Below are 70,189 nucleotides of genomic sequence, written 5' to 3'. Positions count from 1 at the left end.
ACCGACCCCATTCCTATCAGCATTCCCTTCACCGGCCCCGTCCCCATCTCCATCCCAGGCCGAATCACTTCCCCCTTCCTTGTCTTCATCCCCATCCCCATCCCCGTGTCCATCCCTGTTCCCATCCCGTTCCCATCACGTTCCCATCCCGTTCCCATCCTGTGTCCATCCCCGTGTCCATCCCCGTTCCCATCCCCGTTTCCATCCCCGTTCCCATCCCGTTCCCATCCTGCCCGCAGCCCGAGGCTGCGCTGCGGTGCCCGCTGGGCCCCCTGTCCCTCCGGGCAGCCCCGCTCTGGGCACAGACATTTATACAGCCTCTTCCAAAACTTTAACATAAGCAAGACAGAAAAAAAAAATACCACCCACAAAATAACCCCAAAAAACTAAAATATGGAGGAACAGAGAAGGCGGAGGAAGAGAGCACGGAGTGAAGAACTAGAGATGGAGAAGTGGAAATGGAGCTTGAAACTAGTCTGTCAAAAAAAAAAAAAAAATTAAAAAGGGGAAGAAGCAAAACAGAAGTGTGCAAGACCCTTGAGAAATGTCCTAAAATGCAGCGAGGTGGTGAATCTTAGTTTCATAGTTACCATAATCTTTACATTCTGTGATACAAAATCTCACAGGACCTGAAAGCAGTGGCAACTATTATATTTTTGGCTTCACTATCAACACACGTTTAAGAGCATAAAAAAGTGATATTGTGTAGACATGCAAGCTAAATTAAAGCAAAACTTCAAGACGTATATGTTAGTGACTAACAAGCTGCAAAAGGAAATGCTAGGCAAAGTCTATCAAAAACATTGAATTAAATGAACTTTCACAGGCTTAGATGAAATTGCAAACTCAGATCCTGGTCCTGTTTGGTTTGATTTTGTAGTCAATATTAGTACTCTCTGTAGTCAGTGTTGATTACTATTTAAGAATTAAGCTCACAATACCAGCCTAAAGATAACTAAGTGTATGTCACATCTTGCAGATTATTCAATATTCACCTGCTAACAAAAATAAAGCTTTTGGCAAAATTTAGCTATTACATATTTTGGAAATTTTATAGCAAAAACTGTTAGGAAACAATAGTAAGCAATATATATACATGAAGAAGAAGGTGTTTAATTGTTATTAGATGATATATATGATATAGCTGTGAAGTTATTTTAAATGCTACTCACACTTACAAACTGTTGAAATCAAACAGGATATTTCACCCTTCCTATAGGTTAGTGATTGAAAAAATCCATTCCCTCTCATATAAAAATGTGATAGCTTATCATCATATATCTGGGTGAGTTTTGCTGTTGGGCTTATTCCCTGTAGATAAACAAAAGTTACTTCTTAAAAAAACAAGAAGCTTAAAAAAACAAACAAACAAAAAAACAAACCCCAAACTTGAAGAACTTCTAGTGTGAAACTGGTCTGGGCTTTTTTTGTGAGCCGAATTTCACAATCCAGCTGTATTTTAATTTGCATACAGTGGCACTAAGAGACATCCAACAAGTTTGATGCCCCATAAAAATGGTTGTTAGAAGTAGTAAGATACAATCCCTACCCCGAGGCATTTATAGCATAAATGGCACAAGGACATGCAGTGAATTATACTCTTTGTTCAAACTGTCCTTTTTTGATGTACTCTGAGTGTACATTATAAATAAAGTATTGATTTGTTCTTGTGGCCTCATTATCACTATTGGCCAAAATGAAATTGCCAAAATGTGCAGCCTGGTGCTTTTCCCTGAAATTGTGACTTTACAACTAAATAGATTTTAGGTGAAGTTCTTAGACAAAGTTTCAGGAAAATAGCAGTCCTCTTGATGGTGCATTCTGTGGAATTCAGAGGAGTTGAAAATAAATACAATGTAACAGAAAAAAACGTGTGTACATCTCACAGCCTCTAATTTTCGTGGTCTTTGTTTAGTATTTATACAGAAACTCAGTAACTTACACAGCTTTTCCAAGGTCAGTCAGTTCATCAGCAGCCAAACCTGAAGAGAAAACCAAAGAGTTATGACTACAGCACTGTGACAGAGAAACTGCCTGTAATACTTTCCTACATCTAATAGTGCCTTTACTAAATAATATATTGAAAAATATTATAGATAATTTATATTAAAATGGGGTGAATGTTTTATATGAAAAAAAAATCCCTGCTGCATTTGAACAGGGGGAATAAACAAGGCAGCAGGGAAGGCTGAGATTCCCAGGCTCTTCTATGTTACCTGATTAAGAGAAAAAACTTGGTTTGCTGTCCATGGAAAATGCTTTCCCACAGTGATCAGCAGTAGTGATGACAAAATATCTGTGATATGCAGATTTTCTCTCTTTTTATGCTTTAGTCTCCTTTGACAGTGGAAAGCACATGAAATCCCACCTGAATTAAGAGCAGCTTTCTGGGTATAGCTCCACGTGGCCTCTCATGTGTATGAGTTTTCTTCTTTAGGAGGCAATGCAGCAGTTTGCACCTCAAAATGGCAGCACAGTTAAATCCACCTTGTCAAGGCTCTGATCTGAAGCATTTTGAGTGGGGCAGGCAAACAGGAGGGCACTGTTGTCCTTCAGGTTGAGTGCCAAGATTTCTTCACCACAGGATGAAGCACTTACACTATAGTTTCTAGGGAATTTTGAGAGAAACAGGTCAGCATTGTCAAAAGCTCAGAAGTTTGTAGTTATTATTACACTCAAAAATATCACAGGACTTCTGTATTTTTAGCTCTTGATTAAGTAATTTGCTTCCTATTGTAAAATTCATGTGATGATCTTGTGTCTTCTCTGAAAGAAACTATTATGAGAATGATTTGTCTTTTGTTTTTACTGAGCCTTTTTCAGGAATTAGATTTTAGTAAACACATGTAATAAAACAATATGTATCTTGAAAGTGTACACATACTGCATATTTATTTTTCTTGCTGTGAATATTTTAGTTACATGCATAGCATTTTTTTAGGCAAAGCAAAATTCTATTGCCCAGCATCACTGTAATATTTTCATAAGATAAAACATCCACAAAACATGCAAAGCTTCTAAATTGCATTTATCAAGAAAATATGAATTTATTTTCTGCTCATATATGTTCTACTTACAAGAACATAAAAGCTGATTTGGAAGAAAAAGATCAGATCCCAAGAATGAAATTTAATATTCTGTTGGTCTCATAATAGAGCTCTACAAAGGAATTGGATCTACTTATTTTAGAGAAATGCCTCCTTCAAAAGGATTTGGAACAGATCTTTGATGAACAAAATGTCCATGTTGATGAACAAGGCAGAGCAGCAGAAGAAACTGTAATAAAAACCCAAAGTGACAAAGTCAGTTTTGATCAACTTCTGTTCTCTTTAGGGAAAGGACACAGTTGGAGTGTTCAGGAGTAGACTTGGTGTAGGATGCAGACAGTGGGGTGTTACCCTGTCCTGTTGGGTTAGACAAAAATCCATCCAGCTCAGAATCCCCAGTGTTTCAGAATGGATGCCTGGGGAAAATGGTGCTGGAAACAAGGGATTTGTTTCCATGGCACATCCTTCCAGATTTTAGAAACGAATGGGTACCAGCATCCTTACCTGGAAGGATGTATTCAGCCAATGCATTTAATAGCTCTGATGGACCCATGAATTTGGCAAATCCCCTTTGTGAACCCAGTAACACCGGAGTCATTATGGATTTACTGAGGCAGAGTCTTGTGACATAACAGAAAATATTTTGTTTTGCTTGGGTTTAGGCCCCTGGATAATAATCTTGTCACACAACTTGTAATTGTTGTTCCATTTCATCTTTGCATTATTTGAGTTTTAACTGTCTTATATTTGTCCTCAACTGTCTTTGAGGTGTTCTAACATCCTAAGTCCAGCTTTGCAAGAAGCCTCTTGTGACTGAAGGAGTAATTTTATTGCTCAATTATCCTCACTGCCTTCCTCTCCTTCTGGTCCAATTCTTGCGAGGCTGAAATGAAAATATTCATATGAATAATGAAATATAGTTAGGCAGTTAAAGTTATGATTTCCAATCTGTTTTCAGTCCCTTTTTTGTGTATTTACAAACATTCTGTGTTTTTGACCTTGCTGAACTGTTACATGGCTGTTTTCTTAATGCTTTACCTGATGACCATCTCTAAGAAATCTTAGTGCTTAAAAATGTATTATTTTGAATAAAATCTATGCTGAGTACTATGAGAACTACTGGCACTTACAGGAAAAATGTTATTCTGCAGATGTAATACAAGAAAAAACCACAAATATTTTTGTATTTTTTTTATCAACCATTACTTTTAATAGCTGTAGAAAATTAATTGGAACTGAGAGCTTTTTCTGCTTCCTACCGAATATTACTTGCAAATATTAGCTAGTCATAAAATTACAGATTAGTAAAACAACTCGTTTGGGGAACTTGCCATCACTTACTTCAGTCTCTTTACTCTGCTGATTTATAACAGGAAAGAAAACAGGAAGCTTAATTGGCAATGGGATTTCCCAGACTGAAAATTATTAAATTGCTATCACTCAATTATTTTTGGTAGATGAGTTGTGATCATTAATTGTTATAAAAAGGACATTTTAAAAACCATTTGCAAGCCCATTCAAGCGAACCAAAAAGTAAATGGAAAGTAAACCTTTTGGAAGTGTTCTGAATTACTGAATTACCATGCCATTGAGAGAAATCATATGTAGGAGTGGACTGCATGTGTAATATTCATGCATGTTGACAACCAGAGAACCATTTGAACTCCAGGGCTAGCAGAAATGCATGTGTGAGCATGAATACCTGTCCTGCCGGAGATGTGAGCCAAAAACACCAAACAGTCCTTAAGAGAGAGCCAAAAGTGAGTTTTATTTACACTGAATATCCCCATGAAAGCAACTCTTCTAAAGGTCAAGTCAAGCAGTTCTCTCTGCACAAGTCCAACCAGATGGAACTGCTGCTAATGTGACCCCGCATGTTCAGAACACAGAACAGATTTTTACATTTGTGCTTCTGCACATTCCTGGGTGAATAATCACAATGATTCAGGGAGGCACATTGCAACATAAGGTGGTATTCAAAGGGAATGGAAGCATTGCCCAATATGGCAATAGGGAACTGATCCCTTGCTGGGAATGCAGAATGCTCCAGAGAGGGCAGGGGTTCTCCTGGGAAGGGCTAAAGCAAAGGAATCAATGTCCCACGTGGATTCTTACCCCAGTAGCAAGGGAGACCTCCTGTGTTTATGTGGGTTCTGTAGAGAGAGCCCACAAAAGGATTAAACTGGAAGCTGTTCTGCAGGGAAACACAGGAGGGAAAGTTTTGTTTTTCACATCTTCTAATTTTAACACCACTGGTCTTCTCAGTGCAGCTGCTCCTAAACTGCACCAAAAATGAAATTTTATCAGGTGAGGAATTGCATGGACAGAGCTACTGGTTTGGGGCTTTGCTGGTGCATTATTTTTAGACCAAAAGGTTTCAAAGTGTATTGTTCATAAAGGTCAAGTCTGTTGGCTTGTTAGGATGGCACACAAAATTGAACAGGCATGTAGTGCTGCAAATAGAGATTTTAATGCCCCTATTCTCACAGTAAGGACTAACATAATTAATGTAATCTGTTTGTCTAGAAGATTTTGTCTAATTTACATATTCATTAGCAATATTTACCAGAGTGATTGCTTTTAATACTGTTTTTAAAGCAGCTGAGTGAGAGAAACACTTGGATACAATGTGTTAGTTTTGATACATTTTTGATACTGGACATGTGAAGACCACATCATTAAAAATTGGCTGTGGCCTTCTTCAAAGACATCCACATGATCCTTACAGTGTCATACACAGCACTGCTGAGCTGCAAATCAGCTTTTATACTTTTTGGTGACTCATTAAGGTATTATTTCAGGAAAGTTTCCTATGGTCTTTGAGCAGGACAAGCAATTTTACAGAAATGAGTTAACAGTTTCTCTATATACTACCAAAGAGAAACAATAAACCCTGTATGGAAGCACCCAGCATTCAGAAATAGTGCTTTGAAATTGTTTCCATTTTGTATGCAAGCAGCATTGTCACTAGAAATAGATTGAGTTATACACTTATCGAAGAACACAGTATTTTTAAAGTGTTCCACTGCTGACTAACTTAAGTGGCATTGTATATTGTTTCTAAATAAATCATACATCCTAATAAGAAACTTGGACTGCAGATAGCTGTGATAATTGAAAAAGATGCTGCATGAGCTGTTCATTGCCTTCCCCCAGCTCTGGTGGAGGGAATGTTCCCTGTTCTGTGACAGAACATTCCCCATCCTGCTAGAAAGAAGACAGCCAAATAATTTAACCCATCAGAAGGAGTATTTTTAGTTATGTTCCATTTTGTCTAGAGACAATTGGAGAGTGCTCATCCATGCTTCTCTGATAGAGCTGTGGATGCTATAATATCCAGATGACTGATACCTCATATTCAAGTAGCACCCTGCTACATCCAGAGAAGGACACCTGTCCATGTGAGTCCCAAATTCTCCTCCTAGCCCTCCTCTCCTCCCTGCATTATCTTAAAGTAAATACAATAAGAGTAATGTGGCACAATGACCATAGATGTGATATAAGGACCTTATCACATCTATTGTCCTCTGAAAGCTAATCTGAGGAGTCAACAGTTTGGGTCAGCTGAAGAGAATATATTTTTATCAAAAGTCACACACCAAGGAGAAATCCAAACACATAAAATATGAGGGTTTCTAAACAATACTCTTATGAAAAGCCATTTAGAATGAGAGGTCAAATATTAGCAGCCAAACCCTCTCAAAAGTTGATAAGCAATGGTGAAAGCCAGAAAAATGTCTCGGAACAGAAACCCATTTGTCTACCTGTCACACATTCAATTACTTGCAGTTTCAAGTGGGTGGGTAGCAAAAAAACCCCATGGTGCCACTGCACTCTCTCTGACTCTTCATGCTATTTCTTTTGTGAAATGACCCACTAGGTTCACCTCGATCCTCTTTTCCAATCCAGTTTTCCTTGCTCTGGTACTTAGCACTGTTTTAAGGCTCAGTTTTGCCCCTGTGGACTTCTGTGCTCTGCTGAAAAGCTCACATAACAGTTAAACACCTGCTAAACTGCAAGCTGGCGACAGACTGGTTTTATTTAGCACATTGCTAACATCCTTGGAAAAAAATAAAGGACCACAAAAATAAAAACAGTGATTTTACATCAATTTTCGAGTTCTCATGGCTTTTACTCAAATTAATGTTCATGACACAGTGAAAGTGGAAGTTGATGCAGGTCAGGCATGCACAGCTGTGATTGATTCAGTTTCTCAGTTCAGTTGAAGTGCATAAGTCACATGAAAAAGGCAGCAATCCACATTTGTTCCAGCCAAGGAAGTAAATAGATGCAACAGAGAACACATAATAATGTTTCTATTACACAAAGCAGCCCAGGTTTTCTGATCATGGGCAAACTCTGCACTGCTATTCCTTCCCTCCAGTACAGATACAACTCCAGGACAGAGGTTTGTGCTCTGCTTTGCAGTTGGAGGGATTCTGCTGCCATCCTTCTGCCAGTTCACTTTCAGTGGCAATATAAAGGATTAAGAAGTTATGAGAAAGAACAGAATAACAGCATGCAGATAGCTAATTTTGAATGGAAAAACAAGCTGTAAATAGGAATGCAGTTTGCCTAGACTTTTGCAGATTTTGCCTCAGCCCAGAACATCAAGTTCTTAAGGCATCACATTTTCATCAAACTCTTTTTCTAGGTTTGTCTTTTGATATACAATTTGCTGTTATTCCTACCAAATAAAATGGGCAATAGTGGTGTTATCATCACAACAGTCCAAGGACATAAACAAGCCCCAGTTTATAAGTTTCTCTCTTCCTTACACACCTTATTTCAGTGTACCAAGAATTATAGCTGGGGTTTTTTCTCATCCTTCATTTAGAAAAATTTATAATAGTCCATATTTAGAAAAAATATGGACTAATTATATTTTGAAAGTTAATGGTTTTAGTGTATCTACATTGAACTTTTGGCAAGCAGCCACATCAAATGAATTCCTGGTAATTTGCCATGACTTCACCATGTGCAGCTCCATGAAATTACATGCCTCCCATACGGCTGTTGCTATAGCTATGCCAAAATCAACCAATTACACTGTAATCTTGCTTGTGGCCCTTCTTGGAGGAAATCTACACACATCCTTTATCTGGGTAGATAAAATGTTTTGGGTATTTTTAGCTCTCTGTAGTATTCTCTCAACTACTGGAAAACATATTCATATTAAAATACTCAGAACATGATGGTTAAATGATTAACAGGATACTTTATAATAAATACTTAACAATAAAGGAATATCATCTAATGGATAAACTAGACATGATTTTTTTTGGCTGTTTCTCTAACTTTTATTGTCATGTTTAGCTGGGCTTAAGGGCTGTTCAGTGTGATGTACTGGATATTAAGGTGCCTTTTAAATTCAGTTTATACCAATCTGAATGGCAACATGCTGATCCAGGCATCAGATTCTCAGCCCTCCTGGGCATTTCCAAAATCCTTCCACCCCTGGAACTTCCTTTTGTTTTGTTTGTTTTGGTTTTCTGTTTTGTTTTTGTTTTTGTTTGGTTTTTTTTTTTTGCTTTCCCCTTGCACTTTACCGCACTTCCCAGGCCTGGATTTATATATGGATTCACAGCGTTGCTCTTTCTGCATGTTCAAGGGCAGGCCATTAACTGCATGAAAACGATCCAGAGCGAGCAGGATGCTGAAAAGCTTCCCACACAGCTTAGCAAGGGATTTGTAATGCTTTTGTCTAGGTACACACCTCTTCAGGTTGAGGTACTTGTGTGAAATTTTAACACTTAGCATTTGCTGTAGCTGGTAAACCATACAAAACATCTTGGAAAACTGTGGAGCCCCACAACTGATTTGTATAACACTTATAGAAAGCTGTCTGCAAATTCCTTCCCTCTGAATCAAACTGTTAGACTGCATCTCTGTTTACCTGTTGATTAATAGAAACACTTTCCTCCTGACTTTAATCCTCTCATTCCTTATCCATTTGTATTCATCTGCATTCCCTTGCTCTGTGTTTACATTGTAAACGGCCTGGAGGCAGATGGCAACAGAAGGAGGATGCTCTGCAATGGTAATTACTTCTGTTAGCATGGATGTTTAGGAGAAGATCACCTTCAATCCAACTGTGCTTACAAACCTGGACTTGGTGCATCATTGAAAGATGCTGTTGCTGGATTATTTGCGCTGTATAGGATTTCACAGAATCATACAGGTTGGAAAAGACCTCTAAGACCAGCCCAGCAACACCATGCTCACAGCTAAACCATGTCCCCAAGTGCCACATCCATGTGCTTTTTGAACACTTCCAGAGATGGTACCAGATAAAGGCAATTCAGGCTTTTGTTCACTCCCATTCTGTCTGTAAGATTGAGATTATACCAAGACATTTCTTCTACACATTAAAAATTTTGTTTCTGGTACACCCTGAAACAATGAAAAGCTTTTCATAACACAGGAACTGACTTCTGGCCAAATAAGGAAGAAAAGATTCAGAAAATTACACCATGAAAAGAGACTGTAGGCTTTTCTACTGCTCTTGTACCAAAAGGTTGGAAGTAAAGGTTGGAAAATCTTTCCATGAAAGAAATATACCAATCAGCACAGCAATCCTGCTGGATCTAGCTGAATTTCAGCTTTAAAAGCTCAATTTTGTAATTTAAGCACAAGACTTCTGTGCTAAAAATATCTACCAAGATAATCTAGATGCCAATGCATAAAACTACAAAAGGTCTATACAGAAACCAGTATTGAAATTTAGATTGATCTATTTGAATGAGTTAATATATCAAACTTGTGTTTATGGTCCAACAATGTGAGACAATATTGCTTAAAGAGAAATCTTGCCCCTTTATTTTATTGGGCTGGTGCCTGTGTCCACAGCCATCTGAAAACTGCATCTGGCAAGGCTAATAAAATGAAACAGGAGATCTCATGGCCAGGGTCCTTCAACCCCTTCCCTGGCAAAAGTGTGATTCATCTGGCACCTTGATACTGAGAGAAATCCTATGCTTTTTGGTCCTCAAATGTAAATTCCACTGTAATTCAGTAAATTAAAATGCACCAGCACTGCTCTTTTTCAATGTCATTCTTCATGCAGACTCAGGAAGAACACACACTGATAGCAAGAGATTGCAATGGAGTCGCTTAACAGAGTTGTTTCACTTTCCATATGACCTGAAGCACTTTTCTGTTCTGCTCAACCCTTTTGTTCTGCTCAGTGCCCCACCATTTCCCAGAAAACACTTGTACTCACAGGGAGGAAAAGATAAATTCAGCAATGGGATACTTTCTGGAGAGTGCATTACTCTAAGTGCTTTTGGGTGTGATTTAAAGTTTTATAGTGAAATGATGCTTCTGCTAGCAGAAAGTCTCCAGCACACTATTACAGCCACTCTGCTCTCTGTCCTTTGGCTTTGCTATTAAGGTTAATAAGACTAATCAGGAGCATTATTTGGAAATATTAGGTAATAAAGGCTGGCCAGCTATGGAATACTAATGATTGTTCTGTTTAAATTTCACTGCAGCTGGGTAAATTAACTCTGGTGCTGATCCCCTCTGTGCTGTATGGCCTGGACAGGATCTGCCAGCTCCATCCTTTCCACATGCCTCAGGTTTTTGGACCTTGTTTTGTGCTCCTCTGGGAGGATACTTTAACTCCAGCAGCTGGAGTCCAAAGCTGCTCTCTCATTCCGTGATTCCATCTGCCAGATGCAGCAGTTGAACCTGCTGCATATATAACCCTGACTACCACGTAATAAAACTGAGAGGAGAAAAGTCCACATGGTAGTTTATATCCTGACTGTATGTATTTTAGATAAATATTTACCTATGCACACACAGCAGCACATACAAAATAAAGGGCTATTTGCACTTTCTCTGAAAAGCTTTCAGAGATATTCATCTTTAATATTCTAGCTCAGCACAGCTCACAAGCTACACAATTTCCTGCAGAAATCCCTTTCATTATCTGTAAAATGTCTCATAATGTTCTAGTCATAATTTGCTTTGACATTAAAATAGAAATGTTAATATTCTCAATATCTCCTTTCCTTGCTTATGTTCCTCAGGAAGATCTGGCAGCCCACAGAAGCCAGATGGTGACTTGAACTTCCCAAATGAACTGCTGTTACTGAAAGGGATGGTTTTGCTCTCTCCTGTCTCATCCTGAAGGGCATGTACCCAGCCCTTCCTTTGCTTTGGTACTAACTCCAGTCTATCCCTCCAGTGAAAAAAAGCAAAAAGCCTATTAATTAAAGATACCTGAGATAGGTGAGGAGAAAATGTTTGAAGAAAGAAGCCAGACCACTGTGAGAATACTTGGAGGGTTCCCCAGGGGACACCTGCAGCCACACAGCTCCAAGGTGAAGTCAGGATGTCAGAGCAGGACTAGGAGCAGTGTGGAGGCTACCAGAGGGACAAAGCATGTCTCATATCAAGGCAGCAAGCAAGGCTAGGACAGCACAGACCTACAGCTTAGCTCAGACAAAATCTGAAGGGCCAGAGCTGAGCTTCACTGGGTCTCCAGTTCTCTGGGACAAGGACTGTGGGGTGGAGACGCCTGCTGATGCTTATTAGAGCCATTAAGATCCATTAGTGCACACTGACAATTACTCATTTTGATCTACTACCAAGTTTGTTCACAGCTTGACATTCGATTATACCATGAAGCTCACAACTCATTGCCAAGGGAGGAGCAGCAAGCAAAGGACTGAAAATACCTGAAATACCCAATATGAGAACTAAGATACTTTGAAAAAACACAAAAAATAGTGTATGGCTGCAGTACAACACAGGGCAAGGACTAGGCCAGGCCTGGTGAGCTCAGCACTCTGTCCTTGAAAGCCTGAAGGGTTGTGGAAGGTGGAAAGAGGGAGAAAGAGGAAAGTACAGACTATATTATGTCCACCTGAGCACCTGACCCCAACTGTGCATTGTCTCCTGCCCTCTTTGGGACAAAGATGATAGGGGGAGTCTGTCACATCTCTCCTACAAGGAGGGACTGCAGGAGCTGGGCCTGTTTAGTCTGGAGAAGACTGAGAGGGGATCTCATTAATGCATATAAATATCTCAAAGATGGGTGCCAAGAGGATGGTGTCAGACTTGTTTCAGGGGTGCCCAGCAACAGGATGAAGAGCATTGGTCAAAGTTTCACCTCAGCATGAGGAAGAATTTCTTTTTATTGAAGGTGGCAGAGCCCTGCAACAGCTGTCTGAGATGGGAGAGGAGTCTCCCACACTGGAGATATTCCGAGCCCACCTGGATGCATTCCTGTGTCACTGCTCCAGGTGACCCTGCCTGGGCATGGGGGATGGACCGAATGACCTCCACAGGTCCCTTCCAACCCTAACAGTTCCGTGATTGCCCACGGCGGTGGTGGAGCCACATCCCTGGAGGTGTTTAAGGAAAGCCTGGACATGGCACATGCTCTGTTTGACACGGTGCTGTTCGGTCACGGGTCGGACCCGGTGACCTCGGGGGTGTCCTCCAGCCCGACTGACCCCGTGCTATATCCGCGATAACCAGCGGGCGAGCAGCTCCCGCCGCCCTGAGGGCACTGGGCCGCTCCGCCCGGCGGGCGAGGCCGCGCCACCGCACGTCACGGGGCGGGGCGGGTCAGCCATCTTGGGCTCGCCGGGCAGCGAGCGAGCGGGCGGGGGCGGAGGCAGTGCCCGCCCTGCGGAAGTCCCTCGGTGCCGCCGAGCGCAGCCCGTCGAGCCCCGCCGGAGCCCAGGGCTGCCCGCCGTCCCCAGCACCGCCGCTACCGACCAGCATGGCAGGGCGGCTCCCGGCCTGCGTGGTGGACTGCGGCACGGGGTAAGACACGGCCGCTGACAGCTCGGGGCCGCCCGGGGCGGGGCCGGGCGGGTTCCGCCGCCGATGCTGCTGCAGATGGCGGCGGGGGTCGCGGTGCCGGGCTCGGCGGCCGCGCCCGAGCCGCCGCGGGGCCGGTGCTGGGAGGGATGGAGCGGGCCGGGCTGGGCCGGGGGGAGCATCCAGCCGCCTTCCCTTCCCCGCCCTTCGCTCTCCGCGTCCCGGCGCGGCCCCGCTCGCTGCTCTCGGGCCGCCCGGGGCCGGTCGGGGCCGCCCCCATCGGTCCCGGGCCGGGGTGCGGGACCTTGTGCGGCTGCGGGGCCGGGGGAGGCGAGCGGGGACGCGGCTCCTGCGGCTGCCCAGGGCCCCTGGGAGCCCCGGCTCGGGGGAGTCGCTGCTCTGCCCGGCGCCGTCTGGGGGGATCGTCTGTATTTATTTTTTGTTTTAATGTGCGGATAATGTCATTTATTCTGTGCTACTTCTCTCTGTGGAAGAAAAAAAACCCCTCCCCTTCCATCGAGCAGGCGCAGAGGAACTTCCTTAGTTTTGTCAAAGCCTCTTCCTGCTTTCGGGCTTTTATACCTTATAAGGCAGTTTTCAGTGTCAAACCTGAACCAAATCCGCTTTGGAAACGCTTCTTTTCGTTCAGCAGCTGCCAGGCGGCGGAGGGGACGCGGTGCCAGTGGTCCCTAGCAGCGGGAGCGGTGCGGGAGGAGGCCCCGGGGAGCCGGGCCGGCCTTTGCGGGGCTCCGGGGGCTGGGCAGGGCGGCAGCCCCGGCGGGAAGCGGGGCCGGGCGGCTCCGCGGGGCCCTGGCAGCGGCGGCGGCAGCAGCAGCGCTCGGGAAGCGCGGACCGCGCTGCCACCCGCGGGGCCCTCGGGAAGAGGAAACGGCTCCATCGGGCCGCGGCTTTCATGGGAAGGGAAAGCGCTGCTGTGTTTTCAGAGCTCTTTAGCTACCGCTGATGGCATGCTGCTTCTTTAGCTCGCTTTTTACTTTTGCTTCACGTCTCATCCCTTTTGCTAAAAATAAAGTTTTCAGTGAGTAGTTTTCGTCTGCTCTGTAGATGCAGATACTTATCACGCTTTCTTGAAAGGGTGTGTTCTTCTGCAACCCAAGCACTTGTTTCTGAAAGCACATGCTCATCGTCCCCTCAAGAGAACCTGTTTGGTGTAGGACATCAATAAATCTTTAGGAAGAGCAGGTCTATGTATGTGTGTGTCTGATGTCTGCATGTCTAACAGTTGTATGAAGAAGTCATTCCTGTAATGGAAGCAGAACTAAAACCTTGAGTTCTGTGGGATAGATGAGAGTTGGCACAGTGGGAATGAGGGTGTGTAGCCGAGTGAAGTATATGTGAATTTAACATGTGTATATGTGCTGTTTGTCTTTCAGAGCAAAAGATCTCTAACTGCTCTTCCACATGCCACCAGAGGCTTTTTCCCATCCCACATGTTTGTGTATCACCAGTAGTCCCATTAAAGGCAATTATTATGTCTTTAGAGGTTTGTAAAGTGCAGGTTATGACCACTGGATTAGAAATTTGCTTGAGGCTTTCAGCAGTGCCCTGCAGGAGCAGCATGCAAGCTCAGAGCTGTGTAAGAAATAACTTTGTGATGTGAGAGGTGTACCAAGGGATTTCAGTGTTAAAGCAGATGTTCCTGGGGAAGGTGTGTGTGCAAGTACACCATGAATCAACTTCACTTCAGATGATGTGCTCTGTAATGTTCTTGAATATGATGTTAGCCAAGTCTTGCTCCTGTTTATTTATTTCCCTACAAATCTTGAGAAAATGTTCTAAGATGCTGTTTTGTTGTGCATTGTATTTTTTTTAATGCACCCCAGCCTATTTTACTCTTTAGGCATTTCATTTCAGGTGCATTTCATCATCCAAGGTTGTTCTTCTGTAAAATTCTGCTTCAAGAAAGTGAGGCAAAGATTTGTAGCACTGTAAAGATTACAGAGTGTTGGGGTGGTTTGAATTCAATAATTTCAGTAGACAAAAATATAAAGTGGTGAATTTACAAAGGAAAATTATGATGGTTGAGATGAATAAGGAACACCTGGGTAATAGTGCAGTGGGTTATGATAGCATGATCATGCTCTTGGCTTTCATTTTTTATTTGGTATAAAATAAAATGGCCCTCCCAGTCCATCTCACATTTTGTGTGAGAGCACAAACTGTGTCAGCCCTGTGCTCAGTGCAGGTCAGCTGAGGTTCCAGTGTTCTGTCCTGCCTGCCAAAATGACTGAAAGCAGACAAATTAAATATAGCCCCCAAAAAGAGGAGAAGAGGTTTTGAAAATACAGCCAAAACAGAAAGGGTGAAAGGAGCTGCCTTGCTTAGAACAGCCTTTAAATGTGCACTGGTTTTCCAGTAAGTAGGTTTATTTTAGAGGAAAGGGTTGATAGTTTGTAGTCTCAGGAGAATTGACCTCAATCAGCAAAAGGGCAGGTGCAGAAGTGGTATTGAAAAGTGTTTTCCTATGTCTTGTGCTTGTAGCCACAGTTCAGTTTATCTAAGTGTTAAATTTGGGGTTGTTTTAATGTGTGTGTGCATTTTTGCCAGCTAAGACAGAGGGATGAGAAAGGCAGCAGAGTTGGGCTTTCATCATCAGCCTGCACAGATTATAGAAATGATAAGGACTTCTTTCAAAGCATAAAGAAACAAAAAACACGGAAGACGTTGGGGAAATAATATGATGACTGTTGCTTGAGGTTTTAACAGCTCAAACTTTTTAGGGGTCATCTAAGTACATGTCATACAGCTGGAGCTGGGAAATGGGTTTAATCAGTGACATGGCAATCAGATGCAGCTGAAATTCTTCCAGTGTTACATTTGTACCCTGAAATTTGCATTCTTTGCTTAAGCAAACTTGATACCTAGAAAATAAGGTAATTGATAGCTAGCAAGAGCAAGTAAATACTTGTGGGTTTAGAAGCTGCCTGCCTGAAGCTCTGTCCTTTTCTTTCTACATGATACGAAAAATCTGAAGAGCCCAGTTAGTTTAACATAACTGTTAAACCCAGTATTATTTATTTCTAGAACTGATAGCCTTGTCTAGTTTAGTTTTAAGGATATTGTTTGTTGGGTAATCTGTAGAGCAACACCAAGGACCTTCCTTGTCAGAAAGTCTTTTCCATGTTGGTAGTGAATTTGATTTCACTTGGCTGCTGAGAGCCCCTCTCTTTCCACAAAAGATAAGCACCAGGTCCATGAGCAATGAGCTATGAACTTATGTGCTGTTTATATCCTTCAAACACTGGCAAACTTTTGATTTTCCTGAAGTCAGTAGCTATGCTGTAATTGAGACTTCATACTTGATGTATCTAAGAATTACATTCATTTTAAAACAAGAATTAAAAATAGAAAAATGAGATGGAGTTCTTCCCATGAAGTATGTGAGCAACATACCAAAGAAAGGAAAAGGCTGTTAGTCATTTTTTAATCACAGTAGGCTGCAGTCTTTTGCTCTGTGCCTTTTGGGTATTTGAATTGTTCTTGCTGCCTCTTCTACAGGCGAGCACAGCGCTGCCTGCGAGTCATGATTAAAAGCTCTTCCTACGCCACTTTGGAATTTAGCTTGATTAGGTTGACAAGTAGATTTTAACTGTGTCTTTCTGTGTGAATGCACTTTTTTCCTTCAGTGTGACTTGTATAACACTGAATTAGCTCATTTGGGGTGGCAGATAATTGCCAAGTGTTCAAATTAATGGCTCTTCAGCTGAGCTGCAGTAAGTGGCTATGCAACTACTGCACTTCTAAAATGAGAACTTAATTATAGCACTGAAAGAGATTTACAGGATATTATTAGTATTTTCTATACCTGAGCTTTGTTTTCTGCAAGTTTGTGTGCCATTTTTCAGTGGCTGCCAGGTGGATCCATTCAATACTTGAGTTGTCAGTGGTGACCAGCTTCTCTAATATACCCAAGAGTCTTTTGTTGGGAGGGTCATGTCTGGTGGTAACCTTTTTCTTGAGTAAATTGGTTATATGATTGTGTGGAAAAAACCCAACCTGTTGTCATGGGTCTTGTTTTCTGCCTCCTCCTATGCCCAGCTTTTTATTTCCCTTTTTTATTTCCCATGCACAGGTTGCAAAAAAGTGATGTATTTTTTTAACTTCTTTCTTGCATACTAGGGGTGAATGAAAGGTTTTAGAGTTGACTGGAGGAAGATTTCCTGTTCTTGATGGGAACTCAGGATTTCTTGGACACCTCCTGGCAGTCTGGGTTCCCTCTGAGCTGAGAGCCAGGAGGATCGAGGCTGCTCAGGATTTCCAGGGTTTCTTGATGTGGAGTTGCAAGCTGTTCTTTGGAATGAGTCACATACATCTCTGAGAGTTTCTTGGCTATTCAGTCTCTCTAACCAGTGCTGTGAATGAAGGAAGAGTAAATTTGGGCACACAGAACCTCTGAAAAGCAGAAGCAGGCTGGAGTGAGCTTTGCTTTGGGGAAATTCTCTACAAACCCTGCTGCTCTAGTTAATCTTCATGCAGCACCTCTATAGCTCTTAAGGAGAGCCAAGTGTTTATGGGTTCAGTGTTTTCTGATGTGATTAGATATGACAGGATAATGTAATTCTGTTTCTCTTCTGGGTTTTGACCTGAGAGCGTAAATAAGCACAAGATCCATGAAAAGCAATAATTTTCCATAGACAGCAAGATCTGTGAGGTGAGAAATCCAGTGCTATAAAATCAAGGTAGGGGGGAAGTAACAGTCTGTTTTGTGAGCTCTTGAACTTTTTACTATCTTATACTGTGCCTTGAAGTTATTTTCCTTTCCTAATGTTCCAGGCATGGTTTATTTCTGCAGGTTTTTCCAAGCCTAACTTATGTTTAGTATAAAGATTTCAGCATCATGGTATTTTTGCAGTTTATACTTCAACTGGATGTCTTGTCATGACCTTCTATGGGCTTCAGTCTTCATGAAAATTTTCTCTTTTGGGCTGAATTTTCTCTGTATTGTGTCATCCCAGAAGTAATTTTTCAATATGGAAAGGATGGAAAAAATACTTCCTTGATGGCATTTGGAAAAAATCTTCTTCCAGGGTTTTAAGAGTATCTTTTGCTTGCCAGTGGCTGAAGTGTGGTTAAGGAGGGAGGGGGAAATGTCTCATCCTTCACGTGGAAAAAGGAATTGATTTAATACATTTAAAAAACCTTTGCAAGGACGCTTGGAAGGCTGATGATGACCTGTGGTGTCTCTTGGATGATACTAATACATCACAGTCCATGTTGCAACACTAAATGCTCAGAGTATGCAATGTAATTAGGAATAATAGGAGTTCAGTTAGGAGTACAAATTTCTACTGACACACGTTTTTTTGGTGTAATTCCATCATAGAAATCAGTTTATATCTTGTTTTATTTAGTGCATTCCAGAAGCCATTCAGGATGCATGGCACCTTCTAATCCTTCAGTTTCTGCTCCTCTTTTCCTGTGTCTCACTTGTGCTTGATACAGAGGAAAGGGGCAGTGGCATTTCAGGGTAGAGGACAAAGCCACTTGCATCCCTGGGCTGGATCTGTAAAGTTAAAGATTAATGAACTTCCTTGTATAAACTGCAGGCTTTGAGGTGTGCCTGGCATGGGCAGGTGCCATCCTTGTCCCTTGGTGTGTTTAGTGCCTGCCTTGGACTTTCTGCCCAGCAAGTGTGTTGATTGCATGACTCTTAGGGACATTTACTTGTCTAAATTAATTGAAAATACAGTTTTTATGAGTTCAGAAATACTGCATCACTTCTTAGTAGTCCATGTTCTCTGTTGTTTTATAGGCATATCTAAGAAACTCTGCAGTAGGTCTGTTAGTTCATGCAATTGGAAAGTTTCAACATAATGTCTCAACATTTAGTTTCATCATTGCAGACTTTCTTTGGGACATGCTAAAAGGTTTAAACAATTTGAAACAAACTTTTTTAAAAAGAACTTTAAATGAATGCTTGTCCAAAATTAAAACACTTTTGGGGGACAAGGTTAATTTCAAAGGTAAAATAACTAAAAACATACTTTGTCCCCAAGGAAATTCCAAGTTCTTTTCTCCTCAATGTAAGAAAAGGAATCTCTATTGCTTTAATCTTTAATTTTTGGTCACTGAGCTAAAATATATTTAGGTGTACTAATCTAACAGAAGTCATCCTTGGGTAGATGTTTAAAAATACCAATTGGATTGCAAACTTGTTAGTGCTCATAGCAGGATTATTTACCCATCAAAATGAAGCATCAATCCTTTCCAAGTGCTGCTAGTGATCTATTGCTGGGGTTTTGTTTATTCAGTTACATTCAAAATTGAAAAAAAAAATCATGTTATTTGCTGACTTAATGTAGGGTATAATATGATTCATATCTTTTTATTTTTGTTCTGGTCATGGGTTTGCATTTTTAAGACTAGACGGAAAAACTCTAGATGAATGTACGGGTTTGATTTTTTCTGGGATTTCCTTTTTCTCTTTATTATTCTCTTGTGGTCAGTGCAAATGTTTGCAGCTGTGCACAGGATGTGTTTTGGTATGCTCAGGCTGTAGAGAGCAAGATGCAGACAGGAGGTTGATAGTTTATTTTGATAAATAAATGCTATCAATGGATGAATCCAGATTGTAATTTTTATCACCATACCTCTTATCTAGGTTTTCAATATTAGTATTTTTTTTTCATTACTTGCCTTAGATACAGAACATTGCTTATCATCTGCAGGAGCTTTCACAATACAACTGCTTGCATATTTACTGTCAGACTGCAGAACCTCTGTGATCCTGTTAAATGAGACCTGCTTTTTATATTAAACAAGATTTACTGCTATGTTTTTGTCCACAGCTGAGTTTTTTTCTATGAGCCAACTGTTTCTAATTGAAACAATCTTTTATTACAAATGTGGTGTAACATGATAAATATGTAATCTGGTGCTTTAGGTGCAGGCCTGCTCTTGATGGAAAACATTTGGTGACCTGCTGAAAGGCTGAAGTGGCAGTGGGGCAGATTGGGAATGCTGGGACAATCCTTTGGTGCTTGTGGGTGCTCCTGCCCTCCATCCCTGCTGTCCCTGGCCATTCAGTCTCATCCTGCCCTCTGCACAGCTCTTGGGTCAAAGCTGCAGCTCTCAAGTGCTGAAACTGTACAAATTGCAAGCACAAAAGCTCAACTTTTTTCTTTTTTTCCTTTTTTTTTAATTGTGGAAGAACTTTACAGTTGTAGCCCCTTATTACATTTGCTTGAAGAAAGCCCCTTATTACATTTGCTTTCAAGTCAAGTCAGGCTTTTTCTGCATCATAAGACTTAGATTTCATGTGTTTAATTTCTTCAAGTGCAGGATTTTGTTTACTTGCAGGTTATATATGTGCTCATTCAATTGATCACTCCTTCCTTGCTTTATCTGTTGAAAAATATGTATAATTCATTTATTGTCTTGGGTTTTTTTCTTCCTGATAAATGTCTGTGCAGTCATAGAATATTCTGAGTTGGAAAGGACCCACAAGCATAATTGAGTCCAACTCCTGATGTTAGATTATTTTGGGTAAATGATGTAGAAAGTTGCCAAATAAATCTCCCCCTCATACTAAATAACTTACACTGTTAAGTAATTATTCATGTAAGACTGCCAAACTTTTGGGCATTCTTTCCTCAGTATTTGGAAATACTGCATGGAGTAGGCAGGCTGTGAAAAATGCTCAGAAAGCCTGGAAAAATGAAATAGAAATTTATTAAAAAGCCTATCAGTATAGGTGAGTGCTGTGTGGGTGTGGTGTAACACAGAGGCACTGTTAAGACACTTGTTAAAATGAATTAGTCTAGAAGTCTCAAAGGAAGCAGTGAGTAGAAAGGGAGCATTTTGCCTTTGCCAACACAAACTACTCTACTTTCATACAAAGATAATATCCAAAGCCATTTGCTCTTCTTATTTTGAGGAAAATGCACTCAAAGAAAAGCTTTAACTTTTGTGTTAAAGTATGTGTCAGCATGAAATATTAGAAATAGGTATACAAATAAAATTAACAAAGAGTACAGGTTCATGTGGTAGTATCATCAGGATGCCAGAGTTTGGATTTTGTTAGTTGAAAACACTTTTAAGTATGGGCTGGTTTTAAGTCCACTTTTCATGGCTCAATTATAATCCAGTTTTTTGGACATAAATGCATCTTATCTTCCCCTTTACTTTCAGGAGAACTTTTCCAGACTCAGCTTAGCAGTGCTGTCCATTTTTGGTTGCTTTTTCAGAGATTTGGTCGTAGTAAACAGAAAGCAAAATTGAAAGTTGCTGCTCTTCTACTCCATCCAAATGTTAGTGAAGTTAGAAGCAGCACAATGCAGGAGCTCTGTTCTCCAGACTGGTGTTCAAAATGTCACCTGGAGACCTGTATTACAGTACTAGTGAATTTATTCTGAGTGCTGTGCAGCACAGGCTCCTTTTGTCCCCTTGTTCCTCTTGGTCATTCTGGTCTGGCTGTGTGCAGCTGTGTCTTTGTGGTTTTCACTCCCCATTTTATAGCTGGATTTTACTAGCAAGCAGTACAGTTGTCTGTGCTCTGAGTTGTAGAGGTAGCTGCTGATAAAAAGCAGCACTGGATAAATTTCTACACAAAAATAGAGATGCCTTTAAAGATAAATCAGCCTTTTTCAAAGGTGGTTTTTGTCTATTTAGGAAATAAGCCTTTGCTAGAAGCACTTCTCTTTCAAGGTGCTTTTAAGCTCATTTATTAAATTGCTCACCAATCTTCTTATGGTTTGTTTTACTGTGATAGTTTCAGTATGAGGCACAGAAGTTTGTTGTCAAGGTAAAGGCTCTTGCTTGAGTGGGCTGATATTTTTGGGGGGAAATACTGTAAAATAATAGTTTGAAACACACAGTGGTACAGTTAATTCCAAGGTCAAGCTTGTAGTCTGTGAGGTTTTTAACACTTCTATTACCTAGAGGTCCCATATGTCACTGAAATACTGTACTCCCTTTTACCATCTCTTCATGTGACTTATCTACAATTTAAGAAGGTTTTCTTTACCTGAGAGTGCTTCTAATCTTGTGATTTTTTTTTTCCATTTATAGAGCAATTTCTTTGGTTTCCACTATTGATTACTTGAAACACTTGTGGATCAAAAATGTTTTCAAATTTGACAGAAGCAGCTGCTATTTAAAAATGCAAACTAGTAATGTGTGAAAGGTAAACTATATTAGCTAAAGATGTAAAATATGAAAAACATGGCTAAGTTAAAAATCTTGCTGTCTTATGTTTTATCAAGGACGTTTAAAAAGAGATAGTAAACTAATTTATTAATGCAAGTCCCATTTTCCTAATGTAATCTGTCCTTCAGGGACTTCTGCTGCTGCTTAACCAATTTGCACCTGATGCTAGAGCTGGGACCTTTTTTAAAGGGGCAAGACAGCTTTCCTCTTTCACTGGAATTTCCTCATAATTTCTCTTTAGATGATTTGAAAAATAAATACTTCCCATATGGAAGTTCAGTCCCATCTGGATGAGAGAACAATCCTGATACAAGTTTGATGATAGAAGAAAAGCAACAAATAAAAACATAAGGGCTTGTTCAGGCTTTTCAGTCACATGAGGCTCTCTGTATGAAGACTAGGAATTCATCCATGTTTGAGAAATGTTCAATTTCTTTTTAAGGCAGCTGTTATCAGAAGACATCAGACAGTAAAAACATGGAATCTATCTTATAATCCCTGTCTATGTTGAATTTATCCAGTTAAAACAAGAAAGGATATTACGCCCTTTTTATAAAGTCTTTTATGGACAGACCATGTGCAAGGAGCTGATATTGAAGAGCAGAATCCCTTTCCATTCTGTTTAAAAATTTGGAGTTTTTGCCATGAGATTTATTTCATGCCCTTTTGAATATATTACCAGGTGCATGGTCTCCTTAAAATCTCCACAGTCTGAGCTTCCTGTAGTGCCTTCTATACCCTGCTTTACTTAATTACTATTTTTTGAGTTAAGGTAATTTAGCCAGCAATGAACATGTGTTGAATGATGAGTGTTGCAATCATCTTGCTTTCTGTCTTTGGCCCTTGTTAAATGGAGTATTTTTTCCACGTGGTTTCAGTAAAGAAATGCAGAGCACTCCTGCCTCAGGAGAGTTCATAAACACTTGAGAGAGGTTCTCAAGGGAAATGGGAGATTGGCTCCAACCCATTTGCATGGAAGGGGATATGGACCAGAGATCTCCTGCTGCCTGAGCAGGTGTGACACCTTGCAAAAAGGCAGTATCAGCTTACATTTAAGAATAAATGCATTTAACTGTGTAAAGCCTCATGTAATCACTGGATGTTAGACTTGCTTGGAGCATCACCACTTGGATGTGTTCTGCATGGAAGATGAGGTGTGTTTAGGTAGGGAAACCTTGCTGGGCTTGATGTAGAGGCTGTGGTGCACACCAAAGCAGAATTTTAGCAGTTACACATGTGTACTGTCCAGGCTATGGTGCCTGGGAAACCCATTGCATCCGCAGGGTGAGATAGAGGCAAAGGATGTGTTGTATTTGGAGTGAGAGCTTGCACAGAAGGACTGTGGCTCAGATGAACAGTAATTGAGAACTATCATGAAGAGAGCAGTTTGAACAAGAAGGAAACAAATAGCCCTCTGAACAAAATGCCCTTGTTTTGCTAATGATGCACCTCGAAGGTAAACCAGAAAGTGACCATTTTGATTTCCTGTCAGTTTGGGGTTTTTTACTCCCACTTGCTTCACTTTTCCCACAGAAAAATGGTTTTTTTTTTGTTTTTCAAGTTGCTTTGTATCTTTCCAGTGGGACCAGCATTGCAGATATATCTTTTGTGTGTGCATTTTAAATGTGTGACATTTTTGTTAGCCCAGGTCATTAGGAGCACCTGAGGAATAGGCTGCAACCCAGATTTGCTCTAGGAGTTGGAGATCAGGTGATGCTTGTCCTCGAGTGCTCTTGCCTGCTTGTGCTTGGTTAGCTCCTGTCTTTGTGTGGAGCTGTCAGAGAAATGACACAATTTGTGTTGGAACCCCCAGCTCTGTGGTACTGCAGGAGCAGCTGGACAACTGCATTGCCCACAAAGCAGTTGTGTTCCTCACTTTTGTTGGAATTGCAGTTGTGCTTGAACAGGGGTGTATAACTCATGAGAATGGCATTTCTTGTGGGTAGGAGAGCAGTGGAGCAAAGGCACATGGTCATAGTTTGTAGTTTGCAGATGGAGGTTCTAGTAATGACATCCTTGTTACAAGTTCTTACCCTCAGCACTGTTTCCTCTTGGCTTTAAAATTGTCTGTGTGACTAATGCACAAGTAACCTCCCAGTGACTTTGCTTCTGTGTCATAGCCTCAGAAACATCTATTCTAGGTGAGAGAGCACATGTAAGAAATCCCATTAGTGCTGCTGAGAACATTGTGGGAAGCCCTTTGGCTGTCCTTCCAGAGAGCTCTTGGGCAGAGAGTGCAGAGCTGCTGTGCACTTTCAGGATGTGAGTTTTTGAGGGTGAAGATATTAACATATTTCTCCACTGATAGGTGAGATAGGGGTTAGTAGAGTTAACTCAGCAGGAACCTTCATTAGTTGCTCTCCCAAATCTGCTTGTGCTATGAATGTCAATTATAAAAAGATAATGTTTTATTTATTTATCACATAGCTCTGTAGACTAGAGAGTGGTGCTGTCTTTTGGAGAAGGTGTTACAGCGAAGTCACTGGGGAATATCAGCACTATATATATATATATGTATATATGAGTGTGGGAGGGGGTGTATATGATTCTCCATATACAGACATGCACATATGTATAGAGAATGTGTACTGCTCTTGGATACTCTGTAGCTGATTTTCTGAATTAAAGTTATAGGCCATGATTATCCAATAAATTTTTTGTCTGATTGTTTCTTAGAGGTTTTCCTTTTTTTTTTTTTTAATGAGCTAATAGGCCTACAGAAACACTTCAGGGAGCTGAACACAGAGAAGTAGGAGGGAAACACCTGAACAATCCAGGCTTTCACCTTTGGGATTTTGTAAATCAGTTCTGTGTTACAGATTTTAATAGAAATCAGCTTTGCCTTGTGCCCTTACTGCTGAATGCCCCAAATTCCATGTGGGAAAGCTGAGTCCATGTCTCATTAATGGGGTGTGCCTGCCTGTCTCCGTGCAAGTCCCTTCTGCCACTCTTCAGTTCTGGGTAGCAAGACCAAGGGTGATTTATGGAAAATCCAGTGTTGGTACTGCCTTATGATATCTCTACTATCAGGATTCTTTTTCTATAGCAGCAGCTAATTCCTGCCCTGGGGAAGCTGGGGTGTGCCTTGTTCCCCTGTGAATCATTGATTAGTCAGACACATGTTGCTATGTAAGAGCTCCTTATGGAAACTATATACTTGTGGAATCTGGATTGCCTGTAGTATCCTTCTTTTCATGTGATTTAAATATTTACTTCAAGTGACAGTGATAGATCTGATCACTCTGAATAGAGCCTCATATCTGCAAAAGTTAATTTGTAAAGAATCCCACAGTGACTAGATTGTGCATTTATTATTTAAGATTTTTATCAACTTTCATTCAGTTTTACCTTAGCTTTTTGCCTCACCTAGCACATTTTTAGACTCCATTTTAACTCGAGTATCTCTATATGCATTTAGTTATGAAAATTAGATTGTGTTTATAATGTGTTGTGCCATGGTCCCTGGCTGTGCTGTGAGCCTGAGGCTCCCAGGGCAGCAGGGGGTCATCCCTGGCCCATATGCCAGCAATGCTGGAATTCCAGGGGTGCAAGGAAGTCTTGTACATGAGAGGTGTGAGGTGTTGTGTAGGACACTGCCCTGGAGACTTGCTGATACAATGCTCTAATATTGAGATATCATGCAGGTTTTTTTCCCCTTTCTTTTCTTGCAAGCCTAAAAATGCACTACTTTTTTTTCCCTGAGTCAGTACACTTCTTGCTGAGTAGGCCATAGTATTTTTATATATGCTGATTTTATGTCTGAGTACTCTCTTTTTATGTAAAATGCATCTTTCATGAGATTATTTTTCTTTCAGTCTTGCCGGCTGTGTGTGTGCTGGGCAAACTCCTCCCACAAGCAACTAAGCTGCCAGTTACCTGCAACAGCTGAGCTTTTGCTTTCTTTGAAATACTGAGTTTAATAATCAAACAGTTTTAACTTTTTAAACTGTTAAAAACACTTCTAATCTCGTTGTAGGTTTATATAGCATTCAGGCTCCAAAGTTCTTGTGTAGATTTAGCTGTAAAATCTGCATGCCACAGTTCTGGTTTGCAGGGGAAGGTAGAGGGAGTGAGTCAGTATTTGCTGGTTTACTTAGTAATTGTGGCACTAAAAGCCTCTTAAAACAATATAAATACATGAGCAGTTGTACTCTGCATGTTAGGTTAAAGAAGCACCAGTTTGTGGAATTCTTGGTATTTCTTTTGGGAAGTAGATCTTTAAGAAGAAAATCAAACTTCAGTGAGCAAAATCCAAGTTGTGTTCCTGAGTTGAGGCACATACAGTGCCTAATGTCTTCACGAGGTGTGAAGTTCTTTCTGATAGTTTCTTTTTTCATTATTTGTCATCTTCTGCCTGCAAAGTTTTCTTTGTCAAGAAACATTCCTGTTGATTGGTACGAAGTCAGGTTTCTCTGCATGGTTACTCACAACTGTTACAGTGTGTTACACGCAAGATCCTGTTTACAGCTTTGAAAATGCATCTCCTGCAAAGCATTTGTGGTGTTAGATGAGGTCCTGTGCTAACCACTTTGTACCTCAGAGAGAAAGCCACCTTCCCTGTGAGATCTGGTGTCTGGCCAGCGCTGATGGGTGCAGTTAGCATCAGGGATGGAAATTGTGAAGGTGTTGCTGCTCTCTGCTGCGTGGGGCACGGAGCAGCGCTCCCCTCCAGCCTGGCAGCCCAGCCTCCTGCTGTGTCACTGCCATGGATTTATGGTTTGTGAGAGTTACTGCTGCCTTACACCTCCTAAGATCTTCCAGCTTTCCATCAGAGTGCTGAAAGCTGTAGAGGTGCTACTACAGCCTTCGTGCCTTTGCTGGTGGTGCTAATTCAGTGCAGCTGCTCTCAAATTAAATGAGAACTTTGTCACGTCTGTGTTTGTTAAAAACATGTGGGTGAGCTCTAACTCTTGAGCTAGAGCTGTGCATTTTGGTCTGCACGGTTTAGAATTTGCCTGTGCTGCTTTAGTGACAGCATTTCTAGCAGCTGGTTTCGGTACCCTGAGTTTTGAAGTTATTTTTCATGAATACTTTGTTAATTTCTTCAGTTTTCTTGCATCATGATAATGAAGATAATATATATATATCCATAGCACATTCTGGAGACTGGGTGGAGGCATGTAGTTATTTTCCCCTTGCTTTCTTTACTCTTATTAGACACATTTTGACACTGTTTTCCATTTGTGAAATGGAATGGCTTTTGCTAGGACTTGGCATTATCAGCTGCTTGTGACATGAGGATGACCAGCCCTGCCTCATGCCCAGCTGGCAGTCCATGGGCAGGGCAGCTTTTCCCCCCACAGTAGAATTACAGAAACACTTTTACCACCAGCATCAGCTATATGAAAATATTTCTGTGAGGACACTAGCTGCTGAGCAGGGAGGAACAAAAATTACACTCCTAAACACTGATAGATTGAATTGCATACTTTGTGTTCCTTAGTAAAATGTTATTGGAGTAGAAGTTAGCAGTGATGCTTGATCTATGGCTGGGAGCATTGTTTTATACTTTAAAAGATGATAAATTCTTTGTTTGCCTTGGGTTTTTTTTTTTTGTTTGTTTGTTTATTTTTATAGAAAAGTCAGTGTGGTGTCCTTCTGATATGGGAAGGGGGGTCTGTTCATTAAAAAAGCAGATATCTTTGTTGTTTGTGGTATTAAATATTGCAACCAAATCTTTTTTGCCTCAACAGGTATACAAAACTCGGATATGCGGGTAATACCGAACCCCAGTTCATTATCCCTTCATGTAAGTATTTGTTACTTGTGTATCAATGCTAAAGTTACTCTTGGACTTTGTGTAACATGCCATAAAAAAAAACCAACCCCATAAAAACCAAACCCCCAAAAAATCCCCAGAAGAAAACAACATTAAAAGAGAATTACTTGATCTCTGAGTCATGACACAGAGCAATAATGTGGCTTTTTTGTTTTGCTGCGGGTACTCAGTTTAGAGAGATACATTCGTTAAAAAATAATACTAATAGTTGAAGCTGATCTTTTTCTGGACATTGAAATAATGTAAAAATCCAGTAGCATGGCTACATTTACCTTTCAGGAGGTTTTTTTCCCCCCCGTTTAGTGATTTATCTGGTAAAACGCTGAGTTGATTATAACTGGAAAAAAAATTAAAATTGTATGATTTAATATCTCTAGGGTTTAAAATGTTCTGCTTGCCTGAAAGTTGTCAGTATTACAGCTATGTTAATTTACTGTATTTTGCAACTGTAACAAGAAACCGTGTCAGTTTTTCCCCCCATGTAGAGCAGCTTATTTATTTGCTGCCTGGCTCCTGAACTGTTTCTCCCACTTGAAGAGATAAAATTCTACTCCAGAGAGTGGAGCTCACTCAGCTTCCCTTAGAAATGCTTCACCTTTTGACCTCCTACACCACTTGGTAGTTCCTCATTGTTCATCTGTGCCAAAGTAATCATGGATTACATCCTGGTGAAAAGGAATAATTAGCACACCCAGTTTTCCTTGCAAATACAACAGGAAGAGAGCTGGAACTCATGCTACTTTAGCACAGTCACTGTGAAATAGACTTGGAAGTTCAGGCTCTGTGTTGATTTTTCAAGGAAACCTGCTTCAAAAAGTAATTTTCATGGAAAGATAAGGCTAATTCACTTATATAAGAACAGGAAACTGCATTCAGAGAATCCATTCTGAATTTTTTTATTTTGGCTTCTAATAAGCATTTCTTAGATTATTTGGTTTTCTAAATTAATTTCATTAAGTTTATTTTAGTGTCATATAAAACACTCTACAGTTCTGTTTTTCACACAAAAGCTAGTTTAAGATTAGATATTAAAAGTTCCTAAACATTGAAAAAATGCTTACAGTGCTCTTTAAACTTTGTAGCACTCATTAAAATATAAATGGGCAAGTGGTTATTTAATTTCAGAAACATAGTGTTGACATACTTTTTCTGCCTCTTTAGATTTGGTTATTTAATTTGAAGATCACTTTCTCATTCCAAAAAAGAAGAAATATGATATTGATATTTTAAACACTGGAAATGCAATGACCTGTCAGATCATTAAGCAGAGAAATTTTTCCAACAGGGATGTGTTAAAGTAGAAGAGAAGGAGACGAAATGAGATTTTTTTTTTTGATGGCCTTTTGATGCAGTGTGGTGTATGGAAAAAAGGATGCTCAGTCCAGATGCTCCTGCAGCTGAAACGACCCTTGACTGCAATTCTCTCAATAAAAAAGGCATTTTTCTCATTTGTGCTGCAGCCTAAGCTAGATAATTACAGTAACGGCATGAGTTTGTGTTAATCCTCTGCCTGGAATGAAACAAAATAGCACTGGGTTAATCCACATTAGAGAAACAGAAATAGAGTACAGCAGTACCTAGTTTCAAAGTAAAATGTTACAAAAAAGCACTTTGGTGTCTGTCATTTCCTTAATCCTATTCCCTGTGGAAAAATGGTTTGGTTTCTCCTTGTACTTCCAGCAGTGGCATTTTATCAGTTTGATTCTCTAAAATTAATGTTTGCTGTTAAACAGGTCTGAGCAGCATTCCTTGTGCCTTGTTCACTTGTAGCTTATCTTATTCACTCCTACTCTTAATAAATTTTTATCTCCTTATGAGGTGTTCTTGATTTTGTTCTGAATATGCTTCTGTAGAGATGATAAATACTTGCATGAAAAGTGAAGTAAATGAGAATATATTGGGCCAGTGTTTTGATGCTGCTTGGGTTCACTACTTTCTTCCCTGGCTGCTTTTTAGATCTTAGATCATTAATTTTGTTTGATTTTTTTATTCACTTTCGCAGGTTTTTCCTGCTGTTTGTTAAAATGGGAGTCACCTACTTTCCATTACCCAGAAGTTCCCTCGATTTTTCATTATTTCAGTTTATCTGTGATAGCTGATGACTTCTAAAAGAAAAAAGAAAATGACTTGAGTAATGTCAGCATAAAAATTGATTCAATGCAAGGATTTTTTTTCCCTAAAAGCTCTTCATTCTTGTGCCAAGCCAACCAAAGGCAACTGCTCTGAATATTGCTGGGGTGCTGCCCATCCTCAGGCACAGCAGCTGAGGTTTCAGCAAGATTCATTTTCTTGTTTGTATTTTCAGGATATGATTCAGGTTGTTTGCTCCTAGTTTCTACCTTTCAAAAGCAGGGCTGAACAAGCTGGCCTTGAGGGCAGCAAAATATTGGAGATCTCCCATCTTGTTTCAGGCTTGTAACAGGGTGAAAACATTGGGTTTGAAAGTAATTCTGTGGCAAGTGGTGGATTTTACTTGAAAGTTCTTGAGGATGAGACACATCTGGACAGAATAATTCCCCCAGATGTGTGAGCTCTGTAACAATGACCTGAAAATATTTGTCAGGGTTCCTGTCTTGACTTGCAGCAAGCACCTGCCTTGCGACATTTCCTTCCCTGTGATTTTAGCTTCTGCTTCCCATCTCCCCCCGCTTCTGTTTGGCTTCCCCCAGCCTTCTGCTTCCTCTCTGCTCTCCTGTAAGCAGCTACAGAAGTTGCACTATGATTCACTTTTCTTCCTGAAGAGCTCAAAATAATGACTTGTGTTCCATCCTGTTCAGTCTTTCACAACACTCAGCTTCTTGGTTCCTCTGGCTCTGCCTGTGTTGCTCGGTGTGGGAAGGGAAGGGAGGAGGATGAGGAGGATCTGTGAGCTCAGCTGTTGATTTCCAGGTCCTGTAGCTGTGCTGCCCTGGCTGCTGGGCTTCAGACTGCAGCTTTTCATAACTTTTAAAATCTTAATTGTGAGCAAACATAACTTCTTGCTGAAGGTGAGAACTAGAAAAATACTTCTGCCATTGAAAGAGCTTTTGGAGCGCAGCCTTAGGACAGCTGAGCCTGATTTAACTGGATATGTGAATTTCCTCATCTGTTTAAAGGCAATTAGTAAGATTTGAAAAAATACAGCATATATTGCTGGAGCTGCAGCCCTGATGGCTGGGGAGTGATTCTTTTTGAAAGAATAGCAACACTAATAATAATACTTGAAATTATTATTATTGGGGTGTGCAGAAAATTACCATGTTTATTAAATAAAATGAGATCTGTAAGGATATCCTATTTTAGTGTTTGAGTATATTTTATCTTTCTGATTACGTGTTGGGTGTCTAACAATTAAATTTGTATTTAAGTCTGTTGCTATGTTACTTTTTAAGTCCTTACCATGCTTACCCATGACTGGAAGTCAAATTATCAGTGTTCTATGTAGCTTTTCTGAGTTAGACTTGAGACAAAGGGTGATTGTGATCAGTGTATCTGTTTTTCCAGTGTAGATTTTCTTTTTTTAGTGCAGGATATATGACCTGTAATAATGTTTGTGTTCTCTGTTGAAGGTATTGCTATCAAAGAGTCAGCAAAAGTGGTGGATCAAGCACAAAGGAGGGTTTTGAAAGGTGTGGATGATTTAGACTTCTTCATTGGGGACGAAGCAATAGAAAAACCAACTTATGCAACCAAGGTATTCAGAAAAATTTTAAAAATAATTTTTCAATCCTGTTTGTTTTTTTAGCAAGCATCACGTGTACAATAGATATAATGTTAAGAATGCTTTTTGGATAGCTTAAATCTTATTTATTAACTCTGTTTAAATAGAAAATAAGCTTTGGTATTAGTTTTTGTTGACCTTGTGGGATTTTACAAAACACTGTTTTATATATAGATATTCCATATATATATATATATTCCTTCATAAGTGAAAGGAGGCTGAGAGGGTCTTAAGTGGAAATGCCACGTTCTCTTGTTCCTTGGCAGCTTCTATCAGCAGCATCAGAGTGGAATACTGGGCTGAGGGAACTTTTTGGTTTTTCCCAGTGCCACCATTCTGCTGTACTGGGAAAATGCAATGTGTTGTCTCTGCTACTCAGGGTTGGAATCAGAATTTTCAATAGGTGTCACACTGGAATAGGGGAAGCCTAAATCAAGGTTTCTTGCCTGTGTAGATCATATACTTTCAATGCAATTGAAAACAGGTTTTTTGTTTGGTTCTAGGGTTTTTTGTTTCTTTTTTTTCTTTTTCTTTCCAATTATAATTTGATATTTTTCTCCACCAGTGGCCTATCCGCCATGGTATAGTTGAAGACTGGGACTTGATGGAGAGGTTTATGGAGCAAGTAATCTTTAAGTATTTAAGGGCAGAACCTGAGGACCATTATTTTCTTTTGGTAGGTAAATTTATACCTTGCTTAAGAAGTTCTGTATGATGAATAACAATGTGTTAATTTATGTAAATTCTTAAATATAAATATTCGTGTTTTGAAAGCAAAAGTAAATAAATTACCTGGAGCTTTCTTGATTTGCCTTAAGCCATCCAGGTTCTTTAATTTTCTGAAAATATCAGTGTGTTTGAACAGCAAACATTTTTCTGTTCTCTTCTCATTTCTCTCCAAATTGTCTGATTCATCACTTTCTTATTTTCCTTCTCCACTGAATTCAATAATCTCAAGTTTATATGTTTGAGACAAAAACAATACTTATGTTTTGACTTTACATAATTGCAATTATTTTGTTTTTGCAGTACTGCCATCTGGATGAAGTATCTAGAGAGTAAATTTCTGTCTTTTATTTTCTGTGGAACTGAAGGGCTGATTGTCATATTTGGGCTGATTAGATCTCAATTAAGGTCAATGTTATTCTGAAGCATCTGCTATTCCTTAGTATTTTATTTAGGGTCATTGAAACAGGCACTTTGGTTTAGTGTGATATTTATAGACCACGTTTGGAATTAGAGGTGTTGGCCATACCTGTTTAAATGCCTTCATCTTCTTGAAACAATAATTAGGTCCAGTTGCTCAAGGCTGTGTCCAGCCAAGCTGTGAATATCTCCAAGGATCAAAATGCCATTGCAACCCTGGCTCCCTTTTCAATATTTGACCACCTTTAAGTAACCTTTTTTCTTCCTAATACCTACTTAGGATTTCCCAAGTAGAGTTTTGTGTCCCTGGCCCCTTGTCTCAACACCTTTGTGAAGAATCTGACTCCCTCCTCTTTTACCCTGCTGTTACACACTTGCTGCAATGGAAGAATGATGTTTTCTTTTCTCAAGTATTCTGTAGCACTATCCAAAATGGTCCTTCAGAGTAGAGCCTTGAGTATGTTTGATATTTCAATGAAAGCTATAGCACACTATTATGGTATGGATTATGTTCAGCCTCTCTCATTTGGGTACATTCCTATAGCTGAGCATATCAACTTGTGTTACAGTGGCTGCTTTCTGAAGGAAAACAGCTCTTTTCACTGAGAAATCTAAAAAATGTCATTCTTTAAATGTGCTAAACTGCATCCTTTGACATATTTTGTTAGTCCTTGATTCTTTCAAGTGAAATCAAAAGTTGTAATGAGCTAGCCAGCACACAAAGGGGGTCTTGGATGTAAATTCTTAAGCAGTAACTGATGTAGTTTGTATTGCACTTTTGTTTTTCTTTCTTTTAATGCAATTTGCATAAATTCTTAAAAGCACCCTTGGTCCATTACTATTTTTACATGCTATTGTTGTTGAATGACTCATCTTAGAAGTTAGGAGTTGGTGGTTCTTTTTTTTTAAAGTCAGATGTTTGGTTTGAATGTAAGTAAAACTCATGGGTTTTTCTTTTTTTTTTTTTTTTTGTGTGTCTCACAGACTGAGCCTCCATTAAATACGCCAGAAAATAGAGAATATACTGCTGAAATCATGTTTGAGTCTTTCAATGTTCCAGGGCTATATATTGCTGTTCAGGTAAGGGGAGGGCTGGGGAAAGTCACAGCTGCAGTATTTTTCCTTGTGCTAAAACTAATTTCACTGTGAAAAAACAGTGTAAGTGGTGTTTGGAATATGTTTATGTCCTTCTGGTTGGCAGTTCCAGCACTGCATGTTTGACATGCTTTGATTCTGTGGGTGGTTACTGGACACTGTTCCTCTGTTACCTCTACGGCCTTGTGAGCAGTAGAGTATGATATCTGTTGCATCATAAGTAAATAAAAAAACCACACCACATCATAATAATTCTATTAATCCAAGAACTGAATCCCTTTCAGTATGAAGTAACGGAAAACTGTTTGAGCATGGCTGAAAAAAATACGAGGCAAGTGTCAAAAATTACATTTTGCAGCCTCTTTTTTCTAAGCTGTTGTATTGACATATATAATATTATTAAATCAGTTTCCATGCTGTGAATTACCATGGGTGTGTCAGCTTGTTCTTGGGAGGAGTGGTGGGTGGTGAGGTCTGCAGGCAGATGTTTTTCCCAATATTTGATTTTAGTGTGTTTTTTTCCAAGGCTGTCCTTGCCTTAGCTGCATCTTGGACATCAAGGCAAGTAGGAGAGCGAACACTGACGGGCACAGTTATAGACAGTGGAGATGGTGTCACTCATGTCATTCCTGTGGTAAGTGTGCCTCACAGCTACACTACAGCTTCAGTGCAGAGTTATGTGTCCTCTAAGTTCTCTGGATGTACACCTACACTCAAGTATAGACAGGAGTCTTCAAAAACATCAGATAATTCCCAGGGCTGTGGGTGTGAGTTTTGGTTCATTTTGTAGTGCAGAAACTCTTGAAGAACTCTGTAACCCTGAGTTTGGCAGGACTAATTGTCTTTCAGTCACTTACCTTAAAAGGTGAATTGTCAAAGCCATGCTAAGTGATGAGTGAAATTGCTTTAGCACATTTCTATTTTGGCTTGCTGGTAAGAATGAATAGGCTCTTTACAGTAGTCAGTACAAAAAGTTTGACTTCTCATTTTCATTTAGCTCAATCCATTTATATATAAAGTAGAAATAATACAAAGTATTCAAGGGCAGATGTAGCTAGTATTGTTTATAGTTTTTCTTCATCTATTTAGTATTTAGTAGTGTTTCAGCATACAAGCAAAGGCAAAGTTCCTGTTTGACTGAAAGAAAACAACCCCTAGAGTTGAATATCTTTTCCAGTACATCAAGTTGCTGAAGCAAAATTTTGGATGATTCTGTGATGTTTTATTAAATAATAAACACCTAGAGCTGCAATAATTTGCTTTACTGTCAAATTATTGCCCATCTTCCTGGGGGAGCTAAATTCATGTCTATGTACCAGATATATTTGTATTTTCAGAATGAAGTTAGATTACAAATTTTAAGATAAAAATCTGTACAAAGCTTTATCATGCCCCAGTAGCATGAATTTTTTAAAAACAGTAGCATTGGTGGTGGTCAAACATACACTGTCATGTAGCAATTACTTAGTAATTTTGGGGAATATAGTGGCTAAATCTTTGTCCATACTGTTCATCAAAGTTGGTGTATTTTTAATAAGGCTTAGGAAACAATTGGCACCTCAGACTTTCTGTAGCTAAACTTTTAAAATTTTACTTAGTAGTTCAAAATTACTGTTTAAAAGAATTGAACTTTTCCTGAATTGTGGATTAGGGGTTTTTTTAGTTGAAATAAGAGTAGGTAGTCTATATTATTTGAAGCATTAACCTCCTTTGCAGAATGTCATTTACTTCTGAAATGTTTAAACATGTTGAACAAATTGTTAGTGATGTTCTACCATTTCTGTTAGATAAAAAGGAATTACAAATGCTTATCTCTGTAGTGAAGTAGTGGTAGATTTTATTTTATGATACTATTTTCTGTGTTAGTAAGACATTTTTGTGTGAATATGAGGTTTGTGTATACAGGAACACTTAACATTTTATGAGTGTGATATCTGGATTCCTCTGTTTGGATTTAGCAGCTCTGGTAGGGTTGAAGGCCAACCTTGCACACTTGACTTTTTTTTAGTGTATTTATACTTGTCCCCAGGATGAGTGTGACTTGTAAGGGTAGGTTGATGGATGAGGATGGGCCAGTCTGATGTTCTGAGCAGTCTCAATTAATGTCCTGAAATGATGCATTTTCTCCCTGCTTTCAGAAAATTAATTTTGGTTCATGTGGATTGTAACGTCTTACATCAGTGGCTGTGACTGCAGGGCCACATCAGTTATTCTAAAATAATATTTCACCAAAAAAGGTTCCTTGACCTTTTTGGTAAGAGTAACCTCATTTTGAAGAGAAAATAAAGGCCAAGGAATAGTGAGTATAGTGATTTGTCTGCCTTATGTACTAGTGACCTTTCTGTTCTTCTAACCTTGTAAGAATTATGAACCAATGCCATGCAAAGTAAAGTAAGGCTATACTGTGAAGAATTGGATTTGTGGTAATTAAATGAGCCAGTTTTAAAGGGCTTTAGCCTCAGAACCACAGGTAGTGGGTAGGAGTTTAGACTCCATGCCTTTCTTTCTCCCTCTGAGCTTTGATGAAAGTAGTTCTTATCAGCACCTTTGTCCCCATTAATTTTGTTTACAGGCTGAAGGATATGTGATTGGCAGCTGTATCAAACACATTCCAATTGCTGGCAGAGATATCACATACTTCATTCAGCAGTTGCTGAGGGAGAGAGAAGTAGGAATTCCTCCTGAACAATCCTTGGAAACAGCTAAAGCAGTGAAGGTAACGTGAACGCTGCAGATCTTAAAGTTATTTTATATCACAGCTTGGTATCTGATTTTAAAGTACAAGAACATCTGAAAGTAATTGTACTTCTGAGTAATGGGGCCCTGATTCTAAGTAATATAAAAATGTCTTAATGTAATAACATGAAATAACAGGCTTTACAGTTGGGTTATACTCGCTCAGTCTGGCCTGGAATTTCACTCTTCACCTGTTGTCTCCCCTTTCTCTTCTCCTCCATTATCATTATTGTTGTTATTATCCTGTTGCTATTATTATTGTAATGTTCTGTAGGAAATACTGTTGGCTGGATGTGTCATATAAAGAGCTGTAATTGCTCTTATATTCTTTCTGAATATTAATGTGTTCTTTTTTGTAATACACATTACATAGAGAACAAAGCTATTCTGAAAGACATTCAGCTTAAAGTACACTTCAATTTTGTTTCTCTGGCAGTTCTTCAATGTATTTCAGAATTAATTTCTTACAATCTTGGAAGTTTAGGGGAGAAGCAGAAGAAAAGTAATTTAGCTCAGCCAGAGCCTTCAGTGTTGCACAGAAATGATCTGTAGTAGCAGAGCCATTATCTACCTGTGTACAGTAAATGTCAGTTCAGCTGTTTTGAGGCCTATTCTTTATCTGCCAATTTAATACTTACTCCTAAAAGTTTAAATTACTGCATTTTTTTTGAAATTTCTTACCTGCTTTCTATACTTTTAATAGTTCTAACTGTATCTATTCAATTTTCAGGAGCGCTTTAGTTATGTTTGCCCTGACTTAGTAAAAGAATTTAACAAGTATGACACAGATGGTACAAAGTGGATTAAACAATATACTGGAATTAATGCTATCTCAAAGAAAGAATTTACCATTGATGTTGGTTACGAGAGATTCCTGGGGCCAGAGATTTTCTTCCATCCTGAGGTAAGTTGGTTTGAATTGTCTAGACTTTGTTTTAGATGATAGCATAGAAATCCTATTTGCAAAATTGTAAAGAAGTGGTTATCTTAATTTACATTTCTTCTTATTTATAAATAGATACTAGCTATTGTTGCAAGTCAGTGTGCTTTGATTCTTGATTGCTGCTAATCTTTATAAAAATCCAGGCTGCTACACAAAGCACTTAAAATGGCAGCAAAAATGCCTAACAACTGTTTCCATTATTAGTTTTCATGATATCTCTAGTATAACAGAATGGTTCTTTCCTTTTTTTCCTCTTTACCTCTTTTCCTTTGCAATCTGTGGTTCCCACAGTGACTTGACTTGATTTTATTCCTGATTGCAGTTTGCTAATCCTGACTTCACGCAACCAATCTCAGAAGTAGTAGATGAAGTTATTCAGAATTGTCCCATTGATGTTAGACGTCCTCTATATAAGGTCAGTAGCTATAATGTCTATTTTTTATATATGGGTTTTTAAAGAATTGGAATTTTTTTAAGGTACATATTTGAAACTCTTAAAAACCAGTACCAAATGAGCAAAACTAACCATTTTCCTAGAAATTAATCCAATATGCAGAAGGGTTTGTTGTTCACTTAGACATTTTCAGAATATGCTTTTTCATTAGGGAAACAAAAAACTGAGCAGGAATGGTGAGATGTAATAAGATATAAATGGATTTTAAAGCACAGACAATTTTAATGTGGCAAATTCTTGGTGAGTTCATGTTGTGTCATGCTTGTATGCTAGATCATTTACAGTAAAAGCATACCTGCTAACTGTAGCTTTTAAAACTGTACTTAGGCATTTAGAATTTAGGAAGTGGGTAATGTATGGAGACTTGCATTTTCAGACGTGGTTAACAAATGTTGTTATTCAAAACAGAATATTGTCCTCTCTGGAGGCTCAACCATGTTCAGGGACTTCGGTCGCCGTTTACAGCGAGACTTGAAAAGGACTGTTGATGCCAGGCTGAAACTTAGTGAAGAACTTAGTGGTGGCAGACTGAAGGTTGGTTCCTGCAGCTCATGCACCTAGCAAGCATCTGTTACCTGGAAATGTGCAAATAACATCTTGCAGTGATCGTGGTCTTTGTTGAAATGTCTTTATCTTATTTGATATTCTTTTCAGAGGTTCATCCATTACACTGATGGCATACCAGCAGTTGGCCACTGCAGCTGTCTTTGTGCTTGGTGTTTATTGATCAGTTACAGCTCACTGTGCTCAGGCTCTTGAGCTTGAAGATAAGAGAAATGAATTGAGCTCGTTGTTGAGCCACCAGGAGAGTCAGGAGCACGTGTCCTGTGAGGAATGAGGGAGCCTTGATTAGAGAAGGGACGGCTTTGGGACTCCTGATAGCACCTCAGTACACGTGGGGAGATTACTGATTTTGAGGTTCAGCTGGATAAAACCCTAAATACCTTCCTCTGGCTTCATAGCTTACCCTGCCTTGAGCAGGAGGCCAAACCAGAGATGTGATGTGGTCCCTTCCCACCTCAATTATCTTACAACCCTATAAGGGACTTCATGTTTTTACTAAACTGTGTGATCCTTAATTTGTGCTCTTTCCACTGCACACCTCTGACCTAACTGTTACAGCTTTCTGTTGTGAAGAAAAGACCAGCAGAGAAAAAAAAGTGTTTTTTTTCCCTTTTAAAGGAAATTGATTTTCCTCATTTATTTTTTAGAAGCAATCTAGCTTGACAAGCTCGAACAATCCTTTAAAACCCCAGCAGAGCTTTATAATATGTCATGTAGGCAACTCTGAGATTTCAATCATACACAGTTCTCTGGCCCAAGAAGCATCATTTAGTCTCTGTTTTCTTCACTAGGTTTGTACCACTTAGTAAAGAAGCAGAATCTGAGTAAGGAAATTGGATGTGATTCTTCGTCTATTCTAAGTACCAGGCATGGCAAAGAATCACTGGCTGGAGTTTTGCACACATGTTACAGAACATTTTTAGATACTGTTTCAGCTGGTTGGGCTGGAAAAATAAATTTTGCAACTGTTACATACACTGGCAGTTTTGATTGGCACAAGTAAGGAATAGGTTGTGTGCCTATGGAGGGAAAGGGAATGGCTGACTGGAATGAGTGCTATGGTTCAGAAAAGCATGGTTGACTGTATTGATCCTGGATAAACTTCCAATCTGCAACTGATGCTTTGTTAGAATAATCACATGAAACTTGAAAATTACCTTCCTAAAGTGTGTTTTTTTAAAAAGTTTAGGTACTATGGGTCAGTCCTTATAAATGCATAAATAAATAGTCCATCAAGAAATTAATCAGAACATTGTGTGAAAAAAGTGGTTGTGAATGGAAGTATCTCTGTCTGATAAAGCAGGTAACTCATCTATTAGCAGGAGCTGTTTCTTACTCTTCATTGTACAAGGGAAAGTCTGATGCCATAAATGTAAATTTACGTGTTCAGCATTTATGAAAATACTAATTATGAAAAGTAAGCTTGGCATATACACTCCTTTAAAACTAGATCTGGTTTTTACCAGCAGAAGTGACTTTTAATGTGTTGCTTTTCTCTCCTTTTTCTACAGCCCAAGCCCATTGATGTCCAAGTCATTACACACCATATGCAGAGATATGCAGTCTGGTTTGGAGGATCAATGCTGGCTTCCACAGTGAGTTTAGCTGTAAAGCTGAGCATGTTTGGGCCATTCTGTCTGGGCTTTTGGAGCTCTCATGTCACCTTCATTGTATATTACATGTGATTGGGGAATTTCTGATAGGCTTCAGGTGGTAAATATACCTTCCCTGTTTTTGCATTAGACTTCAAAGATTTGGAAGAGCAAAAGAAAGCTGAGTTCAAGTTTTGTGTGAGTTGTTAAATGGCACATTTAGTTTTGTGCCAGAATATATTGTTTGCATTGGTGTTTAGCCACACATGATGTAAGTTAATTTTAGGATTTATGTACTAGCTTTGTTTTTTCCACTGGCTACATACAAGTTAATATTGTTAATTAAGGTGTCTATACCATACACTAATGTTTTTTTCCCTTCCCTTTACAGCCTGAATTCTACCAAGTATGCCATACCAAAAAAGATTATGAAGAGATTGGCCCTAGCATCTGTCGTCACAACCCTGTGTTTGGAGTCATGTCTTAAAGCTGGCCCTGCAGGGGTCAGCGAGGGGGAAGTGGGGAGGAGGAAGAGTCTTTCTGATTACTTGTTTGTCTGATGGCTGGTATTAAGATAGCAAACATGACTTGACAATAAGAAAAAGACCAAACACAATTAAGCAGGATCATTTTAATAAGTGTCTCAACATGCGGATGTAGTGGAAAGCCAAAATGATCACGTTTTTTTTCTTTAGATTGATTATTTGAACCTGTGCGTAACAAAACAAAAAAAGTGGATTTTAGTTCTTTCTGTGCCCTGATATTTTGTATATTAATGAATTATCCAAGATTTGATGGGATTTGATGGTGTGTAGATAGTCAGCTCTCTAATGCTTCCATTGTACCCCTTCATGGGTGCAATACAGGAGCTTGTTTATATTTCATACTTTTTTATACTTTGAGGAAAAAACTGTAATATTTGAGGAAAAAAATTTACCAGTGACCAACTTGAAAGTAAATTAAAAAAATAAGAAAAAAAGTCATGACTCATGCAACTAGCTCTTGCAAATCATGACCAGTCTAAATCCTGGGTTCCATACAATGCGAGTGCTTTTGGAACTAAAAGCTACTATCTTGGATTAACCAATGCCTGCTAGTGCTTTCTGATTACTTGGTGCATTTTCATACTATCTCTTGCTTTAAAAAAAAAAAAAAAAAGAAAAAGTAAAGACAAGACTGTTGGACCAGTATTGCAGTTCTGTAGTGTCATTTCTAATTAAACCAAATAATCAGGTTATCAAAATTTGGTGTATTTAAAGCCTAACACCATTCCAATAAAGGCACAAAATTTCTTTTTATGTTGGTGTCAGACTTGTTAATCTCATGACATGGGAAGTTCTGAGCATGGGTCCCTACATATCCGCTGTGGCTTTTGAGGAGTGAGGTTGGTCTGTGAGGTAGAGATGTAATGTGCTTTGTGTAACTCAAGTGTGAGCATTTTAGAGCTGCAGTTTGTGTGTTCAGCTAGCTAGCACTTACCTAGAGAAGCCTGACAGCTCCTCCACTGTTGGGTTTGTTCATCTACTTTGTTCTGTAACTTTTTTCCCCCCACTTTCTTGCAGGTGGTGCTATTCAGGAGTCAGCACTGCGTTTTCAATCTCTGTGGTTTTTCTGCAAGAAAATACCATGTAGATAAAAATAAAGTGAAAACAATCTCTTTCTCATTCTTTCTAGGAAGAACACTTTCTGTAGTGACTGGAATTGCTTACAATTTGTTGATATTTGATGAGAGAAAACTCTTCTTTAGGCACTTCTGAGCCCACAGAGGGAGTTGAGGCTGTTTGCATAGAAAACCACAAGAGGGAGATATCCTGGTTTCTTCTGAGTTGCAAAGATGCCTCACATTTTTCATCAGAGAAGCTTACCTATTGCCAGAGCTTCAAAACGTGGTAAATGCGACTCCAAAAACAAGGATAAATGTGGGAAAGTGTTTTTACAGTAAGCATTGTAAAAAGTTTACATGCTGGAATCAAACAGAACATGATGCAAACAAGAAAATTTTGGACAAATTTATTGCAAAACTATTAGTGATATCTCCTTAACAGTGATACAGTGTTTCGGTTTTTTATAAATGACTTTTTAACTCAGTTTGGTCATAACTGTAGATTGATTCATGTGGTAAGGAAGACCAATAGGGCAAATATATAAAAAACAGAGTTGTGCTTTTCCAGCAGTCCTGGTTCTGCCACTGTATCATACTCTAGTGACAGGATATTTTGTTACACTGCAGTGGTGTGAAGATAAGGCAAGGATCTTTTTCCTCTCTGGGAAAAAAGTCTTAAAAATTTGCTTGAAAAGCTTAAATTCCTGACACACATATACATAACAGTGAGCAAGTGCAAAGAGAAGGAGTGAATTCCTCTTCCTGTCACACACAGCTGTAGAGAGACCTTGAGTGTGAGTTCATCTTCCTGAGGCCCCAGGGAAGTTGCTCTGAGGCTCTAAGCTTCTATTTCTTGTTTGTGTAGAAGAGAATGGAAGGCAACCACACCCTTACACAACCATTGATTTTATTTTGGTAGCTGCGATCAAAAATTAAGTGGGAGGTTTTTTCTTTTTTTTTTAATACTGTAGATGTACTTTTGGAGAAGTTACACAGCCACAGCTGATTTTGAGTGTGTTAAAAGAACTAAAAAAAAAAATATGAGCAGCTCCTGTTAATGACTTGGACTGCATGGAGAGTCATCAATACTTAAACACACCACTCACTGTTCACATCACTGCTCTGCACCTGTAACACCAGCTCCAAATCACATCTGCTGGTGAGTGGTGAAGGGCTGAGCAGCCTGTGGGTCAGTCATCCCAGGGATTGTGTGTAAAGCACACACTGCACAACCTGGAACACAGGCAGCTCCAGGAAAACCCTCTGCAATCTTGAAACGTGGATTTCCCATTGTTCTGTGTGGGGCTGGGCTTAAAGCATCCGAAAGATTCATTGCTGGCAGGTGTTTAAAAAAACCTACATGGAATGAAATTACATTTTTTTTTTTTCTCCAAATGCTTGTTACTGGGGTGGTTACATGAAGAAAGCAATTTTAAACCCATGTAGGAGGATTTAATGGGACTGATGTCACAGCATAGCTTTGTGTCCTGTGGATGAGAGTGGCTGACAGAATCCCTTAGGAGACCATCCTGAAGGGCAGAGGAGTCCAGGCAGGCTGGACCTTCTTCAAGAAGGAAATCTCAGAGACACAGGAGCAGGCTCTCCCCATCTGCTGAAAGCTGAGCTGGTCATTCCAACCTACTGACTCTATAGGATATAATCTCTGTAAAGGAGACTTACACTTCTGCTGTCCTGCTGCCAGCAGGCTGAGCAGGAGCAGTGCTGGTTGTGCACAGAAAACAGCAAAGAGCACTAAACAGCTGCAGTCTGGCCTGCCCAAACTTACTTCACCCTTCTCGAGGAATTTGATTTTATTCCAGTAGATGAGTAGGACTCTAGGTTTAATTGGCTTAAAAGCTGGTAGTTTCATGCAGCTGAGCTTGGAATAAATCAAAGGTCACTGCCAAGTTGGTTTAGGCTCATCTCTTCATTTTGTGCAAATGTTTGTACCAAGTGTTAGGTATTGTTGGGGTGGATGAGTTATCACTGCAAAAGCTGCCTGGAGGTGAATGCTGGGCTGGCTGAGCTCCTGCCAGCTGTGGGCTGGTGCTGTGCAGCCTCTCTGCCTGATAACTGTGTAGGCCAAAACTCCTGTGGCAGTAAAATGAAGAGAAATACTTTTTTAGTGTCACTTAGTTTTTGTTTTGTTTATTTTTTTTTAATTTCCCCCACAGAAGCAAAGTGCTGGAATAATCAGCTCTAAGTGCCAGTCCTCTGTTCCAGTACAAGCCTGTGAGTTTCCTGTTTTAACTAGGACAGAGACCCCAGCTCCCATGTGGATGCTGCAGATGTCTCTTTCCTCTCCAGGTTTTTATCAGAAGCTGGTTTCCCAAAGGGAGGGCAGAGCCTGGCCTGTGTTGGCTGCAGGTGTCCCTCACCTCCATGAGAAGCAATGCCCCCATCCTTGTTTGGGCAGTAGCAAGCACAGTGGCTGTTTTTCCCCCTAAAGCTGCAGTATAAATATAAATATATATTTTTAGTATGAATGCATTTACTGCTGAGGGGAGGCCCAGAGAGCACAGCAGCAATTAGTTTATAGGAGCTGAAGATGTAGTGCTTGATATGAAGCATGTGACACTGCTATGGCTGAGAAAAAAGCTTGGGTTTTTTTTCTTCTTTTCATGAATTCAAATATCAAGAAAGATGTTTTGTTTGAAAGACAGACTGGTACAGAAAAAGCCATTCATGAAAGCCCAGAAGTTGACCAACATGAGCACCCAGGACTCATCTCTTTTAGCATCTTGGAGTTCCAATTTTTTTAATAAATGAACTTTAACTGGAGCAGGGGTTTAAATACATCTCTCCTTTCCAGCTAAATTCCCTGGCTACTCAACTGTATGGAAAATTTACCCCTGGTCTTTTTTGGGTGTGCCCGTCCCTGACTTGTTGAGCCGGCTGCCCTCAGCATGGCAAGGGCTCTGCCAGCAGGGACTGCTCTGAGATGCAACCCCCAAAGGTGGCCTTTACTTGTGGGTTGGTTTTATTCTCTTCTCCAGGTTCTGATTTAGCCAGACTGTGTTAGTGGTGAAAAGTACTAAAAATTGTGCCCCAAACAATAATAACAAATGTGAAGCAACTGGTTTATCTCCCAATGAACCCAGAAAATCAGGAACATGCACGAATCTGTTGTGATGCAGAGTTGCAGCCGAAGCACGGTGGAGAGGGGAGGGGAATTTGCCTTATTGTGGCACATATGCAATACTATTATTGCAATTTCACATTTGCAATAATATTATCGCAGTTGGCCTTACTGCAGCACGTGTTTAGTTGCGTGAGGCTTTGCCCGGCAGGAGCGTGCGGGCTCGGTGCAGGCTGGGGTTTCACACTCTGCCACACGATGGCATTTTCCTACAAGAAATCCTGCAGCCGGGAAAACCCCTCAGCACAACCGGCCTGGGAAAAAGCAGCTGCCTGAAAGCATCTGATGGCAAACCTTCCCGGGAAGGCTGGTGAGTCACGGCAAGCTGGAGGATTAGAGCCTTGTCCTTCTGTCTGGAGCCAAGGAATCCGCGTCTCCTGCAGCTGCTCCAGCCAGAAGTGGAGCGAGCTCACCTGTGGGTGCTGAGCAGGACTGCGTCCCTCGGCACAGGGAATTCTGCAGGGGCACTGAAAGGGAATCCATGTCACATGCAGGGTGTGACACCCCTTCAGGGGATAGATGACTGCGATGTCACATGCAGGGTGTGACACCCCTTCAGGGGGTAACTGCGAGGAGGTTTCTGCACTCTCATTCAATCCAGTTCTCAACCTCAACCTTTCTTTGCCCTTGGTCGTGGGGAGTGCACAGGAGATGGCACGGGCAAGCACTCATCCCACAGGCAGAGATAAAGGCAGGGAGAGCTCTGCTTGTTGTGGTTTTTTAGGGTGCTGAGCTTGTCCCCCCAAGGTGTGGGTAATGGTAATCTTACCCTGCTGTGGTGATCCTGCACAGATGTCTCAGCACTGCCCTCAGTATGGCTCACCAGGCATTCCTGAGCAAATTGTGCTGTTACCTGAGGGTTGATTTGGGGAAGAAGAAAGTTTTTACATTGTTTTGGGGAGCTGAGCCATAATCAGGCTGTTCTGGTGTAATCACAGTGTTCAGCCCAGGCAGAAAGTGGTCCTGGGCTGGAGCTGGGCAGCAGCTGTGTGTGCCTCTTGTATTTTACAGAGCTATGAGTATTTGTAGAAGAACTCCTCTAATTATTGCTAATGCACTTTGATTTCATGAAGTCATGACCTGCCAACCTTCTGCTCTTCTCTCACCTCCATTAACCTATCTGACCTACAAAATGTCTAATGTGGTTTATCTGCCCAATGTGCAAGCTGACAGCGAGCTCAAAAAGGGCAGATACACCTTTCCTCAGCTGTGAAACACCCTGAGGGAGGGGATGACTTTGTTCTGCTTGGCCAGTCACCTCTAACTCCTGGTCCTTTCACTGTCTTAGCCTGCCTGCCCTGCAGCACCCTGGCAGCTGCTAAAACCTGTCCAAGTCAGGCAAACATGGAGCTGTCTGCAAGGTAAAGGTGAGACAGTGCCTGATGCACCAGGGGCTGAGCACAGGTTATGGAGCAGGGCAATGGGAAGGGCATCCCACAACACAGCCCATGTGTTTTCCCAGGTGATCTTGAGGCTCCTGAGGTTGTTCTGGTGGTGGACTTGGTCAGTTTATACTTCAACTCCTCTCTGCATGGAAGTGGCAAAAGCCTCTGAGCCTCTGTGCTGGGAATCTGTGTGGTGATGGCACAAATACTGCCCACTGAATAGCTCTGGTCCCTTGCTCCCCCTCCTCCTCCTGTTGTACTCAGGGAAAGGGTTTCTCATTTATTATCTGTGCCCCAAAGAGCTAAATAGATCAAAACTAATGATCAAAGGGATGACAGGAGACAATGCTCTATGACCTGTGGGGTCAATGTCTCATTTTGTAGCACTCTGCAACTGCTGTCGTATTTTTTTATCTTCTTATTCCATTATGTCCATAATTCCCCTAACGAATGGGATGAGTTTGCTGTGGCAATGGCAGCAGAGCTGAGCACCAGGCTGAGAAACCAGAGATGCCATGGGCACTGGGGGACTCTGTGCCACTGGTGGTGATGTCCAGACCGTGGTCATGGTTCAGGTGTGCTGCCTGAGCACAGCCTTCCCCCTCATGCCTGCTCCCACCTCCTCCCAGCTGAAAAACCTACAGGACAGCAGTGGTTAGCTGCTTTCTGCAGGTAATGGCTGCTGGGGCCCAGGTGCTGTGACCCACTCTAACCCTGCTGAGAATTGCAGCTTTTCCAGCCTCCAAGGGACAGGGAAACCAAATGGCACACTATTTTCCAACCCCCTCAGAGTTTAACCATGCTATAAATGGGTGTTGGAGGGACAGATAAAGCACACCTGGAGCTTGTGTAGAGCAAGAGGTGGGGTTTGAGCTGACAGACCTGCAGCTGGGGTCTCCCTGGTTTTCCTTCTTGCAGCACCTCCGTGCAGCCTGGAGCCCTGACTTTCAGTTGGAAGGTTAATTATCCTTTAAATGAGAAATGTGTTTGGCTCCAGCAGTCAGAGCAAGGTTAAGGACCTGGGCAGAAGGATTGCACAGGGCTGAATCCTGCAGATCATTGTGGATCATGGGCTGGGAAGAAGGGGCAGCTTTCTTTACGTGCTCCTTAGCCCACCCAAGCATCTCCCCTGCCAGGTTTTGTGACCAGATGCATGCCTTCTGCTGGGTACACAGGCTGTTGGTCAGAGAAATAGAATTTTTGTTAAATACATAGCTGTGTAGCAATTTATTCATTTTCACAGAGTTCTTGCTCTGCAGAATCTCAAGCAGGTCAGAGTAGTTTAAATAAAAAATCTGAGGGGAAATTCACTGGCATAAAAAGAATGCTTTTAAAAGTTTCATTCGAAACGCACTGGAAATGTGAAATTTTCTTGGCAGTAAACATTTGCACCTGTCTGATCCTATCTGCAGGTTTTTCCTTTCCCTGGTGGGCAGTGCTGGCAGCTGCCTCAGCCCTGATCCTGGCAGAGGAGGAGGTGCTGCTGCTGCAGGACTCTGGGGTCTAGGGCTGCTGTGAATCCCCTGGTGCATCCCTGAGTCCCCTCAGATGTGTGACCCCTGCCACCTGCTGCTGCAGCCTAAGCCAGAAAGTGATGGAAGTCCCTTTGCTGCTTTGTTTGCTATCTTTCCCAAAGGAAAAAATACTTTCCTCCTCATGGGTATTGATGACAATGCAGGATTTAAATTGTCTCTTTCTGCATTTAAGCCCTGATTCAACTCAAATACCATTTGGGTTTGGGTTTTTTTTTTCCCCATTGTTCAGCATAAGGATAACTTCACATACTTTATTTTGGGTGTGTTTGAGCAGCAGAGGAGAAGAGAGGGGGACTGGAAATTCCTAAGGAAGGACAAATGTCCAGATATAATGAGGAAGGTAACGATGGTACAGGGGCTCCTCTCACTGTCTGGGGTGGTGGATCAGGAAAGGCACTTGTCCAATACATGATAAGCAATCAATTCCTGGTGAAGAAGCAGAAGGAAGGAGCTGCAGGGCTGGGAGACTCCTTCCTGCAAACCTGGAACTTTTGGACACTACTGTGGTGTGGCATTCGCATTCTCTGAAAAAATCCCTTTGCCCAGGATTTTTCTCCTGGGAAGCTGAGAAGCCTCAGAGAAAAGGAAAACAATTCTTATCTCATTTGCTTCTCCTGTGTTCTGCTCATGTGGAATGTGTTTGGAGGTTGTTTGCCCACAGGTGATTGTTTCATTGGATTCTGCTGTGAGTTGTTTTCACTCTTTGGCCAACTGGGGCCAAGCTCTGTCAAGACTCTTTTCAGAGTAATGAGTTTTCATTATTATCTTTTTAGCATTCAGTAAGTATCCTTTCTGTACTCTTCAGTATAGTATAGTGTAGTATTTAATATAATATAGTATTATAAAGTAATAAATTAGCCTTCTGAGAACATGGAGTCAGATGCATCATTCCTGCCTTCTTTGGGGCATTCCCTGCAAATGCAACACCAGGCCCAGCCTGGTGACCTCCATCACCTTCCACCCCTTACCCAGGCTCTGGCAGCAGGATCCAGACTCATCTTCCTGAGGCTTTTCTGCTGCAATGAAGTTATAACTGGAGGTGTCAGCATTTCAGCAGGGGGATGGTGCTCAGCTTCACATGGGGAATAAAAAAGGGGCAGGAGAGTATAAAATAAGAGGCAACTGCAAAGATAGAGAAAAACTTAATTCAGTTTTTGTAGCGTTTGTATTTGCCTTAACAGCCTTGGCTTGCCACTGACACAGTGCACTGGCCTAAGTGAGCACGTAAAATGTGCACATTAACTTGGTAAACACAACTGACTTTTCAATATTGTCTTTATATTGATGTGCACAGGCAATATTGAAAAGGCATTTTACTCATTCACAGCTGGATCACACACTGTGAAGCTGTCATGTGTATTAGATTTTAGACAGAAGTGGCTCAGGAAACTCCAAATCTGCCCTCTAAAAGTGAACAATTAAGATGTGATGGGAAAGACCATTCAACAACCAGGTCTTTATGTGATGAGTGCAAGTCTTGAGTGACTTACTGGATAATATTTTTTGTATGGTGTCCCTCTGCCGTGATGTTTAGGTATTACATGGAAATAATGTGATAATTGAAATCTGGTGTGTTTTTTGAGTAAGTTACAGGACAGAGGGATGGTCACTTATGGCACTGAGGTCCCTGAGCTCTCTAAACACCAGTGGGGATGGTATCCCTGCAGTTTGGGGCCCTTTGCCCGAGGGGTTACTCCTGTGTGCTCCACATGGGGGTTTGGATAAGCAGCTCCACAGTAAAAGAGTAAAGGCAGTCAGGAAAAAAGGAGGGGAAAGACTCACAGGCTCTTGCTCTTAGCAGCTGTAATATAATAACAGTAAATAGAAATTTAAATTAGATTGCTCTCCAAGATTATTACCCAACAATTGGTGAAGGAGTTGCATAACTAATCAAATTGTTGTACTTCATGCCTATAAAATATCTGTTGATGCATTTTCTCTCTCCTCTTTTCTTGCAGGAGCATTGATCATGTTATTGTTAAGTCTGATGTTGGCTACAAGTGCTAATACTGCTGCTGGAGCCCTTGGTCTGGGTGCAGCTGTGTTTTGGGGAAAACCACAAAGCCTTCAGTGTATGATTTACTGGAGCAGCAAAACTTGCTCATCCCTTCCTTGGCTCACCTGAGCTGAAAACACAATCTCCTCCTAAAACAGCCCAGCACGCAGCTGGGTGTAATTCAGCCCACAGCTTCTGCTGCCTTAATTCACAAAGATCAATTTACAGAGGGAAGCCTCCAGCTAACTGACGCCAGGTGGTGGCTCTGGCTTCCTGAGGGGGAGGGTGACAAATACAAGTGGCCTGAAACAAATCAAGGGCTAAAGCTGTGCCACAGAACGGTGCCGGATGCCTTCTGTCTGCGGGTATCTAATGCAGCTAATAAGCAGCTAACGTTACTGCCTGATTTGGCAGGAGTTATTACCTGCTGAATGGCTTAATAGATTTCCAGCCCCTCTGTGTGTAATTTTCACTCGTCCCCAAAGGAAAGCTATATAATGTTTGCCGTGGTTGTTTGTAGAATTGGGATGCACCACAGGTGTACTCTGAACTTCAGAAACTGCTTGGTGTTACATCCCATTATCCTCCTTGTGGGGCTGTAATTACTGGGAGCTCTTCTGGGGCAGCGACTGCTACTTGGGATGTGATTTTTGAAAGCAGGACCTTACACTGTCTGGCCTCCCTCTGTCACTGCAGTGTTTCCCTGCATTATCTGCAATGCACAGACATTGGTAAACCTGCCCAAGTAACTCTTGGACAGCTTAAAATATGTTTAAGTGGTTGCATACAGAGGTGTTTTTTATGAGGACTGTGCTTTTAAATAAAGGAAGACCTTGGAAAATAGACCTTTTGACTACTGGACCTTTTTCAATAGCTTTTAAAAACAGATTATTTAAATTAGCAACGTGGTCACAGGTTTAATCATTTAGGTGGGCTATCTTATAGGAAACTAATTCGCTATCTCAGATTCTAGTTCAAGAGGAAGAAATAGATTCCAGTAATGCTTGGAACTTATAAATTAGATTCTGACAAGATGCCCTGTACCCATGTCCCTGTATTAGGGGAGGAATGGTGTGATGTGGGTGTGAAATGAAGAGAAGAACCCAGGCATTGAACACAGAGGGGTCCTGCTCACATTCATTAGCCAAGATGATTGCAGCAGCCAAATATTTGATTAAAGGGCATATAAAAATGCCCATTAAATAAAATAAGCCTGCATGGGTCTTTGGCTGCTGTGTCTGAAAATGCCATAACCCTGGAACTGCAGCGTGCAAAGCGAGGGAAGACTCTCTGAAGTGCCCACCTGAGGGACCTGTGAAAATTAATGGCACAGCAGAAATGCTCTGTAAAGGTCAGCCAGGACTGTGTGTGGAGCCTGGGAGCTCACAGCACTTGTTTGGCACAGGGCTGCCTGGTGCAGTTGTTTTTCAGCACAGAGGGGGTTTAATTACAGTAACACTGTGCATCCCTTGGCTCTTCTGTCAGAGAAGTGGGGGAACTCCCCACCCAACAAAACAAACCAAACCAGCTGCCTGCTCCAGATTGGTGCATTGCCACCATTTAGCAAAGACACTTCAAGGGAGCAAAAAGGATTTGGTTCATGAGGCTGCAGCCCATCTGATAATGGCACAAGAGCTGATAATGGCACAGGAGTTTTGCTTGTCACATCCAAATGCCCTGGCTGTGTGGCAATCCCTGTGATCCCAGGCTCCTCCAGGATACCACCAGGTACAACCAAAAATTCACCTGCAAAAAAGGGGTACTGCTTGTAATCTGGGGAGGTTGCTTGAGAAATGTCTTTTTAAAAATTTGCCATAAGTGTATTAGATCCTCAGTAATGTTGCCTTGAACAAGCAAGCAAAAATGTTGATGCTCTCCAGGCAGAAGTGAGGAAAATCAGAGCTGTAAAGGGTCTTTTAAAGCTCCATTTTTGTTATGACTTCAAGTATCATTGCTAGAGCTAGCTTAAAATAATGCCCATGTCCAAGGGTTTTTGCAAGTAGAAAATGTAATGAAAATCCAAACAGCCATTTAGTGGTGAGAACAGTCACTATTTCATGGGAAGAAAAGTGTGTTTTCTTGCTATGCACAAAAACTAGAAGTGCCTAAAAAGATGTCACTCTTGTTTGTAATGCTGAAGCTTCGCCAAAACTGCAGAAAAAGAGCAATCAGGAATGTTTCTATTTTATCTTTAGCTAAGTGGGAAACTGCTGGAGCAGCACTGCCTTGCTGGGGTGGGAGGTTTCCTCTGGGGCAGCCAGAGGAGCTGTCTGGGCCAGGACTGTGGCTGTGTCTGGGGGAAGTTGTCTCATGCTGGCCCAGGCTGGGTGCAGGATGCTCCCATCCTGCCTCTGGAAGCTGTGGCACTTCACAGGCAGCTTGATCTGGCTGTCAGGGAGGGTTTCCTGCTCTTCCAGCAGGCTGATTCACATTCCCTCCACACACAGCTCTATTGAAACCTGCTTGCATTTCTCTGGATGCTGCAATTCTGCAAAATCCTCAAGTGTGTGTAGCTGACATGTCTCCTTCTTCCTGATCCTCAGCAGTCCTGGCTGTCCTCCTCACCAATCCTGCCAGTGTATGCAGGGCACTGCCTGCCTCCATTCCCTCTGGAGCAGCAGAACCTGTGGCTGTTTCAGGGAACAGCCTTGAGCCATGGTCACATTTTGATGATATTTACCAGTTTGTGCTCACCTTACACTCACCTGATTAGTAGTCTGTTCTCAGGCTACTTCTGTTTTGTTGCTTTCAAGGCTTCATGCTCTTCCTGAATAAAAATTCCACATTTTGGATTGTATTTCCTATATATACAAGGTGGCCTTTTTCTTCTCTCATTTAGACAATACCTGTCTACCTTCATTATCCTCTCTGGACTTCTCAGCCTCTGAATTAGTCTGTTCTACAAATGTCAGGGATCTGCCACTAACTCCCCATGACACACAGTGAGGGAAGTTATTAAAAATTGTGTCCCTAAGTGGTCCCCTTGGTGCCCCAGTGCCACTTTAGCCACGGAGCTGGTGTGCAGTGTGCTGCCTCAGGGCTCTGTCCCCAGGGCTGGGAGATGTTCCTGCTCTGAGTCACAAGGGGATGCCAGGTTTTATTTGCATCTTGTTGTGGTTTAACCCCAGGTGACAACTCAGCCCCACTCAGCTGCTCACTCACTCCCACACAACGGGATGAGGGATGGAATTGAAAGAGTGGAAGTGAGAAAAGTGGTGGGCTGAGATAAAGACAGCTCAATAGGTGAAATAAAAGCTGTTCTCTCAAGAAAATCAAACCGGGGAATTCATTCCCCACTTCCCATGGGCAGGAGGGTGTTCAGCCATCTCCAGGAAAGCCAGGCTCTGTCACACACAAAGGAAACTTGAGAAGGCAAACACCACTGCTTCATCCTCCCCTTCCTCCTCCTTCCCCCAGCTCTGTGTGCTGAGCTCGATGCCCTGTGGTCTTAGGTTGCAATGCAAAATGTAACCAAAAGTGTGTATTCTATTGCCACCTGTTAAAACCAGGTGGGGCAGTTACCTTCTGTTCACGGGCCAGCTGCTAAAACCAGGAGGGCAGTTTTCTTTATCTCTTCCATCCTCCCTCCAGAAGATCTCTTCTGTTCATGGGCCAGTGAGTGTCATGGCATGGCTGATAAAATCCCATCATCCCATTGTGAGGTGCTCCACCCAGGGGGAGGAGCCAAGCATTCCTACCTGGATATGATCTGAGTTTTGGAACCACAGCAACCTTTTCCCACTGCATTCCCAGAGGAACACTGGACTCGTCTGCACCAGCACTGAACCTTCAGAGGAGAACTGCACCCTTCTGCAGGATTTCTTCAGCAGAACCACACCTGTCACTGCAGGAGGACTGCAGCCACCATTTAATCAGACTAACACCAACACCCTCACCAACAGGTTATCTTCTGACTCTGACAGTGTTGGTTTTTGGTTTTGTTTTTTTTGTGTATTACTGCATTTTAATTTTAATTTTCCTTGTAAAGAACTGTTATTCCTATTCCCATATCTTTTCCTGAGAGCCCCTTAATTTAAAATTATAACAGTTTGGAGGGAGGAGGTTTACATTTTCCATTTCAAGGGAGGCTCCTGCCTTCCTTAGCAGGACCTGTCTTTTCAAAGCAAGACACCTGGGTCTGGGATATCCCTGGGCTCAGCTGTCCTGTCCCTCCCAACAACCTGGGTACCCCCAGCTGCCTCACTGGTGGGGCAGGATGAGGAGCAGAAAAGGCCTTGGCCCTGTGACTGCACTGCCCAGGGATGAGGAAAGCATCCCTGAGTTATCAGCACTGCTTCCACAAAAAACCCCACAAGCCTTACTGTGAAAAAAAAATTGACTCTATCCAAGCCAAAACTGGGACATACCTGTGAGGCCATTGCTTCTTGCTTTTATCTGACCCCTTCTAAAGATGTTTTTGGTTTATCCCAGGTGAAAACAAGAGGAAGTCATGGAGGCTCATTGGTTCCCTCAGAGGAAAATCTGTCTTGCCTGACAAAAAGGATGCGAAGGGGAAAAGATATTTGGTAGGATGAGGCTGAGAGATGGGATATCTGAGACCCATGGGGGATGGACTGCTCACCTCCCCACCTACTAATTGACTACATTTCTTGTGCAGTTGATTTAGCCTCAGAAATCTTGAGGCTAAATAATAATAATAAAAAATAATAATTCAACCAGGAATACAAATCATGTGAATGTGAGTAAAATGTAAAGCCTTTTTGCTAGGTAGACTGCAGAGCCCGAGTGTACCCTGGAGAATTTCATAAATCTAATGAAGTTTTCACACCTTCAGGGACAGGGCTTAAGCTGCTGGGCTTCCTATCCATCTTGGGATCAATAGTGCAGTTAAGTCAAAATCACCTGCAAATAGAGAACACGAGGTTGGGAGTGCAGTTCATCTCTCACAGAGGAAACAGAATAATAATCAAAAAGTCCAAGCCAACGAGTTTCAAACTTTCAGCATCATTTGTGGTGCTGCTTTTTTGGGGATGACCCAACAGTAATTCAGGAAAATGTTAATGTGGGCTCAGGTAATTTTGCATGTGGTAGGACCCACCAGGCACCTTCACTTTGGGGGCCATGGCTTTAAGGCACTGGGTAAAGACCAAGATCTCAACCAAGTCACCAAACCTGGCAGAGCTGGTGGGGGAGGTGAGAGACATCAGCTTGTGTTCGTTGTCACCTGTGTAGGAGCCAGGTGTGGCCCTTAGTGGGGAAATATCTGCAGGCATGGACAAAATATCTGGGGCACAGAAACACTCAGCTCTCATTGAGGTGGAACTCACCCTTCCACCTCCTCCAGCCCAAACACAAAAATAATTCAGATTAATTACCAAATGGCTGAGGTACATTGCAGCACAAATTATTTTATTCTCTGTGACTTTCTCTCACATCATGCAGTGGGTAAAGTGCCAATAAAATGGAGTAGGAAAAGTCCTGCTTGAGGAAAGCAAATTAAAATTTTGCCTTTGCAGGGGTGGAAGAGCTATAAAGTTATTCATCTTTAAGAGGTGATTGCATGGCAATGCTTTGCCTTCTGCTGGAAGGAAAAAGAAAAGGTTATGTTCTAGAGGGTGAAATTAAGAGAGCTGACTGCAGTGGTTAAATACACCATATATCTTGGGGTTATGTAGTTGACATGAGCCTGTGTGATGCCCAGAAGTTAAAACAGAAGGTTCTGGAAAGAGAGAAATGAGCAGAAAGAGGGGACAGCAAAATAGAGGACAGGTCCTGGGAGTGGACAGGTTCAGGGGACAGATAACCATGGGGAGGACATTGGTGAGGATGCAGGGACCTTCTCTCAGGATACTGTTTGTTTTTTTTCTTCCAGGCTGGCAGCCCAGATGAAAGTTAAGATTCAGTTTTGCTGGGGTCACGTAGGAGTAAGCTCTGCTGGTCTGCCCACTCACACAGGGATCTGGGGAGAAAGGGATGTGCTGCAGGAATGACAGTCCTGTGTCTCCCTCACTAGAGGTGTGAGCTAAGTGGGCTGGGGAGGGAACAGACAGCTTGAAAAGAGGTGGAGGTGTGAAAGAGGGCCCTGCTCAGGGATTTTGCAGGTCTCACTCTTCCCTCTGCATGCTTTGCATCTCAGAGAAAAGCAATATCCTCATGCTTTCATTCTGGGTAATAATCTTGTGCTCCTTTAATCACCTCTCAGATCCTGAATCTGCAGAAAAAGAATGGACTGGTAAAAAATTGTCCTTTGTGTTAACTGGCTTTGTTTATGGTTGGTAACTGCAAAACCTGTTCTTTATGAATGATGTCTATCTCTGGAACTGGAGGGAAGGATGGGAAGTTAAACAGATCATTGATGCAGACTCAGATTTCATGGCCCATCAGTGTCCCTTGGTGTGTAGGGCTGCGTGGCTGAAGTTGTCAGCAAAGTGATTCTTCACAGAAGGACATGGGGCTGTCATCACTCCTTCTGCCAGCCTGGGCTGTCTGCAGGCAGGATTTTACCTTAAGATATACAGATTTAAAGATGAGTTTGCCCCTCTCATTTTTTCCTCTTTGCTTTGGTTCTCAGCCTGGCAGTAAAGCTTGAACATCTCCAGCTTGTCACAACATCCAGGGAGAGCTTGTGGGAGAGTAATGACCAAAAAGCACAAGATCTGCTGGCAACTGCTTAATAACAGAGTGTTTTAAACTGTGAATCTGACACTTCCATTTTTTATTTATTGAATGTGGGGTACATGCAAATAGAGTGTCTTTGGGATTGCATGCTGAGCCCTGGGACATTTACAGATCCTAGCTATAAATCTGGAATAAGGCAACACACCCCCACTGTGATATCATTACTGCTGTAATAACCATGAGATGTTTCCTCTTTTCTCTCTTTTCCTCATGTGAGATACTGCAGATTTCTGCTGTCTGGTCCAGTACAGCCATCGTTTGAAGACATCTGGGCTCCCAAACTGGCAGGTCAGCCCTGAGCTACTTCTCCCCCCTTAAAGCTGCTGGAAATTAAGGCTCAAGTTCTCATAAGTCTGTAGTCACCTAATCCATATTAAAAGCATGTAGTGACAGCAAGAATTAATTGGTTAATTGACACCAAAGCCCTGCCAGCAAAATAAATGAAAACCAATCAGAATTGGGGAAAGCAGAAGGTGAAATGTGATCATATGAAAAATAGGATGATCATATAGTCAGGTCAGGAGAATAATGTAAAACAACAGGACTAAGAGAAACAGCAACTGCCTGGAAATACAAAATAAAGGATGTGAAATAAAAGGAGAGGATAGTATGAGAACCATGTGTAGGAAGGTGTAAGGCATGATGAAGTCCTGCCTAGCAAAATCAAAGAGACAATAACATGTAGGCTGGTGTAGATGTGACAGACAAGACTGGTGGGGGAAGATTTAATGTGAGGATTTCTTGGGCTGCAGTAAGAATGGAGAGAGATGCTGCAGCTGACAGAATGATATAGAAAAACTTTGTTATGCAGAATTATCTATAAAGCAGTATATTGTTATGGCCTATTCCAACTATGAAACAGATTTAAACTTCATAGCTGATCACCTCCAGAATTTGGAAATGTCTCTGAACCCCCTCCTCTACAGACACATAAAATACCATCCAGAAAATCCCTCGCAGTGACTGTAGCCTTTGACTGCAGTGCCTGTGGTGTGGGCTGACCTAGGTGCAGGTATGCAAGCTGTGGGCAGGGCATGGCATTTTAGTTATTGTTGCTCTGCTTCCAGGGCTCTCCTCTAAGCAGTTCCATTGTTCTTTCCCAATTATTTGAGAAGGTGATGTGGAAAACTATGCATGAAGAGAAATTTTTGCTCGAGGAAGACCTGAACTGTGACCACATGTCTTGGGTAATTCCCCTTCTCTTTATCATCTGCCTCCTTCCCAGCTCTGCACTGAGCACAGTGCTGGTGATTTGGGACAGCTTGTGGAGGCTTCTGGCTTCCAGTGACTCAGACATTTCCTCTTGTGCAGATCTCCCACCCTCACAGGAGTGAGCTGGTGAGGAAGCTGTTTGTATATTATTGCAGCAGGAAAATGCTGACAGGACATTCATTCCACTTATTTGTACTGAGCAAATGGATATCGGGAAAATTAACAGCGAAATTCATTTGGAGTTTAATTAAGAAAGAAAACCCCACAATTCTGCAGGCAGAATCCCTTAAATAGGAAAATTATTCCAGCTAATAAAAAACTTAAAGAGATAGGATATGCTCAGAAATAACATATCCAAAAATTAATAGCAATAAACTATATATCATGTTGTAGCACTTGCTGTTTTTCTTCAGAAAGGAACAAACTACCAACTGCATTTCAGAGGAAAAAGAGGGTTGTGTCTTTGAAGGGATTACTGCTCATGTCTTCACAGGGTGGCTTGGATCATCAGAGACTGCCTCAGCTTAGAACAAAGTGCTCAGAAATGTCACTTGGCAGCCAGGCCCATTGCTGAAATCCTAAAAGAAACAACTTACAGAAAGTTACCAGACTGAGTCTTAATTGGCCCAGCTGAAATGTCTTGCTGGGAATTGTGACAGGCAAAGTCGGCACTTGGATCTGTAATTTGCAACACAACATGACTTTGGAATGATGTTAAAGTACAAAATGTGCATTTTTGGCAGCCGTGCTCACATGTTGTGGTCCAGTGGGGCAGAGGCCTGCAAAGCAGCTGCTTAAACTCAGGGATCTGGTGCCATTTGAGATCCCTATGGGCACCTTGCTACGCTTCATATCTGCCTCAAGGAGATCTCAGTTACCCTTCTGATGTCCTCAAGTCCCCCCTCAGGTGGCACTTCAGGCAACTGGAGGGAGCCCTTGTCATCCTTGCTGGGTGGAGCAGCCTCCTGAGATGACAACTTGCCTGTGCATCATGTGGTGAATCTGTTTGTGCTGAAACAGGAGTGGTGAATTACTGACAGAACAGAAGGGGGCAGGTTCAAGCCTGTCTGTGCCATCTCCTCTCCCTGCCTGACACCCCTCTGGCTGTCCCCAGAACCTCTGTGCTCCCCTCTCCATCACCAAGCCCTCCTGCTGTCAGCCAGGGAAGTGTTAACCTTGCCTCTGGCCCTCGCCTTGATGGGGGAAACAGAGGAGAAGCACCCTTTGAAAAGGAGAAGACACACAAGGTTGCTGTCTTGTTCACTGCAAGCTGTACATTATTAAAGGCCCAAGTTGTGTTTATCCAGAGCTCTTTGCTGGAGCTGCAAGATGGATACAAACAGGAACGAGGGCACAAGAAACCCTTCCCTGAGGCAGCCCTGGGGCTGTGTGTCATCTGTGCCCCAGCTCCAACAGGACGTTGAATTTCTCTAGTGCTTTCCATGAAGGTCTTGCAAAACCTTTATTTGAGACTAAAAATCAGACCCACAGGGGTAAGAAAACACCCTTCAATTTCCAACAGTGTGTGACAGATGTGTCCAAGGAGCAGGGAAGACAGCAGGGAGAAACAGAGGCAAAGCATCATTGCTGCTGCCTGATCACTGGACCACCTTCAGCAGTTTTCAATGGCCAGAGCACTTCTTCATATGATTTCTGAATATTTAGAGAAGAAGCTGATGTCTTTGCAGCTGCCACCCTGAGGACTCTGCTTTGCTGTGCTCTGGCCCTTGTGAATGGGTCTGGGAAGGGTAACTGAGGAATGGAGATGTTTTTCCCATCACTCTAAGTAAGGCAAACTGCCCTGGGGCATTGGGGTTTGTGTTTGGAGGCATGTTTTGGAGCCAGCACCCTCCAGGTGGTCACTCAGAGTGCCTTATTTGGCTTCAGCTTGGAAGTGCCCATCTTCCTAGAAATCTACAGGAGGCTCAAGCACAGATGTGTATTTAATGATTAAACACAAGTCAGACAATGTTCCCTACAGCCCATCCAAAATATTCTGAGTGAATGACAATGTGTGGCTCAAGGGCAGCAAAATGGTACCACAAATGAGGAAAGTTGCCGTGGCCAAGCTGAGCTGTACCTCTTTGTGTGCATGGTTTGAACCACTGGAAATACCAGATAGGTGGATTTCTCTCATCCTTCCGTGTTCCAGACAAAACTAAATCAACATTCTCCTGTTTGAGTCATGCTAAAAGCATGGACACAGCTGGTTCCTGAAGCCCAGCTGCTCCTTTTAAACTTGCCAAGCCAGATAACTTGCTTTTGTGTCTGCCCCAAGTTTAAAGTCCAGTGTTTTCAGCTTACTTCTATTTCTGTAAATCCCAGTGTGCTGTGTGGAGGGAATGAGTCTACTAATCTGTGACCAAGGTCTGCAGAGTGAGTTAAATGTGCTGAGTGCTGCTCGGTGATCTTGCAGAAAGAAAAAGCTGAAAAACACAGAGAGGATAAAGAATGATCAGACTTGATATTTTAAACAATTAACATTTTCAAGCCCTTTAAAATGGAAGAGAACATCTGTTAATAAAAGAAGAAAATGGAAAAACTAAAATCCCTAAAACCAATTATGTGAATCAGCAGCAGAGGCTCAGATCTGTCGTATGTTACTTTGAATTTTCTAGTAACTTGTAAAATCTTGAATGAGGAGTCACAAATGCATGTATTTGCATCTAAAGCAATTTCCAAAATGTGAAAGGTGAACAGCATGCACAAAGGCAGAAAATTAAATGGAAGCTAGACAGGACAAAGCACACAGTATTTGGAGAGGCAGAGCTCTGGCCACATTGAAAAATAAAATAAAGGACAAACTCTAAGTTCATCAATTCAGTAGAATTGATAGGAAATGTAAATTTTAATCCCAAATGGAAATCAGATTTTCATGGAAAATGAACTGGATAAAAAAATCAAACAAAACAAACCTAAAAGACCACCCAGTGGTACCTGCCAAAACACATTGAAGTATGGATCTAATAATTGCATCCAGAGGGAAATCATAGCAAACTGGTGTCTCTGCTATGTGGCTGCACCTTTACAGACCCTTTTCCCCTCAGCCCAGACATCTTCCCCAGTCCCAGGGAGCTCCCTGAGTTTTAGCCCAATTAGCAATGAACAAATGAGCTGCCCCAAAACACAGCAGTGGGGCACCTGTGCACTCCCCAGGCTTTCTGCCAAGGCTTTGCTTATTGCCACTTTTTGTTTTTTGGCTGCTCAAGTTGTGCATTTCTTGTAACTGCTGCTCTTGGAAGCAAAGAGAGCTAATTTCTATAGCTGCAAAATGAAAAATATGTTCCAAACTTGAGAAGACAGAAATGTAATGGTTGCACCTTTCAGGCTGACCTAGAGGTGGAGCGATTTCAATTAAAAATCGATTCCAGTGAGTACCAGACTGAAAAGAAAAGGAACAAAGTCAGAAAGACGTTTGCAAACTGTTAAAAAAAAAATCATTCGTATTTGAAAGACTAAGAATGTTCAGACTTGCATTGCAAAGTGATAGGGAAAAGGAAATGTATTATCTGTCTTGACAAGGATGTCAAGTTCGCTGCGCAGGTACCCCACAGAAAGACCAACCCGACACCCAGCGCTTCCCCTGCTGTGTCACACACTCAGCACTCCAGGGAGGGGCGTTTCATCCAGCATTAAAGCTGCTGTCCCGGCTGCTTCGGCTTCATTAGCAAATAGGAAGGCAAAATCATTGCAGATGGGTGGTTGGAGGGGGAGGGAAGGGAAGGCAGAGAGTTTAAATGTGTTCACGCTGCAGGGTACTACAGAGATGTGCTTTAACTTTGCTTGGTCCGGGCTGGCTGTCTGTGCAGCCCCTGGTGCTGTGCTCTGGCCGGGGGGAGCGATGGAGCCGCGCCCATTGGTGCAGTGACAGCGATGGCAGCAATGACAGCAATGACAGCAATGACAGCGATCACAGCAATGACAGCGATCACAGCAATGACAGCGATCACAACAATGACAGCGTCCAGCCCAAGGCAGGGACAAACCCAGCACCTGGCAGGGCTTGCTCTAAGATACCCAAACAGAAATCAGCCACCGCTGCCCATTTCCAGCAGTATCTGCTGTATCTTGCCGTATCTGCCCCCGGTTCTGGGTACACACAAACCTTAGTTTGGCAGATTATAATCGGTGGCAGGTCCCTGAGTAATGGCTGACCTAACATGAGACAACATGAGAAACGAGGAGCGCTAGAGAACTTCCCACACAGGCTGTTTCCCAGATGGGTTCAGTGATGGAAAGATGCTGTCCTGTTATTTCCCTAAGGAAGCCCAGCAGGTTCTACCTGACACTCCCATTTACAGGAGCTGCCTTCTGCTTAGAATGGCAATTATGTCTCTCTGGCACTTGTTTTATTTTTATTATTTATTTTGTCTCAATTTTCTAATTCTACGGCTGCAGATCCCATAAAATGTAGAAGCTAAATCACATTACTCACTCCTGACTTGAGAAATGCATTAAGGTGAATCTTGTGAGGGATTTCACAAGGCACATTTTGAAAATACAAACAGATCTTTCATTGTAACCCCATTTTCCTTAATTCCACTGGAGACAATCAAAACTCCATTGAAATATAAGTACCAACCATGGTGGGATTGTGTCTGCAGACCCACAGACATCAGGGCGTGGAATCCACATCACTTTTATGTAGTTGAAGCCCAGAAGGTCAGGCTTGTGGCCATGGCCACCACCAGCCCTGTAAAGCCCACGGCTCTGGTGCAGTGGGAGGGGTTGCATGAGGTGGTGGGGGTGAAAGCCAGGTGGCAGAGAGCAGTGCTTTTGCTGCCCCCCCTCCTGCACAGAGCACCTGGTTGCAAATAACAAAGTTATTTAAGCTACTGGAATTAATCAAAGAAGTATTTTACAAGCTTTTTGTCTTTGACAGTCTGGCCATACCAACACTACTGGAAAGAAAAAAAAAGATAAGGCACATGTAGAAGTTCTGTGATGAAAAAATATGGCACATATGGTGGTTCAAAAAAAGGAGATTCCTAAAATGTTGAACAGCTGAAGTTGGTCTCAGCTTCACAATTGCTCATTTCACACCTCCGCATGGGCAAATGGGTGTTGGAACACAGCTCTGGGAGCTCTGACTGCACCAGACATCAGCAAAACCCTGGGTTGCCTGCCTTGCTTGTTTTACTTATCATGCTGCCTGCAGAGAAAAAGCCTCAGCAAATGTAGAGGAGTGTAAAGACATTGCACTACACTCGTGAGAGAGGAGGGATGGCTGGAGCTGGTCCAGGGGTGCAGGGGCACAGCTCCCCTGGCCCAGCTGCACCCTGCGGGTCAGGGACAGCCCAGCTCACTGTGATGGGATGGACAGGTCTGCACTTGGCAGAATCAGCCCGGGAAAAATGCTGAGATCTGATGAGAGTGCAACATTACAGGAGCTGCCACCTGCCCCAGGTGGCTCTGGGGTCAGAGAGGAGCTCCCCTGACACTGCTGCACTCCACCAAAGCAAATATAACAACAGGGATTGCAAACCCCTGGCTGGTACAAAGTAAGAACTAATGTGAGGAAGGGGAAATCTTATTAAAGTCATGCAGATCACTTGGGAGGCAAGGCTTATTTGGGCAAAATGCATTTTAATCTGATTTTAATGAGACTGATATTTTAAAAAGTATGTTGAAGAACACTATTGGGGATATAGTAAAAAAAGAGCTGTACACAGAATTACAGTCTGCAGAGTTGGTTTAGGCTCCATCTGAAAGTGGCAGCATTAAGGAGTTTAAATTTTTTAAATTATCAAAAAGTAAATGGAGAGGTAACTTGATTACCCTGGAAATCCACAGGGAAAGAGTAGTGGTTTATAAAATTAAGTAGCTCAGGTTAAAGAAAGGTATAATAAGAAAGAATAATAAGAAGGAATAACAGAAAGCTGAAGCCAAACACCTTCAAATGAGAAATCCAGCACAGTTTTTAGCAGTGAGGATGATTAATTACTGGAAAAAAATTACCAAATGAAGCAGCTGAGTAACAGTCTCCTAGTGTTTCAAATTGTGACCAGTTGTCTTCAGCCCAGAGTGGACATCTTCAGCTGAACAAAATGGTGCCAGAATCCTTTCAGTGGTGCCAGGGACAGGATGAGGAGCAATGGCCAAGAAGTTTCACCTCACCATGAGGAAGAACTTTACCTTGAGGGTGGCAGAGCCCTGGAACAGGGAGGGTGTGGAGTCTCCCTCTTTGGGGACGTTCCAAACCCACCTGGGATGTTTCTGCATCCCCTGCTCCAGGTGATCTCCACCGGCCCTTTCCAACCCTGTAAGGTCCCCCACACCTCCTGCAGCTGCTCTGTGGCTCCCCATGGCATCCCATCCTTCTGGACACATCCTCGAGCACAGTTCTTGAGAGCTGCCTGGCTCAGCTAGCCCAGGAGTTGTTTGGAAACAAGTCTGGGCTTTTCCTCACTGTTGCATTGCTTGCCACTTTTTGCTGGGTTTGTTAAACACAATTATGTTTTAAATATTGCACAGAAATTTGGACTGAAATTCTCTCTGGCAGGAAATGCACACAAATGCACTGAAAAAGAGAGATTCCCACATACAAGGCTATAACTGACAATCATTCCTCATTCCATCATTCCTCAGCAGAATTGCTACATTTATATTGTTAGGTGAAGCTGCACAGAGCCTGGCACAGAGTCCATTAAGAAATCCCATTGGCTCTCTAGAGAACACTCAAAGCACAGGCACTAAGATGCTGCATTTAGAAAGATAATGGATAAAGATGAAATCAGTTTTTCAGATGAGTCTTCCATTTCCATAGGGGCTGTCTTTATGGTTTCAATGATATAGAGTAAAAAGAAAGAGTATTCACTTCCTAATGAAATGAAAAATTTTATTAATTTGAGGATATTCATTCCTTTAAGAGCTTCACTCCTGGAGTTCATTAACTCCTTGAATGTGCCTTGAGCTGATGCTGCCTTCCAGTCCTTGCCAGGATTTTCTTTCTGTTCTCTGGTCCAGGCCAAGACACAAAGAGCTTGCCAAGCCCCAGCATAACTCCTGTGGTTCCTGAGCAGAGAGATTTCCTATCAAGTGAAAGATATCTCCTCATATTCAAATACCCTGATATTCTCAGCTGTTCAATCTGGCTGACTCCTCTAGCAATTACAGATCTCACCCTTGTCCTGCAAAGCATCCAGACCCTGGTAATTCATGTGACTTTCAAGGAAAGCCGTGTGAGCTCATTTTTTTTGAACCAAGTGAGATGTGGCAGCAGTTCCAGCTGGACCTGTGTGCAAGTGCTCTGCAGAGCTGGGGAGCAGCTCCTGGAGGCTTTTGGGCTCCTGCAGAGTCTCAGTCATGCAGAGCCCCATTAGCAGCACTGAGCACTGGCTTTTGGGTTATTTGGGTTATTTGATCTAAGTAGCCACCAGTGTGTTTGAGGTTTCAGCAGCATATGAGACTTGGAGAGTCTTTCTATTTACAGCACCAGGGCCATAGCATGAGATTAAATTATTAGATTACAAAACATGATTTCTGAAACTATTTTCTATGTAGTCAAAATGAAGGTGTTACAGGAGCTTAAAAGTGAATTTCTGGTTTTTTGTTTTTCTTCTCTGTGCCGCTTCCCTTAAAACATTCAATGCTCTTGGCACTGCATGATGCTTTCTTAGTCTTAGTTAAACGTTTTCTGTGATTGAGATGTGTCCACCTGCAAGTTGATTAAAATGTTTGAATAGCTTTGCATTGTGGAAATCATCTTCACTGTAAAACTCTGCAGAAAACAATCTCTGAAAATCAAACCAAATACCATTGTGGACTGAAACATGCTATTCTTCCCTAAGCAAAAATGTAACCTCATTGAGTGGGCGTTTTACTGCCACAAGGTCAGCAGCATCTGTTCTTATGTATTCAAAATAACTGCCATGGGATAAGCACATGACATTTTGCAATATTTTTGGATTTTGTTTTCTGTAACTAATAAATTATGAAAACATGCTTCCAGGAAGCTAGACTTTGATCTAAAGAAAGTTCATCTGTAATAAAGCCAAAGGAAAAGAACAGTATAGAGACTGATAATGAGCAAGTTTTGAATCTGTAAATTTATAGTTCTGTTTATCTCTCTATACATACACACAAATCTTTCTATACCTATACATGTTTTCTATACTTGCTCCATCAACATTCAAAAGCCAGTATTAAATTAAGTTTTTCTGGTTCCAAACCACTGTGATAATTTGCATTTTGTTAAACAACATATTTATGAGAACCTGCCCCCTTCCATCAATTATCCAGAGAATAATGGTTCAACCAGTGGAAAAAAGGTGATGTGAAAATCAAAAGATGGTCTGAACTATAAATGATGGGAAGAGTATCTTCGGTTGTAAAATTGGTAAATAGTAAATGAGATTTGTGAGTGAAAAGCTGATCCTTGAAAAAAGACATGACAGGAAGAGGGGTGGTGATGTGAACATGTCAAGGTACAGCACGGGGAAGGAGGGAGCTGTATAACTACTTTGAGGTCCAGAAAGTGATGAGCAATAAAACTATTTAAAGTCCCTGGCTGGAAGTGAAAGGAATGAAGGATGAGGATGCCAGTTATAGGGGCCAAGGTAATCATCACATGGCTGAGACCTCAACAACAGAAAATAACATCGTCTGAAGGGAAGACTGGGCTTGATAAGACACTTTATGGGAGGGAACAGACTTCCCAGGGACACAGGCAGAGGTTCCAGAAGAAACCTGGATAGAACTTTGGACAGAGAAGCAGAGAAGCAGGGAAAAAGAATTGTGTGGCTTTGACCTGATCAGCACAGGGGACTTCATGAGAAAAGAATGGTGAAAGGCACTTTTTTATAATCATGATCATGAAAGCATTCTTGGGGAGGTGAAACAGGAGAAGGTAATAAAGACAGCACATTCTGGTTGTCTCCAATAATTGGTAAGATTTCCACATGAAAAACAAATCTACAAAGGAGAGGTATTCCAAAGGCTTTGCTGTTTATTAAGGAATTTGGAAGCAAAGTATTCTGCTGTGAAGATTGGTTAGGAAGTTGAACTGTCAGCTTTTTAGTGACCTGAAATTCTAAAATGAATTTTTATAAAAAGTGGAATGCTGGTGACAAATGATGTTTATAAAAAGGACCTTTGAGTTGCACTTAATTATCCTCCAGCTATCAGGAAAATCATGAACATTACACTCTTGCATATCTCCTCCCCCCTAATACTGCAGTATGTAAGGAGCAGTTTGGCAATTGAAATGTTTGAAGTGATGAGATACAGCACTCTGGGAAGGGTCACTGGTGTTCATGGCACTGTTCTCAATAATGTGAAGTGGACCTGTCCCAGAGAGTACAGGGCTACCAAAACTGAGATATATGAGCAAAGAGTGAGGTGCTGGAGCTGTGTCCTGAAGAGGAGAGCATCATTGAAACACCTCAGGCCTAAAATACAGCTAAAAAAAATGTGCAGAGAAAGAAACTGTTTCCATGACTATGACAGGTAAAGGAAGAAGTACTGGACTTAAATTTCAGCAAGCAGGACTTGGGCATTATAAGATGTTTGTAGTTCTGGGCTAGCTAAGCACAAGGACACTCTGATTCTATGAGGATTCTCAAAACACATCATGGTGTGCTAAAATACAGCCCAAATAAACACTTCTCAGAATGGGAACTAGCTAATCTGCCACTGTCCCTCGGTGAAGGAGCCATAGGCAAGGATTTTCTTCTTCCATGTCTCCCTCTTTTGAACCACAGTGAAAAAGGCTGTAGGATTTCCATTGCCAAGGTTTAAAGGACAGATTAGGCAGACATTTGCCAGTTTTTTTTCTGCCTGTGGGTTTGATATGTGGTTTCAATTCCAAGTGCAAACTTTCAACTGGAAATTTGAGGAAAAGATCCAAACACCCAAATAAAGAATGCTCTTTTCTATCCTCAATTCCACTTCTGCAGCAAGAATTTGGAAGTTGTTGGAGCCCAAATCCATTCAGCACTAGTGGGACTTTCTAATTTGCAGTGCTGGAAGGCCATTTTCCAGAGTATAGGGCAGAAATTAAAAAAGTCTTGGAAAAGCTGATGGGACTTGGAGAGAGCATTCCTTTTCAGAGGAAATCTGCCTTGTGGCAGATCTGGCTCAGATCTAAGGATTCTGGCAAGGTTTGCCTGGAAATCAGTCCTGCTCTGTGAGCCAGGCAAAGATTCGGCAAAAGTCCTGATCTGAGCTCAAGATGTTGAGAGAGAAATAATTCAGCCTCCATGGCCATAGCTGTCTCTGATGAATATTTCTGATTAAAGTTGGCCAGTTTGAGGCAGGAGCTGTTTTTACCCCTGATCTCAGAAACACATTATTTAACAGCACTGAATTCCCTAAAAATCTGCCAGGGCTTTTGATGTGAGGAAAGATCCCCAGGCCACTGAAGCAAGGGATGTTCTCCTCAGAGTTCCACCGCAAAAGAACACTGTGCTTTCTGAAATGTGATTTTCCAGGGCTGCCAGTGGCAGGGCTGAGGGTGACATTGCTGAGGGTGCCATTGTTGAGGGTGGCATTTCTGAGGGTGGCATTGCTGAGGGTAGTAATACTGAGGGTGGCATTGCTGAGGGTGGCAATGCTGAGGGTGGCACTGCTGAGGGTGGCAATGCTGAGGGTGGCACTACTGATGGTGGCACTACTGAGGGTGGCATTTCTGAGGGTGGCAATGCTGAGGGTGGCATTGCTGGGAATGGTGTTGCTTAGGCTGGCGTTGCTTAGGGTGGCGTTGCTGAGGGCAGCGTTGCTGAGGGTGGCACTACTGAGGGTGGCATTGCTGAGGGTGCCATTGTTGAGGGTGATGTTGCTGAGGGTGGCATTGCTGGGAATGGTGTTGCTTAGGGTGGCATTGCTGAGGGCAGCGTTGCTGAGGGTGGCGTTGCTGTACTCGGCCATGGGGCTGTAGCAGAGAATTCCTGTGGGAATCTCCTCACAGAGGAACCCTCATGGCCAGCACCTGCACACAAACACCCAGTCCAAGGCTTGACTAAAACATTTGATCCTTTATACTTAAAGACGACAGAAATTAAGGGGGGTGAGCAAGAGAGCCGACAGCAGGCGGCTGCCAGGAGCAAGGCCCCACAGGCCCCCACCTCCCTGTCCTGCACTGTAAGTCGATTTTTGTTATGTTTTTCACTTTTCCTCCAGTGTTTTTAATTATTTGATGATTTACAGCCTCTCTTTTCTCTAAGAACTGAGTTTAGGGAAGGAACATTTCTTTCACAGCCACACCAGGGCCTGAGGGGAACTCAGGGATCTCCGGCCCCTCAGGGTGAGGCCCTGTCATACCCAGGGCCAAAAGTGACATTTTTCAGCTCTGCCCTTCTTTCAGGTAGATCTCTATGTTATAGCAAAAGTTGCTAGTCTTGGCAGAGGCAATTCAAGCTTGCTCAACTTCTTCCCAACTTGTACACACTGGAGTGTTTCTTACTGATGATAGTCTCATATTCCCAACAAAAAATGAAAGGCCACCAAAAATTTGAGAATACCTTTGTCAGTTGAATATGCTTGTACATAATTATAAAAGATGCACAGTTAAATTGTCTATAGGAAAAATATGGCTGAAAGGTTGAAATTAACTCTTTTGAAATTCAAATTTGCCTGTGGGAAAAATCTGAGCCATAATTTATTCAATTAACTCTGTGGAATCAACCCTTTCAGATATTTCCTGTTTTTTCATGGGGAAGATGGTACCATTATATGGAAGGAGATTGCTTGTTATCACAGCTAGTTTAATTAAACTCATAACTTTTTCTAATGTTGGATGTGGTCTAGCATCCAGACTAAGTAGTGTAACAATTTATCATCAGTCTGGACATTTCCAGTAAAATAGCAAATGGTTTATTAAAACCATAATTATTTCTTGGCATTGGAACTGCTATTGTGAAAATCATTATAACAGACACTGATTTCTGTATTTTAAAAACCTGCAACATTTGTTTAAAAACAAAAATGTTGTCAAAACAATTTCCTTTAAAAATGTTAGCCTTTTCTTTCCTATGGTATTGTGGCAATTGGGGTAAAAAGAGTTTTGGTTCTGAGTGTCTGCAGTGTAGCCCAGTTCAGCACAGACCAGGGCAGCTATTTGTTTCATACAGCTGGAGAAAACAAGGTACCATTCAAATAGAAAATAATATAGTTGGTAACAGCTTACTAGCTTATGCATTTTTGGTTTTTCAGCTGGATAAATTTTTCTTCCTCTAAGTGTTCTTGTCACTATCTACAAAACAGTTTCAGCTTTGATCAAGCTTTTACTTTAGCTTCAGTCATGGTCCTGTGCAGAGGAGTGCTAAACAAAGTTTTGAACAGAAACCAGTGTGAAGATGCATGATAATAAAATCAAGTTCCAGAGTCCATGAATCTAGATGTGAAAGCTAAAAATTACAATTTCATTTGCTTAAGGGAAGCACAGATTTTATGTTTAAGGTACCCAAAGTTTTTACATATTCTACTTTAAAATGAATAGAAGTGTTTCAGGCCTGCTACCATCTGAATGCCATTATTCTGAGGATGTCAATTCTGCAAACATCTCTACCTGCCACTGAGAACTGCAGGATTTAAGCACATACTGGGAGTTAGCAGGCACCTGCTGTGAGCTTTAACAACCTTGAATTGCCTTTCTATCAGTAACGTGGTGATTATGTTACCCATACCAAAATTCCCTCTTGACCATATCTTAACAGATAAATGTGTATTTTGTGCTAAC

General features: G+C 41.6%; 1 protein-coding gene across 1 annotated transcript; it reads left to right on the top strand.

Annotated features, from left to right (window-relative positions):
- Positions 1–12,623: 12,623 nt before the first annotated feature.
- Positions 12,624–41,302, top strand: ACTR3 (actin related protein 3). The gene is made up of 12 exons (XM_054636368.2): positions 12,624–12,830; positions 27,689–27,744; positions 31,323–31,447; positions 32,040–32,150; positions 33,605–33,700; positions 34,242–34,349; positions 36,288–36,431; positions 37,182–37,355; positions 37,717–37,809; positions 38,257–38,382; positions 39,924–40,007; positions 40,396–41,302. The coding sequence occupies exons 1-12, from the start codon at positions 12,787–12,789 to the stop codon at positions 40,489–40,491; spliced, it is 1,257 nt and encodes a 418-aa protein (XP_054492343.1). The 5' UTR covers positions 12,624–12,786; the 3' UTR covers positions 40,492–41,302.
- The last annotated feature ends 28,887 nt before the right edge of the window (positions 41,303–70,189 follow it).

This window comes from Agelaius phoeniceus, chromosome 7 (genome assembly GCF_051311805.1).
Source record: "Agelaius phoeniceus isolate bAgePho1 chromosome 7, bAgePho1.hap1, whole genome shotgun sequence".
Lineage (NCBI taxonomy): Eukaryota > Metazoa > Chordata > Aves > Passeriformes > Icteridae > Agelaius > Agelaius phoeniceus.
Note: the sequence above shows the minus strand (reverse complement) of the source record. Positions and strands in the feature narration are given on the sequence as shown.

Bases quoted from the DNA above. Each gene is read 5' to 3' on its own strand.
- ACTR3 (XM_054636368.2), top strand. From the start codon at position 12,787: ATGGCAGGGCGGCTCCCGGCCTGCGTGGTGGACTGCGGCACGGG. The intron at 33,701-34,241 runs GTAAGGGGAGGG...TTTTTTTCCAAG, and splicing joins GGCTATATATTGCTGTTCAG to GCTGTCCTTGCCTTAGCTGC. The intron at 37,356-37,716 runs GTAAGTTGGTTT...TCCTGATTGCAG, and splicing joins AGATTTTCTTCCATCCTGAG to TTTGCTAATCCTGACTTCAC.